Genomic DNA, 72,089 nt, shown 5'->3' on the forward strand with positions numbered 1-72,089 from the left:
TTGTTGTAACTGACAAAAATCTTCTCCCAGAAATGACTGTCTGAAATGCCGTATCCCAGAGTAGATGTTTGATGGTATCATGGAACTAAAACCTTGTACGCAGTCTTGCCACAGGATTAGACTGGGACCTGTGCACTAGTACAGCCAGTGATGTTTTATATGCAGTACCAATGACAGTGGGGCAGTTAATCAACATGGCGAAACACCCCAAAACCAGTAGGGCTAAGAGACCAGTCAAAGGAGGGAGTTTAGGCTCCACAGTGTACAAGGATAGCATAGGGGTGCCCAGGGGAGGGCTAGATGTTGTAGTTGCATTCCATGTACCCGCACCCTAACGTACCGATTGATCACCACGGCCTTTTCTAGAGAACATATTACTTTCATACTTTAAAAAGTATGAAAGGGGGAGGGTACATTTCTCATAAGGGAACAGTTTCAATTGCTAGCAGAACAAGACGACTCAACCCATATACAGATATTGATGAAAATGAAGACAGTGTGTAAATGATGTTAAATGATATGGATGATAAATGATGAGATTGTTCAAAGAATGTCCAAATCATGTGATATTTCAAATGATGAAATCATTAGAATGAAGAACCAGCTACAAAGTGGTATTACTTTGCACTATTCAAAAAAGGTTTCTAACTTTTATGTTTTATACTGTTATTAGTGATGCGATTTTTAAATAGTATGTTTTTATACTTCGTAAAACAAGTGCCTTAACACTGAATGTGGTATGGGAACGGTTTCTGTGAAAGGAGGGAGTAAGAAATGTTCTAATACCACAAGTTGCTGCTATTTTAAAAAGTGATATTGAATGTTAAAACTAAAAGTTATGCACAAGGGAAAATTTTTACACCAGAAGACCAACCAATGTATTGTTTGTATTTTTGATGACGGTTATTTGAACCATTACATTTTGATAGTATGTTTTTGATATGAGTTATGTACTATGCAAAGTTCAGATGAAGAACTCATTAATTTTAGTATTGTGTTCACACCTTAAAAGGTGTGAAAGGAGGGATTGTTAGAAATTAAAATCAATGTTAAACAGCATAATTCAGTCTAAAACATATCGTCAGTTTAAAGCTGTTTTATTGTGGAAAAACCCGGAAGTTCTCAGGAAATCAATGCCAAGCTTTTATTCTGAAAATCCTTTATCCGGTTAGCATGTGACTAATGTTACGTTTTACCAATGTCGAAATCATCTGGTCTCTCGCGATATCGAACACACAGATGAGAAGGGCGGTCCCACTATCTGCACAGCGGGAGACAACGAGACGTGAATAAAAAGGGATGAAAGAGGACTGCTCGCTCTCTTTCCTTTGCTGCAGCCCACCCTGAAGACATCACCGGCTTTGTCTCTCCATTACCCTTTGTTTGTTTCACTACCACGCTGCTTAAATTAAAGTAACCAATTTGAACCCTTTCAGAGACTCATTTGTCTCTTAATCTTTAAACTTCTTCCTGGACGTGAGAAAATCAGCACACATCAACAATATAAAGGTTAAAACGAAATAGACAAGTGTTAAGCGTTAAGTGGGATAATACTGTAGAACAAAAGGCTTCTGTTTGAGGTTGATAAAATAAGGTCATCCTTGTAACTTAGAGAGATATTTTATTATGTAGGTAGGAACTTTATGCATCGCTTAGGTTAATTTAAATTGGCTATGCTCAAGTATGTAGACAAGCTAACGTCGAAGTAGTGTATGTGAAATCAACCTCACAATAAGATGTGTGTATATTACAATTATTAATGTCATATTTCAAGATGATTACTTAGATATTACAATATGGTTGGTTGAGCTGGAGTTCATTATTGAGCTTACACGTTAACGTCACAGTCATCTGAAGAACGAACCCAAATCTTGTTGTTTTTATTAATTGCATTACCAAATTGGTATCAAATAAACAGTAAGCATTGGTAACACAACTTCCAAAGTTACAGTAAAATAAAAAGGACCCTGCTGAGACAATACACAATCCAACATGTTCAACAGAAGATAATAAGTTATATTGTTTGTACACATGGTTCTTTACATATATATCTGTTTGTTTAAAGTGTCCAGGTGATTCGACAGGCTGGACCAGAGAGTGAGAGACAGAACTGGACTCCTCACAGCAGTGAACTTCAGCACAGGTACAAATACTCTTTTTTCATACTGTACAAAGAATCAAGAAAGATATTGGTTTAAATAAATGAAGTATTGACTTTAATACACTGATATACATTCCATTAAACAATACTAAATACTAGATCACCTACACATCAGTGAAGTTGAGGGTTTTTTCCATGCAAAGGGTTACATTTAGATGTTAACAAGCAATATGACTGTCAGCTTTCTAATTTAAGGTATTGAAGGCAAAGATATTTAACGCATAGTGAGAACTGCTATTTATCTCTCAATATTGTCTGTAAAAACGTGGTAAAGGTTATTCTTTCAGTGAGACAACAGAGCAAGCTTGTTTTAATAACAGTTAAATATTATTTTGATAATAAAATACATTTCAATGTTGATGAATTTCATACTGTTCATTCATAATCTGATTGTCTTTGTAGCTCACTGTTGAAATAAAAAAAAACATTACAATTACAAAATAATTATATCTACAGCCCCTAAACACAAACACACCTCTTTCATAAATAACACACTTGTTCTGCAATAATATGCTTTATGTTTCCTGTAATTTTTGTTAGGAAAGGACATGCCTGAAAGACACGACTCAACATTTTCTCCTTCTCTGAGGGTCAAGAAGAACATCCAAGAGGAAAATTAAAAGCTGATGTTATGAGATTTTAAGACCAGTACAGGACATTCACTAAGAAACTACTTTTATTGTGAAGTCAGCTGATCGAATGCACCTATTTCCACATCTACACTCCATCAGCTGATTAATTCTATTTGCCTCACTTTATGAGCTTCACAACATGTACCTTGTACCACAGAGTTTGCAACGTCACAAATAAATGGGGCCAATCTTCAGTCAGATGTGAATGTGTAATCTAACATTTTCAGTAAGAATAATGGACAAAAGGAGTGCAAATACAAATTCAATTTATTGAAATCTGAACCAAAAGTGAATCAAACATGTTTTAAATAAAAAGCACATATGGACAGAAGGTGTAAACCTATTAAATGTATAAGTAAACACATTTAGTCAAATAAAGTGACAGACAAGGCCTGTGCAGTTGGTATTAGCTATGCCCAGCATGGGCTCCTCCATCAGGTCTGATCCTCCTCACAGAGGAAAGACCCTCAGTCCTCTCCAAACCAACAGACAGGACATCCATCACATGGAGGTTTCTCCCTGAAGTCTCTGCAGCTCTCTGGACACCACGCTGTCTCAATCCGTCCACACTCCACACTGAATATGAGAGGGGAAAATGAAAATAATAAATGCTTTAGACAATAAGAAATATAAAGTTGACTGTTGAGTTGCTCAGTTTTTTTAGATTGTCAATACTATTACTGTATAACTAATATCCCAGGTTAAGAGGCACCTTCAAATAAAGATTGGTCTTTAAATACATTTTATCTTTTGAATTGTTTGTCTAAAGTCAAGGATCTAGAACTGGTACTTATAGTTTTAATGATACAGTCTGGTTATAATGCTGTTTGGAGGAGGCCTCACAGGTAAGAGCACTAACTAGCTACCATCACATGTACTGTACCTTAGCTTGACTTAAATGTATTAAACGTATAATTAAGTGATAGCAAAATATAAATAACTAATGTCATGCAAACATATTAATATTTGCTTGATTCCAGTGTTGCATTTAGCACATTGCATACAAACGTTAAGGGATTTTAAGATTCTGAAGTATTATGCTAAAAACTCAATAACTTAGATTATTATTTATAGTTTTGCTGAATAGTTTCATGTCCGCTTACCTTAGAAACGTAAAATGTGACGGCAGTGTGCAGATGGGGAGCATGTTAGCTTAGCTTCTTAGCTTGAGCTAGCTCTGTTACTTCCCAGCTGGAGGCAGGAGGTCCCGCCTCGGCTCCGCCTCTTTGCCCTTATTTGGAGCAGGCTGGAGCAGGCGGGAGTTAGACTCAGACGTCACTGTCGAGCCGTTAGTGGCCGACTCCGCCTACTAAGGGCTTCTCGGCAACTCTGCAGAATCCTATGGGTGACGTCACGGACCCTACGTCCATTTATATATACAGGGTGTTTCTCAATCGCGAGTAAAGCTGCTTCAGAGCCACTATTTCAAGCATACTACGTCATCGAGTGCCGCCGAAGTACTGTTCCAATCTCCAGTATACTTGGAAATCTACCGAGCCCGGCGTACTCCGTTTGGAGAAATATCGAGTGTGCACATGAGTAGACTTCGCGGTCTTAAAATCCCCACAATGCTTTGCGCACGGACCAATTTCCCCAAATCTGTGGCGGAAGATGTAAGGCGAGGCCTCTCATATGACGCACACCTGCACACTTGCTAGCGTGTTCCTCTCTTTGTTTTCCGAATGTCAGGAAGTATTCTTGACTCGCTTCTGAAGCAAGATGCTCGGCAGACATGTGCTACCAAGCAAGCGTACTCGCGATTGAGAAACACCCACAGTCTATGGCCGTCACATAACAGTCACGGAAACGGAAACAATCGATTATGAGCGAGAAATGATATCATGAAAGTTACGGTGCTTATTAAGCTTTTTAAAACGTATGTGGTAAGTTGCCAAAGTGCTTTGTTTTGAACGTTCATCAGTATTATAATCAAAAAGAGAAATATGAACGTTAGTTTTGACTGAAATTATCAAATAAAGTCAACATTTCACAGTCTTTACTGAGCTGTGTGGGGTTTGTTCAACTTTTAAAAGATGTTTGAATGGTGATACAGTGATAGATGTTAAGGACTAACGTTTATAATAAATACATTTGTATTGCTTTTATAAGTTTCACTTTCCTTTTTTATTTCAATTCCAACTTTGGTCATGAAGAATATGTTTCTCTGTTGTCCCCGTTCATAAAGCATAACAGCATCAGAGCACGGTGCAGAGTCTCTAGATGAGTTTACAGTAGTCCCTCGTTCTTATTAAACATCCACGTTGTAGTCCGCTGTATAGAAAACTGTAGTTTCCATAGTTTCCCCACCGCAGCAGATTTATGACCTCCGCTGGCGCATCATAAACACGTCGGATAGTGAAAGTGCAGTCGGATTCTCTAAAGTACCGCAGTCTCTTCTCCTAAGTCCTTTTGAATTCTCCTATCCACTATCCCTTAACCCCATGACGTTTCACTCCGAGGTCAAGGAATAGACGATAGGGTTAGAACTTAGGAGCTGTTTTTTTGGAGTATTCGAACGCAACCCGAGCTGTCCGACTTCAGGCGAGTTTTTTGAGACCTCCCCCGGGCCGGCTAAAATGATTGGTCGTGCTTTTTACAGTACTACGGCTTCCACAGATGACATTTTTTTATGGATTTTTTGTCAAAGCACTTCAGATATTCATTGCTATCGGGATGTTAAGAGCATTCCATGGAATATAACAAAAAGTGTATCTCGAGCCGGTTTCTCAAACTTACCTACCCCACCTTTAAGTACAATTTAAAATGTTAATTTGCTACATATCCACACAAACAAACAAAGTGTGCAATCCAATGAATGTTAATCTAACTGGGTTTTGATAGATAACATATCTCTTTTTCTTCTCTCAATTATTTTATTTATTTTGTGCACTCTAATCAATATTAATCAAACTATTGTTCGTTTATACATTTTAAGAATGGCGTTTATCTTTTTTGAGAATGAGTTCTTATTTTATTGTATTTGGGTCTACAACAGATGATACAAATGTTTATGTCAGTAAGTAGGCTTGTTTGAGACGAGCTGCGGCTCGCCTCGAAAGTAGACGAGAATAGCCGATCCTCGATCCTCGGTCCTTCCGGCAAAAATAAGGCCACTGGGACGCTACTCAAGATGGCGCAGACAAATCAACTTCCGGTGTGACCAAGATCGAGGAAATGAAAAACAAGAGAAGTGAAACGCAGCCTGTATTTTACTCACCCTGTGTTACCTAAGCCTCATCTCAATACCCCTCCTCGACTCCTCTCTTCCCCTCCTCCGGGACTTGACCCGGAAATCGATCAAGACACGCCATTTTGAAGGACGTCCCAATAGCTGAAATGCACACGGAGGAGTAGAGGAGGGGTGAGGGAGGAGGGGTGCGGGAGGAGACGAAAGGGAGGATACACGAGAGCAGACTACGCGGAAGTGTTTTCACTACTCGCGTATAAAAGCCCCGCCCCCACCTTCACAGCTGGTCCATTTCAACAGAGGAAAACGGAGAACTGGAAGAATGAGTGGAAAAGCGTCACATAAATGTATAAGTGCTCACAGCTCCGTGGGAATTATTATGTGCAATTCATTTCTTAAGGTTATACTAACAATTTAAGTCATGTTTAATGATCTTGAACGTCACTAAAACATAGCTATTAAGAAAGCTATTTCATAAATGGCTAGATCTTGATACAACACATCCTCACTCCCAGGTCGGCGTATGTTGACGTTATGTCAAGGTCCGCTGTGGTCTTTTTCCAACGCAAGGGGGGCGGCCCTTAGCGTACATTTTCAACTTTCCGGGATGTCCATAGGCTTCTATATAGCTCCCTAAACGTATGTTGTAGACGACTGGAGATTGCGAGCGAATGCTTCCCGCCGCGGACCATTCTCTGCTGAAGCATACGTTGCGAGACTGCATTGCATTAAAAACATTATGCTCTCTATATATTGTCTTTATTATGCTTTAAACAGTGTCTCGGGCTTTGGCTATAGGGCGGCTCAAAGTATTTTGTCCGGCCGTTGTGAAGACTGCTTTGTTTATTGTCCTTGTTTTTGTTTTAAATTAAGCATATTCAATCGAGACATGCCAAACATGTGACGTCATATGACGCGTCGCATCTGCGCACAGGGAGCAGGGAGACCCCGAGATCCGTATTCCCCGTATTTTTTAAATAAAGAGATTTTCAATCACGGGCGCGCATCAAACGTGTGACGTAATGTGGTATTAAAAGTATTAAAAGAGGTGAACATCACTACAAGTCTGGGCATGTTGAGAGCTGTACATACACACAAGGGGAGTATTTTTCATAGTCTTATATTTCAACAGTTTTACGACAAACTGTGACTTTTTTGACATGGAAATGATTATTTAAGATTGACAAACATCATATGTGTAATTCGTGGCACAATTCAAACGGGATCGAAAGATAATCTTTCTCTCTCCATTGACTTCAATGCATACTTTTTCCGAAATAAGGTCCCATGGAGGAACCCGGAAGTTTGACGGACATTACCCACAATCCTCTGTTGCAACAGGCAACAGCTTCGGTTCATGTTAATTTACAAACTCTTCAACTACAACCGTAGTTATATTTAAAAAAATGTTAGAAGGCCTCACAAAATACTTTAATGTAAATTTAAATTTAAATGTGAAGGAATGTGTGTATAACAAAATACATAAACGAAAACGAAACCGGAAACAGACGTAGGCAAGATCCTCAGCTCGATGATTGGATGGTTTAGCCGCAATGCACGCTGGGATTTGGTGTTTATGCGATGTGAAATCCGAACACATTTTTAAAAAATAGAATAATACTTTATTCCGAGTGTGCTTGCTTTTCTCTTCCTCACATAACGGCATTGTAATACACGGTTCGGCTGCATTAAATATTACATATCTGCCGTAGTTCTCTATTTATAGAGCCCTGATGAGAAGACTTCTAGAGATACAGGAAGAACTGCCGCCAAAACTGAAAACTTGACGTGGATCTTAAATATATAAGCAATTAAACAACATCTTACATTTCTTTTCACACAATACGTCTCCTTGCAGTATCAACACTAATTCGGCTGACTTTTATATTTGATCCAATTGGTAGATAGGCTGTATTTACACCATAACGGTGCACAGCTGATAGAAAGGGACACCTACTGGTTAAAGCACGTTATTGCATTTTATAATTGTATTATTAGATATTAATAGGAGGATGTGCAAAACAGACAAACTAACTAATAAGGCTTTATTTAAACATTAAAGAATACTTTAGGTTAAGGTCTTCTTTTGAATAAGAAAAAAGCTTTGGGGGTATAGAAGATGAATATGGAGGGATGAAACCCTCTTTGATGGTCACACATGCAGAGCACACAGCACACACAGTGACATTTGTATCTACAGATAAATATTAAGCCTGACAAAGTACTTAACGTCTAATATATTGCTTTCCTGCAATGTTAGCTATGTTTAAGCACTTATTTTAACTGATATTATACATATGTATTATACTCTTATAAGATGTATGTAGATAGTATAAGAAATGTGCAGAATATGACAATGTAATGGTGGAGGTACACAGATATTGATAGATGTCTTGTAATGCACTGTTGAGGAACCTCGACCCAAGTTTTTCATTCATTGCATAACTACACCGTAGTTGTGTATAATATATGTCAATAAACCTTAGAAAATCTTGAAATCTTGAATGGGATGTGCAAAATAGTCATTATATACAGTCTTTAATTAACTATTAGTAGAGAATAACGACGAGTAAAGAATATACTTCATAGGGATCCTATTAATATCTAATAATACAATTATAAAATGCAATAACATGCTTTAACCAGTAGGTGTCCCTTTCTATCAGCTGTGCACCGTTATGGCGTAAATACAGCCTATCTACCAATTGGATCAAATATAAAAGTCAGCCGAATTAGTGTTGATACTGCAAGGAGACGTATTGTGTGAAAAGAAATGTACGATGTTTAATTGCTTATATATTTAAGATCCACGTCAAGTTTTCAGTTTTGGCGGCAGTTCCTGTTTGTCTAGAAGTCTTGTCATCAGGGCTCTATAAATAGAGTTAACTACGGCAGATATGTCATATTTAATGCAGCCGAAACGTGTATTACAATGCCGTTATGTGATGACTTTCAATATATGATGTTTGTCAATCTTAAATAATAATTTCCATGTCAAAAAAGTCACAGTTTGTCGTAAAACTGTTGAAATATAAGACTATGAAATGTGTGTGTATGTACAGCTCTCAACATGCCCAGACTTGTAGTGATTTTCACCTCTTTTAATTCTTTTAATACCACATTACGTCACACGTTTGATGCGGGCCCGTGTTTGAAAATCTCTTTATTTAAAAAATACGGGGGGTGTTTCTCAATCGCGTGTACGCTTGCTTGGTAGCACATGTCTGCCGAGCATCTTGCTTCAGAAGCGAGTCAAGAATACTTCCTGACATTCGGAAAACAAAGAGAGGAACACGCTAGCAAGTGTGCAGGTGTGCGTCATATGAGAGGCCCCGCCTTACATCTTCCGCCACAGATTTGGGGAAATTGGTCCGTGCGCAAAGCATTGTGGGGATTTTAAGACCGCGAAGTCTACTCATGTGCAGACTCGATATTTCTCCAAACGGAGTACGCCGGGCTCGGTAGATTTCCAAGTATACTAGAGATTGGAACAGTACTTCGGCGGCACTCGATGACGTAGTATGCTTGAAATATTAGGCTTGTTTGAGACAAGCGAGACCTGCGCAGACCTGCGCAATTGCGATCAACGTCTTGCTAGTGCGTTGCATGATGGTTAGTCATTTTGTCCGACTTGCTCTGGAGGCTCGCCTACATGAGACGTTGAAATATCGCGGGACAAAGAAGCCCGCAGACTTGAGAGCGAGGCGCGGCGAGGCGGCGCAGTTTCTCTCCACGGGCTGCGGAAGCGAAATGCTTGATGGGAAACGACTTGCTGGTATCTCGAGCTGAGCGCTCATTGGTGGGTTTTACCCCGTGCTGGTGATGAAACTCTCCATTGGCTCGGCAAAAGTGTGTTGTTGTTTTGTGTCAGTTTTACGTCGCCACTTCCATTCACATTTTTCATCATTGTTCCACAATGTTTATCATCATTAAATTAATATCTATATATTTGTATACTATACTTGCACTGCTTACCGTTGTCATACTTTATATATCTTAGCATATTCATACAACACACTGTTCATACTAGGCTAGGCTACTGTGTATATAGTGTCTTCATATCCCTCACTGTTTATTCATCATTCAATTCATTCTATATTTTATTCTGTAGATTGTGTACATTAATTTTCACTTTACTGCTTTATGCACTCCTGGTTAGAAGCTAAACTGCATTTCGTTGTCTCAGTACCTGTAATCTGTGCAATAACAATAAAGTTGAATCTAATCTTGAGCAGGAACAAATGTATTTACTTAGTACATACCTGACATTAACGATTAAACACATTTGTCCATTCTTTATCAATCAATCAATCAATCAATCAATGTTTATTTATATAGCCCAATATCACAAATGTTACATTTGTCTCAGTGGACTTCACAGTTTGTACAGAATATCAGTATGACAATACGACACCCTCTGTCCTTACGTTTCACATCATACAAGGAAAAACTTCCAGAGAAAAACCCAAAGTTTAAAGGGGAAATGGGAGAAACCTCAGGGAGAGCAACAGAGGAGGGATCCCTCTCTCAGGCAATAGTATGAAGCTGCAGCCTCGGAGGAGGGTGCACTCTCAGGACCGCATGCACTCTCAGGACCGCATGCACTCTCAGGACCCTAGTTGTTTTGCAACATCGCCACCTAGCGGATTGGATGACCGCAAAAGTACAACCAGCAAGTATTGAGTCTCATACACAGCGAGTCTCTTTAGACATTGTAATGCTTGTTATTAACCATCTAAAAATGCATGAAAATATGTTTTTCTTACTGAAATTACATTATTATTATTATTAACAACAAGTTGTTAATATGTTTTTGATTTTTAATAACAAATGTATTTTGTATGTCAGATGTAAAAAGATAGTCTTTTATATTTGTCTTTATCAAATTTGACATACAACATAAATATATATATATATATATATATTGTAGTAATAATGATATAATCTATTTATAATTGTAAATGTATATTGTATGTAGACATACATTTAGATGTATATTTTGTTAAAAGAAAACTGTTAATTTAGTTTTTGGGAGAAGGGTGGGGTTAAATAAGTGTAAACTCCTTTGAATCAATTTGATACTGCTTATGTTTCTACAGTATCATAATTCTCTTGTTTCATTTCATTATTATATATATATATTTTTTATTGTATTACACGTTCGAAATAAATCAAATCAAATGTGTCTTTGAAGAGGTGCTAGATTACTCAAAAACAACTGTTAGTGTGTTTATGCACCAGGCTGCAAAAGATAAACATGCAATTTGACGAGAGGAATTTCAGTGCAGAATACATTTTTATTTATTGGGCACTGGATTCTTCACTGGGGTGAGGCGGGGTCTGCTGTTCCCTCAACCACCAGACAACAGCTCCAGCTGCAGTACCCCGGGAAGCCCTCTTCGGAGTAAAAACCCTGCAACACTCCTCGCCGTCCACTTCCCCGGTAGCCTGTGCCAACGTCCTTATAAAGGTTGTCGCAGTAAAAGCACCTGGAAATTTGGTATTCCTTCCGAAATTCCCTTTTGTGTCCCTCTGAGAACACATTCCAGTTGACGACACCTGAAGTAGAATGTCATAAGAAAATTACAATTCAGACAGAAAAACAACAAAACCTTCCTTAATTTAGCTGACCTTACTCTTATGGCGCATTTCCATTGCAGCGCGTAGCTCGCTTTAAGCGTGCCGTGTCGTGCCGTCCCCTTTTTTGGTTGTGCTTCCACTAGGCCTCGTTCCGGCGCGGCACGGCGCGGGGCCACTTTTTCCCCTCTTTTCTGGCCCTAGAAAATTGTGGTTCTATCGGGGCCAACAAACAGGGCTGAGTCGGGCTGAGTATGCTAAACTAGAGAGGAGCGCTGGCAAGAGGGCTAGAACTACAACAAGATGGACATATTTGACCGTGATTTAATTGTAATACACGTTTCAAAATGATGCCGAAGTAACAACATACTGATACCGGTTAGTAAAAACCATGAATTAATGCTTTGTCAAGTCTGCAGACAGACGGCAGGCGAAAAACCTTTTAAAATTCGTGTTTTTCTAGATGGAGATTGGCTAAGCTAACGCAGTATATGCCCCGACCGTCCACACTCACAACAACGGCCTATACAGACATAAATACAGCAGCGACTGTATTCACCATGACACAGGCAGTCTGTGGTGTGTACTTGTTTAACTTTTGTCGAGTTTCTGAACATATATAAGGAGCTGTGAGCTCTGAGTGCTCACAGCTAACGGCTGTGTTGTGTTTCTGGATTTCTCATTGAAGATGACTTCACGGCTCCGCCTACACTGCGTTACTATAGTAACTACCCCAGTTCCTAAACTGTAATGGAAGCGCAGCATGAAGTGAGTCGGCCCTGTTAAGGCCCAACGCGGCCAAGCCGTACCGAGCCGTACCGAGTGTGGCCGAGGCCGACCGTGTAGTGGAAATGCGCCATTAGTCAATCAACTTCATAATACTAGGATAGGAGAAGGCAGTAAAGACACTTTATAAACTTACTGTCAAGCCAGTTGAAGTGGGCTTCCTTTTGGAATGACCCCTGGCTCACGATGTATTTAAAGGATGTATTTTAAAAAATGCAAAAAAAAATATATATATATATAAAATATATTTTAAGATCATGGTTAATCATCTGATTCGTCTGTACATTGCTGTTTTAGTCTGTGTTCTTCTAATTAGTGTCTACAGTGTGTCCCTATTGAGCTGTTTAGAGCATCAGACAAAAAAAGCTTTTGAAAATAATATTATATTTTGGTTTAGGTCAAAATATAATATTTGTAAACCTGAAGAGTCAGTGCCAGTGCCTCACCAGCCATGAACCTCACTGCACGTCACTGCAGAAGCTTATATATTAGACATCTAAGTTTTTTGTGCCCCACCACTTTTGTACATAGAAAAACGCCACTGGTCACCACAAACAAATCATAGAAGGACTTGTTTTGATTTATTGCTTAAATGGAACTGATCATAACATTCAGGCTGCTTTTAATGCAGACACATTGCAACTCTATTTGCATTTCACAAGAGAATGTTTGCAAACTTTACCTTCATGGAGAACTGCACGCTTGAAGTGGCTCTCTAAATGGGTTTGGACCTTGCCCAGTTTGGCTGGGTGGAACTCATTTGAGGCACAGAACGGGCAGTGAAAGACTTTGCAACATGTAGTGCATCGTCGTAAATCGGGCAAGGATCTCCCCTCTTGGATTGAAATATGCATCTTGAAAAAGAGAGAGCCTAATTGGTCAAACTGAACATTTTGAAATACTTTCACAGACAGACATAAATTAGGCCTAATTGTTAGATTCTGACACGGCAGATTCTAACCTACAGAATAGGCCGACATAATAACTGACTAAAACACCTCATGCAATATTACAAAACATGTCAAAATGATGAGACTGTCTGATAAACAGTAAACAGGCAGTCAGCACAGTTAAGATTATTTACAATGAATTCAAATAGTAATACAATGACTATTAAAGAAGCATTTACACTGAAGACAGAACTTATATTAGGCTACTGCTGATTTAATGTAGCGGACAGACAGATCATATTGACATGCTTTTGTCATCCTTTGAAGTTTAATTAATTAGCTGACTATAATTAATGATCAGGGTTGGGAAGTTTACTTTTTTTAAATGTAGGTTACAGATGACTAATTACCCTGTTAAAAATGTAATACGTAATGTAACTGACTATGTAACTATTTGTATTGATAATCTAATGTTAATTATGGTTCTTTTATGTTTTTTGTGAGTCACTTTGGATAAAAGCCTCTGCTAAATAACATAACCATAACATACGGTTTCATTAAACAAATAGGCTAACAGTTGGTTTTGCAGCGAGTCATCATAGGCTAACAGATGACATTTAGCACGTGTTGCTTGTATTGATGTCCAATTGAATACACCAGAATAGTTGTTAACTTTAAACAAACAACATGATTCACATTACTCACACTCTTACTGTAATTAGTGATTAAATCAACAATTAATGTAGGACACCTAGTTGGGCTTGCCAAAATCACGCTACAGTTTCATTAAACAAATAATCAAATATGCTAATGAAGCTAATGCTATTAGCATTAGCTTTTGCCGAAAGCTATAGCTAACAAATAATTGTTTTTAGTGCCTTTAATACTGTTAGAAGCTATCATAAGCTAACAGATGTTTGTTTGTATTGCCTTAAGACTATCATAGTTAATGTTAGCTAATCACACTTCATTTCAAGACACCGGAATTGTTATTAATGTTAAACAAATAAAACTTTAAAAGCACTTCACACTACTCACACTCTCTGCGTTGTCGTTCATATTCATGTCTCCTGCTCACTAGGTGGCGATGTTGCAAAACAACTAGGGTCCTGAGAGTGCATGCGGTCCTGAGAGTGCACCCTCCTCAGAGGCTGCAGCTTCATACTACTCCTCCCAGGACGGACAGACGTGCAATAGATGCCGTGTGCATTTATAAATGCAAACCGAGTCAAGCCGACTCCGGAGGTGGCGGTATGCACCTTAAAGTTGTTTGAAATCCGCCAAAAAACCGAGAGAAGAAGAAGAAGAAGAAGAAGAAGCCGACTCCGAGCTGTCCGACTTCAGGCGAGCTTTTTGAGACCTCCCCCGGCTGCGATCGGCTATTCTCGTCTACTTTCGAGGCGAGCCGCAGCTCGTCTCAAACAAGCCTAGTGGCTCTGAAGCAGCTTTACTCGCGATTGAGAAACACCCGGGGAATACGGATCTCGGGGTCTCCCTGCTCCCTGTGCGCAGATGCTACACGTCATATGACGTCACATGTTTGGCATTAGTGATGTGTCGGTCGCGAACGAGCCGATTCTTTTGAACGGCTCTTTGGTACGAACGAGGGGAACCGAGTCCTACTTGGTGAGAGCCGTTCTTGTTATCGTTCAATCACTGGTCCGCACTTACTGCCTGCCAAAATCCACTCGCCTTTTAAAAAGCTTGATTTTGTTCCCCAAACGTATAGAGTGGCGAAGTCCCTCCCACTTACTTCCGGGGTATGGGGCCTTATTTTGGAAAAATTATGCATTGAAGTCAATGGGGAGAGAAAACTTATCTTTCGATCCCGTTTGAATTGTGCCATGAATTACACATATGATGTTTGTCAATCTTAAAAAATCATTTCCATGTCAAAAAAGTCACAGTTTGTCTTAAAACTGTTGAAATATAAGACTTTGAAAAATACGAAACTAGAAAGACTACAAATCCCAGAGTCGCGTAAGTGATGTCACAATTGAGACACTACGATACACGTATAATACCGTATATATACGATCAGCGCCATATAGATAGAATCTATCTATATGGCGCTGGCTAAGATAAGATAACTTTGTGCCTGTGTGCTTAGTACCAGGTTGTTATTATACCAGCAATGGGTCTTGCTCGTTCTTTCGCTTCCCGTCTGATGAAAGAGGAGTGTGTGGATCAAGTTAGCTACCTAGCTAGTAGCTAGCACGTTAGTTAGCATTACAGCCTTGTCATTTTTATTAGCCTTAACATGAAGTAACATTAAGTAACCCAAAATGTTAAACAGTAAGAGTAGTAGTCATATTTCGTGAACCCTTTGAATAGTACTGTCACCGGTGTGATCATTCTATAATACACAATTTAAGCCCGGGGGAGAAATGCTAACGCTAACGCTAGCGATCTTCTCTACTTCATGCTATCTGCACAAATGGTTGACATTAAACATTAAAACGACCAGGCAGTTCAGAGAGAATCAAAGGAAGGAAGGCAGGCAGCTTTGCATGACATTCTTCAGGACGTGTTTCATTGTAGTGATAGTGAGGGTAGTCTCTTGTGTTGACAAGACAGTAGTGACGGCCATCTTGGTGACGTGTGTTGTTGACCAGAGATCAGATGTAGTTCTTTGAGCGTTTCACACAAACAAATGTGTTACTTCACAGTTTTACGACACATTTTTTTTTTTTTGACTTGCAAAATTATCTTTTAAATTGACAAACAACATATGTGTAATTCATGGCACAATTCAAACGGGATCGAAAGATAATCTTTCTCTCTCCATTGACTTCAATACATAATTTTTCCGAAATAAGGTCCCATGGAGGTCCACCGGAAGGGGAGGGACTTCGCCACACTATTCTGTGAAGATCCGCCCCTACTCTGTTTGGTAGGTTTCAGCACAAGGAGTGAGATGGGGTGAGTCTTAACGGAATACGCGAGAGAGAGAAGTCATAACAAGTGGTACAGGACAGGTAGACAACGTGTTTTTCGGATGGAAAATGAGCCAAACGCGAAAACGCAGCAGCATTTGGATTCACTTCAACCAAAACCCAGGCAGTGATAAAGCGCACCATTTGTAAAGGCAAAATATCCTTTAAAGCAGGATCAACAAATAATCTCCATCGCCACTTAAAAACACAGTATCTAATATTAAGAGTTGCATGAATTTCATTCAAGGCAAGGCAACTTTATTTACTTAACACATACAGAGGGTAAATTCAAAGTACATTCACTGACATGATGACATGGATATGGCGCCACCTTGTGTCATGTTTACAATGCAGATTATTGACATTAGGTCTGGCAATACAGTCAATCATTATCCTGGTGATTATTTTGCAGATAAACCTAGTAACCCCGCCCCCTTTAAAAAAACGGCTCTTTTGAACGGCTCTTTTGAACGGCTCTTTGAAAGGAACGGAGCCATAAGATCCGGCTCCCTTCAAAGAGCCATAATTCCCATCACTATTTGGCATGTCTCGATTGAATATGCTTTATTTAAAACAAAAACAAGGACAATAAACAAAGCAGTCTTCACAACGGCCGGACAAAATACTTTGAGCCGCCCTATAGCCAAAGCCCGAGACACTGTTTAAAGCATAATAAAAACAATATATAGAGAGCATAATGTTTTTAATGCAATGCAGTCTCGCAACGTATGCTTCAGCAGAGAATGGCCCGCGGCGGGAAGCATTCGCTCGCGATCTCAAGACGAGCCTATGGACATCCCGGAAAGTTGAAAATGTACGCTAAGGGCCGCCCCCCTTGCGTTGGAAAAAGACCACAGGGGACCTTGACATAACGTCAACATACGCCGACCTGGGAGTGAGGATGTGTTGCTTGATAAATAACAATTATTTGTATTGTTTTGTGTTAAGATATTCAGGAGTTAAATTATTTAAAATTCACAGTCCTGAGTGTGGGTTTGTGGTGAATGTGGGGATCTACAGGACACACATTTTCAGAGTAAAGGCTTTCACATTACTATAATTATATTTTTATTTAAATGTAGGCTACATTTTACACCAAAACGGAATACAAAAGCAGGACCAACCATCATACATTGAATTCCTTGACTAACAAGAGAAAGATTCATTCATTTAAATAACTATTTAACAACAAATGGGCCGGTTCTAAAGGTTATTCAGTTGAGCCCGATGAGAGGGGATACAGCTGTGCACATGTCATCATTAACAGACGTCGTTTAAAAATGACGTTTGAGTGAACGAGGACATCCCAATTAATACCTGAGGACTCCTCTGTCCTCGTGTCACCTCCTCGTGTCTCTCGCTCGCATCTTACGGAGGCGGAGCTAAGACGCAAGGAAGGGACGCGAGTGAGGGAAAGGAGGGGTCGAGGAGGGGTATTGAGATGAGGCTCTAGAGTAGTAAGCACACAACTGGATAACTGAGACCTGGGTTGTTGTACTGCACACGTTTAGCGAGATATCTCTAAACTGAAGTTTTGTTAAAACTTTGCTGTTATCAGCAGCTTCAATACATTTAGACTTTTATCTGTTTTTGTAATTATTGCTTTGAGAAGGCATGAGTTCAATAGACATGGGAATACTTGATTTAAGTTCAGGAACTAGAACCTTAAAGTAGGTAATATAACTAATGTTATTTTGGTAGGAATTATGTTACAGCATTATGTAAAGAATACACATGAGTCAGAACTCAACTTGCCTAGCCCACAGGACACTTTCTGAATCAGGACAGGAGGGAAGGGGGCCACTAGGGGCCCGGGAACAATGTTTCCCTGGCACTAATAAACAGGCTCTATCAGTCTATTTATTGGGTTTTATGCATGTTGGCACATCATTGAAAGCAAAAGAAAATCTAATGTGAATCAATTCATTTTCATTGTGAATGAAAAAATGGCCGGCAGGTAAGATGTAAGATACTATTTAATGCAATGAAATAAAACTACCTTTGTGGGTTGACGTTTTCCTCTTTGAGGCTGGCATTTGGCTTGCACTCTATTTTAGGCTATTCTTATTTTTTGTCTACGTGGTGGACACTTACAGCATCTACACTCAGTCTTATCTGTGTTTCATCTGTTTTGACACAACCTCTACCTTCTAAATGAGGCTACAAGTTATACAACACAGACATGACAGTGATGTACGAATGTACCTTATGTTCAGGGAGCATGAAGGAAACAAATGCGTTCAGTCCTAACCAGAACCTGGAGAGGGCCACTTCAGCCTCTGTGCTGGACATCAGCGTTACACCAACATTTCCAGAAAAACATATTTTACACCCATTTCATAGATAAAAATAAAACATTTAGAAATGTAGAACATTTTTTTTTCTTCTAATGTATAAAACACAGGAGCGCAAAACAACTTTGATCACCCTATTTATTTTTGCCACTTGGTTTCCTTTAAGAGCACAACATTTTGAACAGCTTTGAAGAAAAACACATGGCTGCTTCCCTACACTGTCAACATCTAAAGAAAATCCACAGAACAAACCAAAATGTATCGTCCAGTCTTTTGAATATTTGTGAGCCAACTGGTGGCTGTAGTTCCAGTCCGTGACTCTGCGGGGGCTCAGAGGGGCGTGGTGGGGGTGGAGGCCGTGGTGGGGACCGTCACCGGGTGGAGTCCCAGGTCCAGGGACGGAGCTTCATCTGCAGGCGGGGGGCTCTTCTTCTGGGCGTCCAGCTTTTCCGTCAGCTGGGTGTAGAGCTCCTTCACTGGCTCGCTGCACTGTGGTCAACAAGGCAGGGTGTCACACACACACAGTCAGTACACAGTCAGTACACGGCCACACACACACAGTCAGTACACAGTCAGTACACGGCCACACACACACAGTCAGTACGCGGCCACACACACACAGTCAGTACACAGTCAGTACGCGGCCGGCCACACACACACACAGTCAGTACGCGGCCGGCCACACACACACACAGTCAGTACACAGTCAGTACGCGGCCGGCCACACACACACACAGTCAGTACACAGTCAGTACGCGGCCGGCCACACACACACACAGTCAGTACGCGGCCACACACACACAGTCAGTACGCGGCCACACACACACAGTCAGTACGCGGCCAGTCAGTACGCGGCCACACACACACACACACACACACACACACACACACACACACACACACACACACACACACACACACACACACACACACACACACACACACACACACACACACACACACACACACACACACACACACACACACACACACACACACACACACACACACACACACACACACACACACACACACACACACACACACACACACACACACACACACACACACATCACACACACACACACACACACACACACACACACACACACACACACACACACACACACACACACACACACACACACACACACACACACACACACACACACACACACACACACACACACACACACACACACACACACACAGAATGTAGAAATGAAGCCAACCTGTTTTGGAGGTTCGAGGGTTTTCATCAAGGTTTCCACGTGTGATGGCAGCACTTTGTGGTGAAGATGCAGCAACATCCGGAGGGTGTGTCTGTGCACGTTCTCTTTACTGAAAAACATCCAGACAATCCTTCAGAAACATGGCGGAGAAGTTTCAGCCAAAGTGAAAAAGAGTTATGTTGAAGGGCCTGCATCAGGCAGTCATATCAGAGGCTATGCTACAATCCGCTCACCTGGAGAAAGAAGTAAGAAGGAAGCCGTCGTAAACAACCGAGCAAAAGTCTTCTGATCCAAACTCATCGGAGAGCAGGGTGAGGTGTCCGGTCAGCAGGTGGAGGAAGATGTCTCCAAAGGCCATGTCATTGTACGTCTCCACTGTGGGAAGATCCAGCTTTTATTAAGTCATGTGGTTCCTGCTGTCAATCCTTTTTACTACTGAACCTACTGAGTAACCCATGGACTCCCCATGCAGTGCCTCTGTACACATTGAATACAATGTCAATCAAAACAAAAACATTTTAAATCGGAACCTACATACAACTATATATAAAATAAGGAAGAACAGTGTGTTGAGATGCTGCATGTTGGATAAGTTATAGTCTGTTTAAGAGCTGTGGTTTCAGATAATAGGATATTGTAGGACTTCTCAGATGTTTTACTGGACAGAGGGACAGAGAGGCAGACTGAAGGACAAAGAGGTAGACAGAGGGACAGATGGACAGAGGGACAGACGGACTGAGGGAAAGATGGGCAGACAGAGGGACAGAGGGACAGACGGACAGAGGGACAGAGAGGCAGACTGAAGGACAAAGAGGTAGACAGAGGGACAGACGGACTGAGGGACAGACGGACTGAGGGAAAGATGGGCAGACAGAGGGACAGATGGACAGATGGACAGACGGACAGAGAGGCAGACTGAAGGACAAAGAGGTAGACAGAGGGACAGACGGACAGATGGACAGAGGGACAGACGGACAGAGAGGCAGACTGAAGGACAAAGAGGTAGACAGAGGGACAGACGGACTGAGGGAAAGATGGGCAGACAGAGGGACAGATGGACAGACGGACTGAGAGGCAGACAGAGGGACAGATGGACTGAGGGACAGAGAGACAGACAGAGGGACAGATGGACAGAGAGGCTCACCCAGGGCAGGCAGCAGCCTCTGCAGGGCATTCTTATTCCTCAGTTTGGCGATGTGGAGGACGTAGTACAGACCCATCTCACAGGCCACTCTGTTCTCCTGCAGGTACCTGAGGGCCACAGACACATCACCATCACAGTACCTCTCACTGAAGCCTTCTTCACAAGTCACATTTTCTGAGAAGAAACAACAGCCTTATTAAAAGGAGCATCACAAAGTATGCCTTGGAAGATAGTTTGAGGTAGTTCTCATTACATTGAGGGTGGGTCTCTGTGTCTGCCAGAGGGTGGGTCTCTGTGTCTGCCAGAGGGTGGTCTCTGTGTCTGCCAGAGGGTGGTCTCTGTGTCTGCCAGAGGGTGGGTCTCTGTGTCTGCCAGAGGGTGGGTCTCTGTGTCTGCCAGAGGGTGGGTCTCTGTGTCTGCCAGAGGGTGGGTCTCTGTGTCTGCCAGAGGGTAGTCTCTGTGTCTGCCAGAGGGTGGGTCTCTGTGTCTGCCAGAGGGTGGTCTCTGTGTCTGCCAGAGGGTGGGTCTCTGTGTCTGCCAGAGGGTGGTCTCTGTGTCTGCCAGAGGGTGGTCTCTGTGTCTGCCAGAGGGTGGTCTCTGTGTCTGCCAGAGGGTGGTCTCTGTGTCTGCCAGAGGGTGGTCTCTGTGTCTGCCAGAGGGTAGTCTCTGTGTCTGCCAGAGGGTGGGTCTGTGTGTCTGCCAGAGGGTAGGTCTCTGTGTCTGCCAGAGGGTGGGTCTCTGTGTCTGCCAGAGGGTGGGTCTCTGTGTCTGCCAGAGGGTAGTCTCTGTGTCTGCCAGAGGGTGGGTCTCTGTGTCTGCCAGAGGGTGGGTCTCTGTGTCTGCCAGAGTGTAGGTCTTTGTGTCTGCCAGAGGGTGGGTCTCTGTGTCTGCCAGAGGGTAGGTCTCTGTGTCTGCCAGAGGGTGGGTCTCTGTGTCTGCCAGAGGGTGGGTCTCTGTGTCTGCCAGAGGGTGGTCTCTGTGTCTGCCAGAGGGTAGTCTCTGTGTCTGCCAGAGGGTGGGTCTCTGTGTCTGCCAGAGGGTGGGTCTCTGTGTCTGCCAGAGGGTAGTCTCTGTGTCTGCCAGAGGGTAGTCTCTGTGTCTGCCAGAGGGTAGTCTCTGTGTCTGCGAGAGGGTAGGTCTCTGTGTCTGCCAGAGGGTGGTCTCTGTGTCTGCCAGAGGGTAGGTCTCTGTGTCTGCGAGAGGGTAGGTCTCTGTGTCTGCCAGAGGGTGGTCTCTGTGTCTGCGAGAGGGTAGGTCTCTGTGTCTGCCAGAGGGTGGTCTCTGTGTCTGCCAGAGGGTAGTCTCTGTGTCTGCGAGAGGGTAGGTCTCCGTGTCTGCCAGAGGGTGGTCTCTGTGTCTGCCAGAGGGTAGTCTCTGTGTCTGCGAGAGGGTAGGTCTCTGTGTCTGCCAGAGGGTGGGTCTCTGTGTCTGCCAGAGGGTAGGTCTCTGTGTCTGCCAGAGGGTAGGTCTCTGTGTCTGCCAGAGGGTGGTCTCTGTGTCTGCCAGAGGGTAGGTCTCTGTGTCTGCCAGAGGGTCAGAGGGTGGGTCTCTGTGTCTGCCAGAGGGTAGTCTCTGTGTCTGCCAGAGGGTGGGTCTCTGTGTCTGCCAGAGGGTAGTCTCTGTGTCTGCCAGAGGGTGGGTCTCTGTGTCTGCCAGAGGGTAGTCTCTGTGTCTGCCAGAGGGTGGGTCTCTGTGTCTGCCAGAGGGTAGGTCTCTGTGTCTGCCAGAGGGTGGTCTCTGTGTCTGCCAGAGGGTGGGTCTCTGTGTCTGCCAGAGGGTGGGTCTCTGTGTCTGCCAGAGGGTGGGTCTCTGTGTCTGCCAGAGGGTAGTCTCTGTGTCTGCCAGAGGGTGGGTCTCTGTGTCTGCCAGAGGGTGGGTCTCTGTGTCTGCCAGAGGGTGGGTCTCTGTGTCTGCCAGAGGGTAGTCTCTGTGGCTGCCAGAGGGTGGGTCTCTGTGGCTGCCAGAGGGTAGGTCTCTGTGTCTGCCAGAGGGTGGTCTCTGTGTCTGCCAGAGGGTGGGTCTCTGTGTCTGCCAGAGGGTAGTCTCTGTGTCTGCCAGAGGGTAGTCTCTGTGTCTGCCAGAGGGTAGGTCTGTGTGTCTGCCAGAGGGTAGGTCTCTGTGTCTGCCAGAGGGTGGTCTCTGTGTCTGCCAGAGGGTGGGTCTCTGTGTCTGCCAGAGGGTAGTCTCTGTGTCTGCCAGAGGGTAGTCTCTGTGTCTGCCAGAGGGTGGGTCTCTGTGTCTGCCAGAGGGTAGTCTCTGTGTCTGCCAGAGGGTGGGTCTCTGTGTCTGCCAGAGGGTGGGTCTCTGTTACCCCTTTCACACCAACGCAACTCCGGTTCAAGCTCCGTGCTAGAGCTTTTCAGGTTCGGAACCGGTACTTCGGTTTAGCTCCGGCTCTTTTCACACCGCTCAGAGACCGACTGGTGCTGCCGCTGCTGCATCATGACGTCACAGTTTACGTCGCTGATTTTCTCCCCAACGGAGCTCACCTCACAACAACAACGGGCCGGGGACTGCGTTGCTTTTAACCATACGAAGCCAGATTAAATTAAATAACGACTTCTCCAACCTTATACTTTTCTCCAGAGTGCCGTGGTTCATTGTTTATTAATGTGTTTCAGCGGCATTTACCGACCGCTGCAGTGCTGGCTGCTCTTCAACGGGAGTGTATTCTCCCGTTAGCTCCGGGTTAGCTCACACGGCTCTAAAGTATTCACTGTCTGACTGTCACACAAGCAGCTGATACATATCCCCAGTTCCCCTTAAGTGAATGTGTGTCAGTCTGAATTGACGCTGTTTGGCATCACAACGCTGTTATGAAAGTTTCTCTGGTATAACATGGGTGATGTTAGCATAGCAACCGAAGCTAAACTGACTACTTGCTAAGCCGTTTTCTACAGGCACTTTTTACCGACGTATTTTTCATTATGATTCTACTTGTGATAGTCGGACATGACAACCTGTGCAGCCCATGTATTGATTCCATCCGATAGCTGCTATAATAACAATCAAAACGTCTGCCTGCTCTCCACAATGATCAATAACAGCGAAGGGATGGTCAAAGTAAGGTACAAATAAACAGAATCACACGAAGCCTGGTCAGTGTTGCCTGACTTTATAAAGCGTGTTTTTTTTTTACAAGTGTGTGGTTGCCTTCTAGTCACTTTGCTCAGCACTACTGCTTGTTACAACTTTTATTTGCCGTACTCGCCTTAACTGTTAGCTCAGGTTGATCTCGCCCCCCTCCGACGTAAGCGTGACGTATGCGGTTCTTGCTTCTAGACGGACAACTTTTTGGTGCTCGAAACGAACCGGATTCCGGAGCTTAGAGGCTGCTCCGCTGCGGTGTGAACAGGAAAACCCGGTGCTTTTCAAGCACCAGCACCGAACCGGCCCCGAAACACCGTTGGTGTGAATGGGGTATGTGTCTGCCAGAGGGTGGGTCTCTGTGTCTGCCAGAGGGTGGGTCTCTGTGTCTGCCAGAGGGTGGGTCTGTGTGTCTGCCAGAGGGTAGGTCTGTGTGTCTGCCAGAGGGTAGTCTCTGTGTCTGCCAGAGGGTGGGTCTCTGTGTCTGCCAGAGGGTAGTCTCTGTGTCTGCCAGAGGGTGGGTCTCTGTGTCTGCCAGAGGGTAGGTCTGTGTGTCTGCCAGAGGGTAGTCTCTGTGTCTGCCAGAGGGTGGTCTCTGTGTCTGCCAGAGGGTAGTCTCTGTGTCTGCCAGAGGGTGGTCTCTGTGTCTGCCAGAGGGTAGGTCTCTGTGTCTGCCAGAGGGTGGGTCTGTGTGTCTGCCAGAGGGTGGGTCTGTGTGTCTGCCAGAGGGTAGGTCTATGTGTCTGCCAGAGGGTAGGTCTGTGTGTCTGCCAGAGGGTAGTCTCTGTGTCTGCCAGAGGGTGGTCTCTGTGTCTGCCAGAGGGTAGTCTCTGTGTCTGCCAGAGGGTAGGTCTGTGTGTCTGCCAGAGGGTAGGTCTGTGTGTCTGCCAGAGGGTAGGTCTGTGTGTCTGCCAGAGGGTAGTCTCTGTGTCTGCCAGAGGGTGGGTCTCTGTGTCTGCCAGAGGGTAGGTCTCTGTGTCTGCCAGAGGGTAGTCTCTGTGTCTGCCAGAGGGTAGGTCTGTGTGTCTGCCAGAGGGTAGGTCTGTGTGTCTGCCAGAGGGTAGGTCTGTGTGTCTGCCAGAGGGTAGTCTCTGTGTCTGCCAGAGGGTGGGTCTCTGTGTCTGCCAGAGGGTGGGTCTGCCAGAGGGTAGTCTCTGTGTCTGCCAGAGGGTGGGTCTCTGTGTCTGCCAGAGGGTGGGTCTCTGTGTCTGCCAGAGGGTGGCACCTTTAGTTTGATATGGCCTGGAATGTAATAAAGCTGCTGATGCTTGTGTGTATAAACTAAAGAAAATTCACAGTACAAATTCCCAGAGCTCAAGATTTTTGATTTACACAGATTTAAAAAGGCAGCCAGTTCATAGCCAGTTCATAGCAAGTGATGACCGTCTGTCCTTAATAAATCATAAATGTGAATGATATCAGATACAAGCATCACTGTTTCTACTGCAAACTGTGGTGGGGATAACTGCAGAGAGTAAAGGAAGATGAAAGGTCACATCATGTGCATCAGGACACTGTCTCAGTGATGTTCTATCATGTGGCCGTCTCCTCCTGCAGTGCCTCACCTGGTAAAGGCATCCGGAAGGGTGGTGGGGTATGGTGGGGAACTCTTCTCCTCACCGGGAAGTTTCTGATCCACTGTGAAGGTGTGATCGTCGACAACCACTGACATCATGGCAGGCAGGAAGCGGGTCACCACCTCCACATCCTGAGAGGAGGCGCACAGGAAGGCCAATTAGTCAAATATATATTACTAAGGCAGAGCAGACTGCAGCTTGGGCAGCAGGACGCCATTCTCTATCTGCAGTCATGTGACACAGCAAGGGTATCTTTGAGAAACTCCTGGCACATAAATGGACCACATATAACAGTGATTATATGAATCAGTAGTAGCTGAAGTAATTATGACACTACTTGCATATCATCAATTATATATATATGATTTGACTCTCGGGTAAAATGTCAGGACCTTATTTATAAGCTTTTGCTTGTAGCTTTTATACATTTGTAACAAGTCACCTAACAGATTAGATTATGAGAACAAAAGCACAATTACCCAATATAAACAAATTAGTAATAGATCTATTACTAATTACAGTCTAACTATTTCAACAGGTTTAAATGCAACCAACGACCTTCGGAACACAGTGAGAACAAACGAGCAATGTCAGTGAGCTGAGAGTATGCCTGAGGTGTAAACTGTACGTACCAAACGAGGCTCTTTAAAGACCTGGCTGTCAATCATGTCCCAGGCCCCCTGACCCAGGGACAGCATCCTCAGCAGCAGCATCAGGTCGGGACTGTCCTGTTCACAAACACAGACGCAGCTTGATGACTACACTTTGGCCGTTTAAATTGATATTTACATAGTCGACAATATTGTAACTGTGTTGAGACTAGATTGGTGGTCAAGGTTTTTTCATGCAAAACCATTTTCAGTTAACTGTTGCCATTCAATTATGAAAGCCGGCACGATATGTAATTATAAAGCTAACTACAAAACCTAACTTTTGATTTATTATGGTGACCTTGATTTAAAGGGCCCATGACATGGCCATTTCTACTGATCATAATTCCATTGTTGAGGTATACTAGAATAGATTTATATTGTGCAATGTTCCAAACTCTCATTGGTTTCTCATACAGCATCTCTGTATAGTATGTGTATTCACTCTCTGTCCTAAACGGCTTGTTGGAGCTCCTGCCCCCCCCTCCCTGTGAGCCCAGTGGCCGTGTGCGAGACAGCGAAACCCAGCGCGAAACCCACACACACACCCGCAGACTGGCTGGGAGTTTGTGTGTGTGCTCAGGCTGAGTTCCGTGGTGTCTCGCTGACCCCACACCAGTGAGCCAGCTCAGTGTCCCGCTCCTCGCAGCAGCGAGCCTCGCAACGTCCCGCCGAGTGTGTGTGTGTGAGGAAGTCCACGGATTGTTCCAAACGTAACGGCTCCGAGGACGTTACGTCACTATACCCGAAATACGTCACTGTACCCAAGAAGTAAACAATGGAAAAAGAAAATCTCCAACGAGGTGTTCTGGGGCAGCATAGACAGGTCTTTTCTGTGTTAGAGTTTTACTCGCTACAGGGTGTACTTTCTGCAGCAGAGTCCTGCACGGGTCTGATTTTCAAGACCCGCTCCCGCCCCACACCCGCGACGTGCAATACCGAACCCGCCCCGCTACCCGCACATATTGCCAATTAGTTCCACAACCCGACCCGACCCGTCGGCACAAGATCCGCAACCCGACCCGAACCCGCATATATATGAGCAGTGAAAACGTGCAATTATTAACACACACAGTTGCATATTTGGCTCAAAAAGCGTGGGATGTTGGTTATTTTCTCCATCTAGGATGACACCAAAAGCCTCCCAGACGTTGGATTTCGCTCTTGAGGAAGAGTTATTGAAAATGCTGTATTCTCCGAGCTTCGCCTTCACCTCAGCCATTTCAAATGTGGCGCGCTCAGCAGCAGATTGATGCGCTGCAGATTGATGCGCTGCAGAGGTTATGATTATGCGCGGTCCCGCGGGGGAGAGGTCTGAGGATTTAAACATTAAACTAAATTATTATTATTTTAATATATTTATTATGCAACAATAAATAAATGTGACCCGCATCATCTTTGTTTTACCCAGAACCGAACCCGGAAAAAAGCGTTTGAAAAAAATACCACCCGCAAATCACTTTTTTTGCGGGTCACAAGTCGGGTACCCGACCCGATGCAGGACTCTGCTCTGCAGACTGTTTACATGCATAAAAAGCTACATAACACACAAGGGGACGGGTAATACTGTGGGTAATGTCCACAGTAATGACTCTTACATGTCTAATATGTGTAATGTGTAATTGTAAAGCGCTTTAAGCACCTGTAAAAGCGCTCTAATAAAAAAAAAATGTAATGCATTATTATTATTATTAATAACCAGAAAAGCATGACATGGGACCTTTAATTTGTTTTGTGGTACAAACACGGTAGGTAGCTAATGTAGCCCCAACATAAATGATTTGCTCTACTAGTGTTGTTTTGTGCGGTCACACATCCAAAACTAAACTTCAGTGTTGACGACAGTGCTTCCACTACATTGCTGCATTTGTGGTTGGACTGTTTGATTAGATTTAGATTCAGTGTTCCTCGTAAAAAGTCACTTTGTAAATAAAAAAAAAACATGTTGGGTGCATTTCCTCCCTCATGAAACATTAGTAACCCTGCAAAGATTAAAGCAGACTCATTTTCTGGCTCTCTATTTTTCTTGCTGCATCACCCCCCCAGCTGTCAGTCAGCAGAGTGCCGTCAAACCACTGGCATGCTGCACCCCCCCTGCTCACCCTGGGTAGAGAGTCCTGACTCAGCAGCTCCTGCAGGTTCCTCATGATGCTCAGCACCAGGGTGTTGCAGGCGAACGGGTCACACAGAATCATGGACAGGTCCCTGAGAAGCAGAGACTCAGAAGATTAATCATCTGAGAGGAACAGCTCGGCTCCTAAACTTAAACCATCCTCCCGTCTTTTACCCGAGGACTTGCTCCTGTCCTTTCTTCACTCCATCCAGGAAACCCTGCAGCTCTCTGGCTCTCTTCCCGTCCACAAACTTCTCCCGGATGCAGGCGTCTAAACACCAGGTGAACTGTGGCGGACCAGAACAGAAACACAGGTCACACAGGTCACACAGAGCTTCAGAGAGGATACAGGGTCTGGGGCTCTGTAGTGATACGATGGTGTCATAAAGGGACTCGTACCTTGTGGCAGGGGTCCACAGAGCAGATCTCACTGATGTCCAGGTCATGAAGAGACATGAGCAGCTCTGCTCTCAGGGTGCAGTAGTGGACATTTCGTGTTCTCAGGAAGAGCGTCCGTAAAAACTGCAGCACCATGTCATACAGCTTCACATTCTTCCCAATCATCTGTGTCAGCTTTAGCACCACCTACATCAACAGACGGCTCCATCATCTCACACAGGGGCCCATGTCTCACACACTTTGGTAAAGACTTTATCACAATATCTAATCTGACGAGCGGGACTCACCTCCCCTTGGCGCCGTGTTTTGGGAGACGGGCTGAAGAAGTTGTGCAGGATGGAGAGGTCGCTGCTGAACAGAGCGGCTTCCTTCTCCACGATGTACTGCTTCAGGAGGGGGGACACTTCGTCCCCAAACAGAGCCTGGTTGTCCTGCCAGATCTGCCTCTTCACCTCCACGGCACACACCTTGTACAGCTCCTTGTCAGCCATCACCATCTTCAGTTTCTTCTCTGGTACCTTCAAGGGAAGCAGGTAATAAAATATAAACGGTGCTCATCATGCTGAGGCAATGTAAACACTTTGATGTGATCATGACTTCATCTGATATTTTCCTCATGAAAGCTCATCCTGGATTTATAATGTTTGTCATATGGATCGTATATGTTGTAATTTTACTCTGTACATACAACATCCATGGCATGTCTCTCTGTGATGGTAGAAGTTGTATTGTCTTTGTTGCTTATCCATTACACCAGTATTAACGGGGCAGTGTAGCAGCAAGCTAACATAAAGTAGGAGTTATATTGACAGAAGAAATTTGATGTAATGAATCATAATACTCAAATTGAAGATTTTAATATCTTGATGAACATGATAAAAGACGACAGAAATTCAAGTGTGACACACTGTCTGCTGATTAAAGGACACCTATCATGCTATATTTAAATGATATATTGTAGGGCCATACCTATATAAGGTATATTTATACGTTTCTGTTTTCAAAATACCAAACAGATCATGCATTTTAGCCATGCCTCATTTCGCTCTATGTGCTGTTTGCTGTCTACGGGTCTGATTCTGCTGACCACGCCCCCCTGCAGGAGAGGGGAGCCGTGCTCTGATCAGCTGCTGGGCTGTCAGAAGAGGGGGAGAAAAAGAGATCTCCGTCCTCCGTGTTTTATTATATAGAGTCGTTATTAATTTGTTTTAAAGCTCAATAAATAACAAAGAAGACCTTTGACCGGCACTTTTCTAATTTTGTCCGGAAGATTTAAACTTTAACGGACATCTTGACCGGCGAAAGTAACTGAAACTGAAACTCTGCCGCACGGTCCCCTCGTTCCTTGGAAGAGGCGGAGAGGTGGGTGTTTGTCATCTGCTGGTGGACTAACCGGAGAGAATTACAGTGCTTGCCTCGACGGGGAGTGATTGCATTGAATTAAAGCAGCGGGAGCAAACGCTTGCCTCGGGGAGGGAGAAAAAAAGCCACAGCGGAGAATAAACAGAAGGGTAACCATGGTAACTATGGGCGGGAAGTCTTCTTCGCTGCTTTTGTGGCAGACTACAGCGCCACTTACAGGCCTGGCATATGTACTACAGCGTCTCCAGCGCTTTCGAGTGGCAATGGCCGGCCGTGGCCCAACCCCACATTCCCCTGATAGGTGGAGAGTTGGCCCAATAGCCGTAGCGCCACCGTCCTGACGTCAGTAACGTGTTCAAATCTGGATCAGTTTTTATCAGATCCGTTGCAGCCCCTTTTTTAGAGATTTGGGTATGGAGGAAAATAGAGAGGGTTGTGTTTTCTGACACTTGGTGAGTTCCCTGGAACACCGGGGACACATATTCATGTATAAAAGACGTACAAAAGTGCATTTTGCATGATAGGTCCCCTTTAAATGTAAATATTGCGCATACCTAATTTAGTCTACTGTTTTCATTCTTTAACATTACAGCTTCTGATGATACTTGCCTTGGGAAGATGCTTCAGCACCTGCATGACCACTGGCTGAATGGATGGCATCTTGACGAGGGGAAAGCTCTTCTCTAGCAGCTCCTCAAGCTTCCCATATCTGGAAGAAGATTGTAAGAAAACAGAGCACAATAGCAGCCAAGCCGGTTCCTTCAGAACTTTACAGAGCAAAAAACAACACCTTACCTGTCCTCCTCCTTGCCCTCTGCAATGGTGGCAACTCGCTCCATCAGCTTGTCTCGGAGCTCGTCAAACACAGACTGGTGGAACTCCAGCCGAGGAGTTCCATGGAGGTCGAGGAAGGGCAGAGCAGACTGCAGCGTGGGCAGCAGGATGCCATTCTCTATCTGCAGTCATGTGACACAGCACAGACTCATCAGCTCTAGCTGACAACTCAGAGACAGCTGCTTATTTGCAATGTCTGATAGCAGGTCAAACACAATCAAAAACACGTGACACAGCAAGGGTATCTTTGAGAAACTCCTGGCACATAAATGGACCACATATAACAGTGATGGTATGAATCTGTTCTAGCTGAAGAAATGATGACGTTACTTACATATCATAAATTGTATTTCTTAATTTGACTGGTCAGGACATTATTAATAAGCTTTTGCTTGTAGCTTTTATACATTTCTTACAAGTCACCTAACAGATTAATATTGATAACAAAAGCACAATTACCCAATATAAACATATGGTAATAGATCTATTTCTAATTACACTTGAGAAATACTCACTTATTACACAATTAATATATACCAATTAGGAGTTGTGATGTATTCAGGCGCTATCGTGTTAGCATATTACTAATGACCAAATGGAAGGCAAAAATTATGACAGAAGGTAAACTTAAATGTGTGTAGCTGCTGTAAGAGAAGGTGATGATATATAACTACTATATTGAAACCGTTATATCAAAACTTCTAACACTTGAACAATACTTCCAGCTATGTGTGTGATTTGCATCTGTTTTCATGGTATTGTGTTGCTACTTTAGTCGAATCTTAGAGCAGGACGACTGTTGGTTTACTGACATAGAGCCAAAAGTTACATTAAAGTGTGTGTGTGTGTGCGCATTCAAAATGTTCCTCAAGTAAAAGTAGAAAAGTATTCTCATCAAAATATAGTGAAAGTAGCGACAGTAAAAGTAGTCATTGTGCAGATTGGTCCATTTCAGAATAATATATATGATATGTTTTATAATGATTGATCATGAAAGTGTTCTCAAAGCTGGTAAAGGTGCAGCTAGTTTGAATGACTTTGTATACTGCAGGGTAGCTTGTGAATTTACTCCAGGTGGAACTAAAGTCTGATTTAAGAGTTCTTTGTATTGTACACGATTATCCTCTGAACTGTAGTAAGTCATTGAAATACTCAAGTAAAGTACAAGTACGTCAAAGTTGTACTTCAGTACAGTACCTGAGTAGGTGTACTTAGTTACTTTACACCACTGGCAGCTACATTGTAGATCATTATTTGTCCCGCGGTTACCTGGAACTGGTCGATGGCTTTCAGAGGCTCCGTGCAGTTGGTGAGGGTCTCCTTCAGATCCTCCCCGTTAGAGATCCCGAGCTCCGGCAGCCCCGCGAACATCCTTTCGCTGTTTTATCATCAAAGTGAAGGATTCTACCATGTGAAACTGCAGCCACAAAATCCGCTGTCTTCACAACACAGCCTCACATTCATGCACACATTACGCTCTACGCATTCAAAGCAAACTTCCTCTGTTGCAGCTTTGTAAACAGTCCGTCAGAAACACCGGCGAGCTGAGCGTTCCAGGCTTCTTCGTGTTCTGGCCAAGCCCCCAGGAAGTGCGCCGGACTCTGATGAAAATATTCGTGCTGGCCAAACGGCGGTACTACACTTCCTTTTGGTTGCCAGGCCCGGAAACACTTTTTCCCATTGACTTACATGGGGAAAGAGTGGTCTGTAACTCGTTGGATAATTTTTTTTAAACTAAATAAACTACCCAGTATGAACACTTGTATAGCCCTTATTAAAAACATTCGTTCCTCAAGTTGTAAAAATGTGCTAATAACGTTATTCTGAGAGTTATTTCCCTCTGCATTATGAACGCGCATCTAACCCACGGGACCGCGCCGCCCGGCACGTTCATGTTACGTGTTCAGCACATGGATGTATAATAAGAACTGGATACAGCGTGGGAGGCGGGGCCTCATTCATTCCTATGAGAGTTGCTCAATCGCGCATGATGACAAAATGGCCCAACTTTTGAGAGAGCGAAACGTCACAGATTACCCGGCATGCCTGAGAAGTACCCGTATGTGCGCTCATAGCGCATGCGCAACTTTAAACATGCCCCCCAAAATGCTCGTTCACATCAAGCACGTCAATTTGCGTACACGTAACAGCACCGCGCGTTCATGACAGCATGGTAATGGGTTGTTATGATGGATTTGATATTAACGACGAGGCGGCAGTTAGCAGCTAGCGGCTAGCTAGTAATTATGCTAATTTACACATCAGTCGTTATGTACTTTTATATTACGCTGATGTAACAGGATCTAGTGATATCCAAGCAACAGAGCTTAATTTAGCATGATACTTGTGTGGGTTGTAGCCTACATGAAACCACTTGGTAATATATAAAAATATATGTATTTTGAGTTATGATCAATTGTGATTTAAATCTTTATCATTGTTCATTGTATATGTAAGTTATTTATATGTATGTAAGTTTTGTCTCGTGTGTATGTACTGTTTGTGATCGTTGTTGTGTCCTCACTCGTGGCCTGCACCTTGACGTGGTGAGTGGGCTTTAAACTAAGACAGGCCATTTATGTTTGAAATATCATGCTAACAAACCTGCAATTACAGAATTGAATGATAGTGGTTATATATGTTCATGTCTTGCTGACATTATTTGTTATCCTTTTCCGCATAGCCTCTCAGATGGATTCCTGTTTCATCTGTTGGTGTGCCACTGTCCAGTGTCTGCCGGCTGGCTCCCTCTCAGAAAAGTGCCATCTTCTGTCAACAGGAAGAACTGAGCCTCCCAACCAGCATTCTGACCATGAGTCTGACTCACTAAATGAAGCTCAGCGCAAGTTCTTTCAGGAAGACTGGGTATGTATACATTCACTCCGCAGCTGCTTATAATCAGCTCATCACAGGCGTTCTCTTTAACCTATTACATTCACCTCATTCTCCAGCAGCCAATCACCGAGCTGCAGCCAAACTTTAAAATGGTTCTCCTCTCTCCTGCAGTCAGCTGTGATTTCAGGTGTTCATGCTGCCGCCCGCCTCCTCCCCATCCACCTCCTCCCCATCCACCTCTTCTCCACCCACCTCCGTTCATCATATCCAGAGCCAGGAGAGCTAATCCAAAGACCTCATCACACCTCCTCTTCATCCCATCTCCTCATCAAATCCAGATCTTCATCATCATCACCAGTGTCTAGACCCCGGGGAGGTTCCCTATATGCTCACGGCTGCATTTCCCCCTTTAGATATAAGATTTCAGGATCGGGGTCTAATCGCCAAAGACTTAACATTTATCATATGACATGTGTCAATAAATGTTCTTTAAACAAAATGAAGTCTCTCCTGATTTAACTGTCTGGACCCCATCCTCAACTTTTTTTCAAACCACAACATGCCTTCAGAGGGCTTTCCTGTTGATCATAATTGGTGGATCTTTTAATCTAATAATTGCAATCAATATTATATATATTACCTTTTGATCTATATAAATTGTATTTACATTTGTTGTCACTATTTTTTCCACCTAGTTCTACAATGCCAGCCATAAGAGGTATACATTTCTTATTTTTGTGAATTTCTATATAAATGCTGATTTTCTACCTGAAAATGCTTATGTATTTTTAATTACATTTTCGTAGAGCTTTGACTTTTTCAGCTGAATAAATATTATAACTAGATGGTTTTGTTCAGCATTGCCAGCTTCACTTTTGAGCTTTATGTTGTGCCCAGCATTCTCCTGTGCTCTGAAATCAAAATGTGGATAAGCATAACACAACACTAAAATAAACACTACAATACAACTTGTTATTTGACACACACAAGGTTGTTCATTTGTGTGTATAAATATAAAACACAGGCTATATATATATATATATATATATATATATATATATATATATATATACATATACAAGTATAATTAATACAACTGTTAATTTGATTAGAGCTTTGACACATATATCTTTATTTATATATGTATAAGTATGACGACTTCCTCGGGCGATATCATGGTATAGCTAATTAATCTGGGTCAAAACGTGTTGTGCCCACATGCAAAGGTTGTAAACTCTGGTTTATCCCTGCGTGGTATTATAGTAATAGCAAACAGCAACGTTCAACTCCTTTAATGGTATATTGCAAGTGCAATAAGAAGCTACAGGGACGTTAATCTACGTCGGTAATATTAACTTTATTTAATACAAGATTTACATCATACAGCCCATGTAGTATAATATTTTACAAATGATGAATTACAGCAAACATGTGCAATATATCCATTATTACAGCTCCGTGGGCTGGCAGTAAGGCGATATGGGTCCGTTCTTATCCATGGGTAAAGATAAACTCATGTGGTGCTGAACACGTCACATCACATGAACGTGCCGGGCGGCGCGGTCCCGTGGGTTAGATGCGCGTTCATAATACAGAGGGAAATAACTCTCAGAATAACGTTATTAGCACATTTTTACAACTTGAGGAACGAATGTTTTTAATAAGGGCTATACAAGTGTTCATACTGGGTAGTTTATTTAGTTTAAAAAAAATTATCCAACGAGTTACAGACCACTCTTTCCCCATGTAAGTCAATGGGAAAAAGTGTTTCCGGGCCTGGCAACCAAAAGGAAGTGTAGTACCGCCGTTTGGCCAGCACGAATATTTTCATCAGAGTCCGGCGCACTTCCTGGGGGCTTGGTTCAGCACTACATGCGTTTATCTTGACCCATGGATGCACAATAAGAACGGACCCATATCGCCTTACTGCCAGCCCACGGAGCTGTAATAACGGATATATTGCACATGTTTGCTGTAATTCATCATTTGTAAAATATTATACTACATGGGCTGTATGATTAAATCTTGTACCGTAAATCTTGTATTAAATAAAGTTAATATTACCGACGTAGATTAACGTCCCTGTAGCTTCTTATTGCACTTGCAATATACCATTAAAGGAGTTGAACGTTGCTGTTTGCTATTACTATAATACCACGCAGGGATAAACCAGAGTTTACAACCTTTGCATGTGGGCACAACACGTTTTGACCCAGATTAATTAGCTATACCATGATATCGCCCGAGGAAGTCGTCATACTTATACATATATAAATAAAGATATATGTGTCAAAGCTCTAATCAAATTAACAGTTGTATTAATTATACTTGTATATGTATATATATATATATATATATATATATATATATATATATATATATATATATATATATATATATATATATATATATATATATATATATATATATATATATATATGTATATAGCCTGTGTTTTATATTTATACACACAAATGAACAACCTTGTGTGTGTCAAATAACAAGTTGTATTGTAGTGTTTATTTTAGTGTTGTGTTATGCTTATCCACATTTTGATTTCAGAGCACAGGAGAATGCTGGGCACAACATAAAGCTCAAAAGTGAAGCTGGCAATGCTGAACAAAACCATCTAGTTATAATATTTATTCAGCTGAAAAAGTCAAAGCTCTACGAAAATGTAATTAAAAATACATAAGCATTTTCAGGTAGAAAATCAGCATTTTATATAGAAATTCACAAAAATAAGAAATGTATACCTCTTATGGCTGGCATTGTAGAACTAGGTGGAAAAAATAGTGACAACAAATGTAAATACAATTTATATAGATTAAAAGGTAATATATATAATATTGATTGCAATTATTAGATTAAAAGATCCACCAATTATGATCAACAGGAAAGCCCTCTGAAGGCATGTTGTGGTTTGAAAAAAAGTTGAGGATGGGGTCCAGACAGTTAAATCAGGAGAGACTTCATTTTGTTTAAAGAACATTTATTGACACATGTCATATGATAAATGTTAAGTCTTTGGCGATTAGACCCCGATCCTGAAATCTTATATCTAAAGGGGGAAATGCAGCCGTGAGCATAGGGAACCTCCCCGGGGTCTAGACACTGGTGATGATGATGAAGATCTGGATTTGATGAGGAGATGGGATGAAGAGGAGGTGTGATGAGGTCTTTGGATTAGCTCTCCTGGCTCTGGATATGATGAACGGAGGTGGGTGGAGAAGAGGTGGATGGGGAGGAGGTGGATGGGGAGGAGGCGGGCGGCAGCATGAACACCTGAAATCACAGCTGACTGCAGGAGAGAGGAGAACCATTTTAAAGTTTGGCTGCAGCTCGGTGTTTGGCTGCTGGAGAATGAGGTGAATGTAATAGGTTAAAGAGAACGCCTGTGATGAGCTGATTATAAGCAGCTGCGGAGTGAATGTATACATACCCAGTCTTACTCTTGAGTTACCCACTCTTACTCTTGAGTTGTTTTACTCATCTTCCCCAGCCTCACCAGCCTCACCCAGCTGTGGTGTGTCTGTTCTCTTTCTTCTCAATTTTGGATGTGGCCCAGGAGGAAGCGCAGCCACTTCAAGACACTGGTACGGGCCTACGTGCTGACGACACGACCGTCATCGGCCAGATCACAGACGGCGAAGAGACGGCGTACAGAGAGGAGGTCGAAAACCTGACATCTTGGTGCCAGGATAACAACCTCCATCTCAACGTCAGCAAAACCAAGGAGCTGATTGTGGACTACAGGAAGCAGCAGGGAGAGGGACACGCCCCCATCGCCATCAATGGGACTACGGTGGAGAGTCAGCAGCTTCAGGTTCCTCTGTGTCCATCACGGACACGGCTGCATCACGGCCTGGTACGGCAGCTGCACCGCCCTTAATCGTAAGGCTTTACAGAGGGTGGTGAAAACTGCACAGAACATCACCAGGACGGAGCTGCCACCCATGGAGGAGCTTTACTCCCAGCGGCTCAGGAAGAAAGCCCTCAGTTTATGTTAATGTTAGAAATGTTTTGGCACATTTGTTCCTATTCTGCTAATGGTATATTGCAGGATATTTAAGTTTCCCATGTACTTTTTAAATTAATAATAGTATGTTCATCTTGATGTTTAACTTGTAATATTGTAATCATCTTAGTTAGAAATGCTGTTTCCACCCCAACCTCTGCTGCTGAATGATTTTATATATTGTTACTAAAAGTGCTTGTCTTTGATATTATAATGATTACACCAGAAAGTCACTCTTTGTGAGATTTATTTTTTCACATTTTTCCCAGCCACAAGATGATTTCATTCATTGGAGGCCTCAAAGCTGGGTGAAGGTATTGATGCACGGATCAATGCAATCCTTTACAACAGCATTCCACTATGGTTGGGGATGTCTGTAAAAAAAGGAGAAATAATCTTAAACAAAACAAGTGTCGCAATATAGGGAAACAAACTGTGACAAAAACATATCAATTAGTTCAGAATCAGAATACATTTACATTATTACAGCAGAAAAGAGCCAAAGACAGCCTAATGTTACTTAAAGTATGCATACAAAAAGTATTAAAGATTAAAAACAAGAAATTATAATAAAAACAGTTACACATTTTACAAAATACACATCCTGTAACAGTTTGGAGGATTTAGCAGCCAGGTATATTACACAGTTTTAGCGGCATATATATATATATATACACATGGTTGGTATTTAACAACAAGGGGTGTTGTACTGTGTGATATTGGTATTTATGGAAACATTTTACACCTTTCCTTCAAGTATTATACGTTGTAGTTACTTGTTGGGTACTTAACATGAATAATCACAGTTACTATCCTTTCACTCCATCACATTTCAAAGAGAAATAGGCTATTGTTATTTTAACTCCACCACAGTAATCCATCATCAGCTTTACTTTTTAGATAAAGATTTAAATCACAATTGATCATAACTCAAAATACATATATTTTTATATATTACCAAGTGGTTTCATGTAGGCTACAACCCACACAAGTTTCATGCTAAATTAAGCTCTGTTGCTTGGATATCACTAGATCCTGTTACATCAGCGTAATATAAAAGTACATAACGACTGATGTGTAAATTAGCATAATTACTAGCTAGCCGCTAGCTGCTAACTGCCGCCTCGTCGTTAATATCAAATCCATCATAACAACCCATTACCATGCTGTCATGAACGCGCGGTGCTGTTACGTGTACGCAAATTGACGTGCTTGATGTGAGCGAGCATTTTGGGGGGCATGTTTAAAGTTGCGCATGCGCTATGAGCGCACATACGGGTACTTCTCAGGCATGCCGGGTAATCTGTGACGTTTCGCTCTCTCAAAAGTTGGGCCATTTTGTCATCATGCGCGATTGAGCAACTCTCATAGGAATGAATGAGGCCCCGCCTCCCACGCTGTATCCAGTTCTTATTATACATCCATGGTTCTGGCGGGTGGCATTCATTCATCGGGAAGTGCGCCGGACTCTGTGCCCAACGTCCAAACGGCGGTACTGCAACTCCCGTATCAGTCCGTGACGTCACCCGGCCCCAAAACAACTTCTTCTTCTTCTTCTTCTTCTTCTTCTTCTTCTTCTTCTTCTTCTTCTTCTTCTTCTTCTTCTTCTTCTTCTTCTTCTTCTTCTTCTTCTTCAGAAAACATTAAACAAAAGAAAGAAAATAACCAAAAAAGTTGAAATAAAGATTTGGAATTTCTTCTTTTTTTTTTTGGGAAAAAAGTCAAACTTTTATTTTGAAGGCCCGATTTTCTAACGCTGTGCATGCAGTAGGCGTTGGACTGGAAGTACCGGAGACCATAAACGGTTTTGAAAACTTCTGTCACGTAGTGATCATCTTCTCAATAAAACATCTTTGCTGATGTTTTTTCGAGTCTTCTGGCCAATCAGAATCAAGATTGTTGCCGGAAGTCCCCACGGAGAATAACTTTGCGGTAGAACTCTTCTTTATACATCCATGGGTACAACTTCAGATAGAAATGAACACATGATGAAATATGACCCCCGGTTTGATGACTGACAGGTCACAGAACAATGGGAGCTACCTACCCTTACCCACAATTTAAAGTAATTCACACAGACTATCTCCTCTTTGCTCTTCTCTCTGTGTGGAGCAGCAAGTTCAGCTGTCAGAACTAAGTGAAAAACAAACAATGGCATACAATATTATTAACATGTCGGGTAGTAATAGATTTAGTTATTTTCTTCTCAGAGTGTACCAGAATGCGTAGTTTTTGTTAGTATTTCTAAAAATCTCCTGGGGGGAGAATCCCCCCAGACCCCCCTTCTGGGGTTGGGTGTTCAGCATGTGTGCCTTTTTATATAGTTCAGCTTTGATTCCAAAATCTCATTAAACCTTTTTTTAAATCATACTTTAGTTCTGTGAAGGGATATAAGGGATATATTCACTGTACTAAACTTTAATTAATAATGTATGCTGAAAAGCGTATATTACAGCATGATTTTTTTGTTGAATAGATTTGAGTGCTTCAAAATGTTGGGTCGCGATGTATTGACCAAGTAAAAAGTGGGTCCCGAGGCCTGACCAGTTGAGAACCACTGCTCTAGATTATTTTAAATGTATCCATTTCTCTTAGAAACGTAATAATCTCACAATACATATTGCCTGATGTTTTCCCTAACAGACATGATAGCGAAAGGTCATGATATTTTTGCTTTCTTCAGTGTCTGGAAAAGCACATTCCTCTGAGTAATATATCATAATATATGCAATGCAGTAAAACATGTTCAACAGTTTCTGGCTGGCTACAGTGTATACACTTTCCGGTTGGATGCTTTCCTATTATACTTGATGTATGATTGAGACCTGTATGACCTATTCTCATCAGAGAAATTACATTTTCTTCCCTTCTTTTAAACCCCACCTTCCTTCCATCCCCCACATACCTTTGAATGTTATAAAGATGTCTTCAGAGAGTTTGTTTGGCCAGAATATCCACCTGTTCATTACCCTCCACACCAACATGAGCAGGAACCCAGATGAAATGAGTTGCCTTTGATTTGCATTTTATATAAAATTAGAAATATTTCATTTATTATGTCCATTCTAAATGAAGATCTGCCAGATCGTATACTCGATAATGCTGAAAAGCTGTCAGATGCAATTACACAATTATGTATTTCTTTCTCCTCTATCCATTTCAATGCCAATACCAATGCCCACAACTCTGTCGTGTATACTGAGGCCCCGCTCACACGGGACCGTTTGCGTTTATGCACAGTATGCGTATTCAAAAAAGTCTTCCGTTCACATGCATTCGTTTCATTTAACGTGTCTGTTCAAACGAGGCCGCTGGAAACGCTGTAGTACATATGCCGGGACTGTAAGTGGCGCTGTAACTTCCGCCAAAATACACCAAAAGCAGCGAAGAAGAGCAGCCCGAGCATCCCCGCAGCAATGTTGCCATGGCTACCCTTCTGTTTAAGCCCCGCGGTGTATTTAGCAACATGTAGTTCATGTAATTCTCCATGTCCACTTGTTGCTGATGGTTGTGGTAGAGGAGCTGTAGATTTTGCACTAATATCTGTAGCATGGTCAGTAGCAGTAGCACTAGCAGTAGCTACTGACAGGAGGAAGTGTGTGGCGATTGCTGGTATTCAGCGGGATATAGTAATTTCCTCAGCATATGGATAAATGCAACGGGGAAGTTAACTGAAAGAAACCGAATCTGTGGATATTGCATCGACCGACCAAGAACCACGTCTCTGTGGAGAGGACACGCTCAGAAAGAGAGATATTCTCTACAAACACCGGGTGAGATCGCTCCTTTGTCAATATAATGGATCAATGCATGAAATCTGACTCTGTTTATTTTGTTTAAGGAGTATATTGGGCGTTAACAATTCTGGTTTGCCTTTTATAATATTATTTCATTCAAGAACCCCTTGTGCGTTTAATTAACACAGCTATTTTTGATAGTTGCTACAGCAGTGAGCAGGAGAGGTGGGGAGAGGTGGGGCTATCGCTATTTTTTCAGGAAATATTCGTATAGAGGTGATTACACGGACTCGGTTGACCCCCCAGAGCGTTTCGTTTGCAAATCTATCCACCTTGGGACCCGTTATCGTTTGTGGGGTCAGTTTCTATCGGCCTCGTGTAAATAATAGGGCTATACGCACGCGAAACTATGCAGATACAAGCAGTTTTCTCCTCGTGTAAACGGCGCCTGACACATGGTCTGTTACCCTTTTCTTTACATGTGTATTACTCACTGGGATATAAACTGCTGCCCCTGCCCACCCTGTCTCTGGATCTTTGGAGTCATCTGTAAATATGATTGTTGAGTCTGAGTGATATCTTGCAAAAATAATTCTGGACTATGCGCCATACTGGTAGTAGTTCTTTATTTTCCTTCAACTCTTTTTGTATATTGAGGTCTACCCTTGGTATTGGGAATAACCAGGGTGGAATGGACGAGATTGGAACTGTGGGGCAATACTGTATTTGATTTAAACCTATACTTGCTGCTTTAACATCACCAATCCATCCAAAACTTGTTAAATGTGACTCATTGTGTTCCCAGCAGTCTTTCAAAAATACTCTTTGCAGGATGAATATCACAATGCCCCTGAAGGTTTACCCAGTATGCCAACATTAACTTCACTCTTTTTATCCTTAAAGGCATTTCTCCCATTTCCACCTGTATTGCTGATACTGGAGATGTTTTAAAAGCTCCACTACAAATTCTCAGGGCCTGAGAATTTGTAGTGGACATCCAGCTTTTTAAGGTTTGATTCTGCTGCTGACATGAACGCTATACACCCATAATCTAATACAGGTCTCATGAGTGCCCAATATATGTTCTGTAGTGATGACCTACTCGCACCCCACTCCTGTCCCGCCAAACACCGAAGTACATTGTTGACCTTTTTACATTTATTTTGAACTTTGCCTATATGATTGCTCCATGTTAGCTTTCCGTTAAACCAAACACCAATAAATCTTATTGTATTTACCTGTTCAAGAGGTTGCTCATACAATTTTAACGATATAGGAGCAATTTTATGCCGTTTTGTAAAACAAATTACCTGCGTCTTAGCTACTGACAGTTTGAATCCCCATTTATTTGTCAATTTTTCCACTTCAACTATCTCAGCTTGTATTTTCTTTCCAACATGTGCTACATTGCAGACTTTTGCCCACATAGCCCCATCATCTGCATACAAAGATTTTCCCACACTTGGATGAACTTGATTAAAAATGTCATGTATCATTATATTGAACAGCAACAGACTACATACACTACCTTGCGGAGTACCATTTCCCACAGCATAAACACTTGAATATTCTGCACCTACTCTTACTTGTATTTTCCTGTCCAGTAAAAAATTAATAACCCAATTATATGCTTTACCACCAATTCCCAATGATTTTAACTTGATTAGCAGTCCTTCCTTCCAGAGCATCCAAAACAACTTTTTCCCATTGACTAACATGGGGAAAGAGTCTGTAAATCTGTGGATAATTTGTTTGTAACTAAATGAACTACCCAGTATTAACTATTTTATAGCCCTTATTAGAATCATTAGGTCCTTAAAGTTGTAAAATGCACTAAAAGCCAAATCTAGATTTATTTTCTCTCTCCATTCATTCTAGTGAGCCGAGAGTGGGAGCTCGGGGGGCGGGGCTTAAGGGGCAACTCAACTGCGCATGCTCTAGCCAGGCATGACGGATAATCTGTGACGTTTCACTTCACTTCATACCATCACTGTTATATGTGGTCCATTTATGTGCCAGGAGTTTCTCAAAGATACCCTTGCTGTGTCACGTGTTTTTTTATTGTGTTTGACCTGCTATCAGACATTGCAAATAAGCAGCTGTCTCTGAGTTGACCACTGAAAAACGGTGCATTTACGAGGGATGGATATGTAGACTGGAAGCAGCTGCGTAACTCGTTGGAGAGACATAAAAAAAGCGAGGACCACTCCAAGTCCATGAGCAGGTTTGAATGCTACAACCTATTGTTGCTGTTACCTAGTGCAATACAAGAGTAAATAACCCAATTTGTGTTCTGTGAAACTGAAAAGGATATTACATTGTTTTTGTTACTTTTGTTGCAGTTGTCATTTGTAAATATGTCTTATTAAATGTAATTTAGGTGAACTTCCTGTGTTATTTAGATGCTTTTATTTTGAAGGTGTAGTGATTGACATTATTCACCCATGGATCTATGGGTGGCAGGGGCGGACTGGCCATCGGGACGTTCGGGACGAATCCCGATGGGCCAGTACTGAAGTGGGCCGGTCGGACGATGTGGGCCAGTCGGATAAGTCACTAGCACCCGCCCCCCCCCCCCCCCCGTCGACAATTTCCTCGCGGTATTTACTTGCGGCACCGAGGTGGGCCGCTCGGATAACTCACTAGCACCCCCCCCCCCGTTGATGATTTACCGAGGTGGGCCGGCGGTACCGAAGTGGGCCGGTCGAGAGTCCCGGGCTGATTTGTAGTCCCAGTCCGCCCCTGATGGGTGGGGTTATTGTTTCCGCACGGCCCATTTAAGGGACCGGACTGCCTGTTTCCGGGCTCTTCACTTCCCGTCTGGAAGTTGTTTACATTCCTGTACAGATGCTAAATAAAAGCCTAGCTTGTAGCTTTGATACACCGCCTCTGACTCCTTTCTCTCTGCACTACATTGGTGACCCTGACACAAGTCTCGTTGAAGGATCCGAGACTGACCCGAGCATGGCTAACAACGCTGTTTTTTTCAAACTGCCGGAGTTTTGGGAGACATCTGCGGCTGCATGGTTTGCTCAGGCGGAGGCTCAGTTCGCCCTCCGCGGAGTAACGGATGACGCGGCACGTTATTTTCATGTCGTTTCGGCGCTGGGAAGCTCCACTGCGACCCGGACAGTGGGCTTTATTACATCTCCCCCTGCCCAGGATATGTATGCAGCGTTCAAGGCTTTCCTGCTGAAGACTTTCGAGCTGTCACGGTCGGAACGGGCCCGACGCCTGCTCGCAATTCATAGCCTGGGAGACAACAAGCCTTCCGACCATATGGAGATGATGCTCAGCCTGCTAGGTACGGAAGAGCCTAATCTTTTGTTCATAGAGCTGTTTCTTCGGCACATGCCGCCGCATGTTCAGACAGCGCTCGCCAACACGGCTATCACTGAGCCCCGCGCTTTAGCCGAAGAAGCTGACCGGTTCTTCCTGGCCACCCAGCGTTTTGCCCCTGAGGTGCTGGCCCCGACACGCAGCGGCACCTTCCCTGGTACAGGCATGCCTCCTGGCAGAAGCTCCGGGGCCGACGTCAGCGACTCCAGCCCTGGCCTGTGTTATTACCATGCACGCTACGGGGCGAAAGCGAAGATGTGCCGTCCCCCCTGCACCTACAAGGGACCGGGAAACGCCAAGGCCTGCGCTAGGTAGTGGCCGCGAGCGTGGGCACGTCCAACCGGCTCCTGTTCATCAGGGACACCCTCTCTGGTCGCAGACTCCTTTGTGACACAGGAGCCCAGCGGAGCGTCCTGCCGGCTACCGTGGAGGACGCCGCCGGTGGGGGCCACGGCCCACCTTTAACGTCCGCTGATGACACTCCTATTCACACCTATGGCACAAAGACAGTGGACCTGTGCTTCGAGGGTCAGCGGTTTAAGTGGGATTTCGTCACGGCTGACATCTCCTTCGACCTCCTCGGCGCAGACTTCCTGTGCGCTCACGGACTGCTGGTGGACGTCAAGAACATCCGCCTGGTGGACGCACTGAAGTTTGCCTCGTTCACATGTACCCGTGGCGAGGCGTCATTCAGCGGGCTTTCCAGCTCACTCTCACAGGGCGACATGTTTCAGCACCTTCTCAGTGAGTTTCCCGACTTGACGCAGCCCACCTTTTCCGCTGCCACTACCAAGCACGGGGTAGAGCACCACATTGACACTGACGGCCCCCCAGTCTACGCTAGGGCCCGGCGGCTCAACCCTGACATGCTGGCAGTCGCCAAGTCGGAGTTCATCAACATGGAATGTCTGGGCATCATCCGCCGTTCAGACAGCCCTTGGGCTTCGCCGCTCCACATGGTCCCTAAGTCAGCCGGTGGCTGGCGACCGTGTGGTGAGTACCGCCGCCTTAACGACGCCACTACGCCAGACCGCTACCTGGTCCCTCACATCCAGGACTTCTCTGCACACCTGGCGGGCAAGCTGGTTTTCTCCAAGGTGGGTCTGGTGCGGGGCTACCACCAGGTTCCGGTGCACCCCTCGGACGTCCCCAAGACTGCGGTGATTACGCCGTTCAGGCTTTTCGAGTTCCTGCGTATGCCGTTTGGACTTAAGAACGCAGCTCAGTCCTTTCAGCGGCTGATGGATTCAGCGCTCAGAGACATGCCATTCATCTTCGTCTATTTAGACGACATCCTGGTCGCCAGCTCCTCCTTCGAAGAGCACCAGGCACATCTCCGTGTCCTGTTCGCGAGGCTCGACCAACACGGCCTGATTATCAACCCGGCAAAGTGTCAGTTCGGGTTGTCCTCCATCTATTTCCTCGGGCACCTCATCAGGAAGGTTGGCGCCGCCCCCCTCCCGTCGAAAGTGGAGGCTGTGTCCGCCTTTCCGCGACCGCCTACAGCTCGGGCGCTCCGAGAGTTCCTCGGGATGGTGACGTTTTATCACCGGTTCATCCACCGGGCGGCCCACACCATGCGCCCGCTGTACGAGGCGCTCAAGGACAAGTCCCCCGGCCAGGCCATAGACTGGACGGCTGAAAGGGAGGTCGCTTTCAACGCCACCAAAGCCGCCCTGAGCAAAGCCGCCATGTTGGCTCACCCGTCACACAGGGCCCCTATCGCTATCACCACCGACGCATCTGACTACGCAGTGGGCGCGGTGCATGAACAATGGGTCGACGGCGCCTGGCAACCGCTCACCTTTTTCAGCCGCCAGTTGACTCCCAGGGAGCGCAAGTACAGCGCTTTCGACAGAGAACTCCTTGGTCTCTATTTGGCGGTTCGCCACTTCCGTTTCCTGCTGGAAGGCCGGGAGTTTGCGGCGTTCGTGGATCACAAGCCACTGACCTTCTGCATGTCCAAGGTGGCCGAGCCGTGGTCCGCCCGACAGCAACGCCAGCTTTCGTACATCTCCGAGTACACCACGGACATGCCTCTCCAGAGCGGTCATCGGAGCTGTGCAGCTGGGCCTCGATTACCTCCGCATGGGCGCTGACCAGGCCTCCGACCACGGGGTCCAGACCCTCAAGGCCTCTGTTACGGTTTTGTATTTATGTTTTCATTTTCCACCTTTGTTTTGAAATGTTTTCCTCCTTGTGTCTTCTCTGTTCCTTCTTCCTGTGTTTGCCTTCCTGTCGTTAGTTTCCCTGGTGTGTCTGTTTGTCTGTGACTGTGTTCACGGGTTAGTGTTCTTTTTGTCACCGCTAAAACCTTAATAAAGGTATTTTCTTTGTTATCTGCATTTGGGTCCTGCCTGCTTCACTCAACCCTAACAGAAGGATCTAACCAGAAATGGACCCAGCAGACAGCTTGTACGAGGTGACGTACAATTTAACATGCTTGAGGAATGACTTTTGATATGCCTCCAGTAGTGAAGAGAGGCAGTCTATCATTTCTCCGGCACGCCAAGAAGTAACCTCAAGGCCCTGGTTAAGGGAGTTATTACCCGAGTGGATTGAGGACTTTTTTGGTAGCGTTGAGGTCAAACCTGTTTCCCGGCCTGCTAGCTCCAGGCATGCTAGCCCCCTGCCTCCCAGTTCCCGGCCTGGCATCGTACGTCTCGGTGTGTTCCGTCTGGAGTCAGCCCCTGCTTCTTCCCCATTTCCTGCTCCTGTCCAGGAGCCGTTCTCGGGTACTCGTCTGGCTTTTGGAGGTCCAAGGAGTCTCCAAAAGGCTCATAAGAGAAGGAGTCACAAGTCCAGGCTAGCAGCCCGAGCCCCAGAAGCCATGCTTTGGGCTCCAGTACAGGCCCCAGCAGCCATGGTTCCGGCTTCAGTACCAACCCACACAGCCATGGTTCCGTGCTCCAGTGCCGGCCCACACAGCCATGGTACCGTGCTCCAGTACCATCCCACACAGCCATGGTTCCGTGTTCCGGTTCCGTGCCTAGCAGCCATGGTGCCTGCTCTAGTACTGGCCCACACAGTCATGGTTCCGGCTCCAGAACCGGCCCACACAGCCATGGTTCCGGCTCCAGAACCGGCCCATACAGCCATGGTTCCAGCCCTAGTTCTGGCCTCAGCAGCCATGGTTCCGGCCCCAGTTCTGGCCCCAGCGGCCATGGTTCCAGCCCCAGTTCTGGCCCCAGCAGCCATGGTTCCAGCCCCAGTTCTGGTCCCAACAGCCATGGTTCCGGCTCCAGAACCGGCCCATACAGCCATGGTCCAGGCCTTTGTTCCGGTCCCAGCAGCCATGGTCCCGACTCCAGTTTCGGCTCCAGTACTGGCTCCCCGGCCGACGCCAGCCCCCCGTGTTTTGTCAGTGGTTCTGTTCACTCCAGCCCCCCGTGTTTTGTCAGTGGTTCTGCCCACTCCAGCCCCTTGTGTCCTGTTGGCTCTCCGGCCGACGCCAGCCCCCCGTGTCCTGTTGGCTCTACGGTCGACGCCTACCCCCTGTCCTGTACCGTTGGAGGTCCCGCCGACTACTCTTCTGCCGGGGGTCTTGCCAACTCCATGTCCTGTCCCGTTGGGGGTCCCGCCGACTACTCTTCTGCCGGGGGTCCTGCCAACCCTATGTCCTGTGCTGTTGGAGGTCCCGCCAACTACTCTCCAGCCGGGGGTCTTGCCAACTCCATGTCCTGTCCCATTGGGGGTCCCGCTGACTACTCTTCTGCCGGGGGTCTTGCCAACCCTATGTCCTGTGCCGTTGGGGGTTCCGCTGAGGGTCCTGCCAACTCCACGTCCAGTATCGTTGGGGGTCCTGCCGACACCTGTTCCGCTGTGGGTCCTGCCAACCCCATGTCCTGTCCCGTTGGGGGTCCCGCCGACTACTGCTCCACCGGGTTTCCTGCCAACACCAGATCCTGTCCTGTTGGGGGTCCCGCCGACACCTGCTCCGCCAGATTTCCTGCCTACACCATATCCTGTCCTGTTGGGGGTCCCGCCGACACCTATCCCGCCGGGGGTTCTGCCAGCTCCATGTTCTGTTCTGTTGGGGATCCCGCCGACACCTGTCCCGCCAGATTTCCTGCCTACACCATATCCTGTCCTGTTGGGGGTCCCGCTGACACCTGTCCCGCCGGGGGTCCTGCCAGCTCCATGTTCTGTTCTGTTGGGGGTCCCGCCAACACCTGTCCTGCCGGGGGTCCTGCCAACTCTGTGTCCTGTCCTGTTGGAGGTCCCGCCGACACCTGTTCCACCGGGGGACCTGCCAACTCTGTGTCCTGTTCCGTTGGGGGTCCAGTCGACACCAGCCCTTGCCCCATCCGGGGTCCCATTGACACCAGTCCATGTCATGTCCAGGATCCCGTCTACGCCTGTTCCGTCGGCTCCGGTTCCTGTCCGGCCGACATTGGGTCCTGCCCGGCCTCCGGAGCTGTCCCGTCAGCGCCTTCCTGCCCGTCCTCCGGAGTTGTCCCGTCAGCACCTTCCTGCCCGGCCTCCGGAGCTGTCCCGTCAGCGCCTTCCTGCCCGTCCTCCGGAGCTGTCCCGTCGGCGCCTTCCTGCCCGGCCTCCGGTGCTGTCCCGTCGGAGCCTTCCTGCCCGTCCTCCGGAGCTGTCCCGTCATGGCCTTCCTGCCCGTCCTCCGGAGTTGTCCCGTCAGCACCTTCCTGCCCGGCCTCCGGAGCTGTCCCGTCAGCGCCTTCCTGCCCGTCCTCCGGAGCTGTCCCGTTGACGCCTTCTTGTTCGCCCTCGAGCCCGGCCCCCTGAGTGCCGCGGTCTTTGCCCTCGAGCCCGGCCTCCTGAGTTCCCCAGCCGTGGTCTTCGCCCTCGAGCCCGGCCCCCTGACTCTTCCAGCCGCTGCCTTCGCCCTCGAGCCCGGCCCCTTGAGTTCCCCAGCCGTGGTCTTCGCCCTCAAGCCCGGCCTCCTGACTCTTCCAGCCACTGCCTTCGCTCTCATGCCCGGGCCCCTGAGTTCGCCCGCTGTGGCCTTCGCCCCTTTTTGGACTCTGCCTTGCCCCCGGGCCGTCCGCCCGGGACCCCTTCCGGGCCCGTCCTCCGGACCCCCTCCACCCACCCTTTTGGTCCTGGTTGTGCGTCCCTCCTCCGGGCCCCCTCCGCCCATCCTTCTAGAGGTTTTGGACTTTTTGGGGTTTTCTTGGGACGTCTGGAATCCTTCCCTTGAGGGGGGGGTTCTGTTACGGTTTTGTATTTATGTTTTCATTTTCCACCTTTGTTTTGAAATGTTTTCCTCCTTGTGTCTTCTCTGTTCCTTCTTCCTGTGTTTGCCTTCCTGTCGTTAGTTTCCCTGGTGTGTCTGTTTGTCTGTGACTGTGTTCACGGGTTAGTGTTCTTTTTGTCACCGCTAAAACCTTAATAAAGGTATTTTCTTTGTTATCTGCATTTGGGTCCTGCCTGCTTCACTCAACCCTAACAGCCTCGGTCACGGGATTGCGCCTGGAGGAGGTCACGGTCGGTGACTCGGGTGCGAAGCTGTGGTGTGACGTTTCCATGGGCCAGCCTCGACCGCTGGTCCCTGCGGACTGGCACCGACCAGTTTTTGAGGCGGTTCACGCTCTTTCCCACCCCGGTAGGAAGCCGTCCGTGAAGTTGGTGTCGCAGAAGTTGGTGTGGAAGGGGCTTAAGAAGGACGTGAGGTCCTGGGTTGACTCATGCGTGGCCTGTCAACGGGCCAAAGTCCACCGCCATACTAGGGCCCCTTTTTAACTTTTTGCGGTTCCTGAGAGGAGGTTTGACCATGTCAATGTCGACCTCGTAGGTCCGCTTCCCCCCTCTCACGGTTTCACCTACCTGTTTACGATGGTGGACAGGACGACCCGCTGGCCTGAGGCCGTTCCTCTCACCTCAACGTCAGCTTCCGACGTCGCCCGAGCTTTCATCGGCACGTGGGTGGCACGCTTCGGGACCCTGGCTGACCTCTCCTCTGACCGCGGTTCTCAGTTCACCTCGGAGCTGTGGAACGCTGTTGCTGTGGGTTTGGGGGTCAAGCTGCACCGCACCACCACATATCACCCCCAGGCTAACGGATTGTGTGAGCGGTTTCACCAATCCATGAAGGCGTCACTGCGTGTCGGCTTGACAGACGGCAACTGGGTGGATAAGCTTCCGTGGGTTATGCTCGGCTTCAGGTGTGCCACCAAAGAAGATCTGCAGTCCTCGTCGGCGGAGCTCGTCTATGGCCAGACGCTACGGGTCCCCGGGGATTTCATCCCCACCGCCACTGTGCCCTGGTCCCCGGCTGGGCAGCGCTCCTCCCTGCTGGAGACCGCCGAGACATTCGCGCCCGTCCCCATGTCGCAGCACAGCAACCCAGCTTTCCGGGTGTCCCCCGGATTACGGTCGGCGGACTTCGTCTTTATTCGCCACGGTGCCCACCGCGGTCCCCTGCAGCCCCCTTACGACGGTCCGTTCAGGGTCATACATCACGGGGACAAGAGCCTGGTGGTGGACTGTGGGTGGCAGGCCTGAGATCGTGTCCATTGATCGGATTAAGCCTGCTCACGTGGACGTTTCCAGGCCGTTGGAGTTGTTGTTGCCAGAGTTCCCGTTAGAATATTTTTTTGCCGGTCAACATGTCCGTTAAAGTTGAAATCTTCCGGACAAAATTAGATAAGTGCCGGTTAAAGGTCTTCTTTGTTATTTATTGAGCTTTAAAACAAATTGATATGATTCGACATTAAACAAACTAATTATAGTAGATTAACTACATTATTCAAAAGTGTACAGTAATTTACAAAAACGCGGGAATAATAAACGGAGCGCTCTCTCCTTCTCCTGACAGCCCGTCAGTATCATGCAGCTCGCGGATCCAGTAATGAGTGACCCGACAGTAAAACTAAACATATCTATAACTAGTTTAGGTAGTTTGAGAGGTAATTAAAATAGCTACGTGTGATTTTCTAACCTGAAGTGTGTTTTGCTCTGCTCGCCGCTGCAGGGGATCATGCAGAGCTGCGTGTCGACTCGTCAGCAGCAGCCGATCTCTCTCTCCTGTCAGATTAGACTTTACTCGCATTTATGTCCATATCGATCAGATCTAGCTAGTTCTAGCTAATGATATGACTACCTGCTTGTTAAAAGACACCTAAACAATAAGCGTCGCTATGCAACCGGATGAGGCCCACAAAGTATAGCGCAGCATTATGCATTTGTTTACATGCCCACCGGAACCCCGAGGCATTACCAACAGATCAACGCACAATCAACCCATACAGGACATCTCTTTCTCCACATTAAGTGTTAGACATTAGAATTGACAATTTTTGTCTGTCACATACTCTTTTGTCTGTCACATACTATTCTTGTCTGTCACATAAGTGGCGCAACTGATGCGGTATTGCGCTAAGGGAAAATTATTTTGACCGGACATTTTGACCGGAGAGATTTAGATTTGCCGGACTTCAGCATATTTTACCGGTCATTGTCCGGTAATTACCGGCTAACGGGAACTCTGGTTGTTGCTATGGAAACAACCAGCGCCGTATAGATAGACGAGTTGCGACAGCGGAAGTCCAAAATGCTTGATCGTCACGTGGTTCAGAGAGACTCAGAAAGTTCCCAGAAGTTCGTGGCGGGCCATTTGAATGCATTAATATCAGGAGATAGAATTGCAATTTTTGGTGATTAGTGGTCAATAAAGGTTTTGATTTGCAATATTTATACAACATATCGATATGTGTATGTAGTTACATCAATATGTTTTTAAAAAAAAAAAAAGTAAAATTCGCTAATATTTGAGGATTAACCTGTTAAGCCCTGAGCCTGTTTTTCAGGTCTCAGGCTCGAAAATGACATTCCCGGAACAAATGACCATATCTTCCCTTCTAAAATGGTTAAATTAATAATATTTTTTCTCAAAGTAATGATAAACCTGTGAGTTGGATGTAGAAAAGTCATAATCAATATAGATGTTTTTTATTTTAAAGAAAATTCAGATTTTACATAGTAAAAAACTGTAAATTATAGTGTCCGTCCAAAGATTCTTTTTTACTTACAGTGAAAACTACCCTTGGATGATGGTAAGGTAGACTAAAAGCTTTAGGAATCCAAAGTACAACATATAATAAGTACCCTGTATCAAGATTGATGCAAAACAAGTGACATTTTACCTTTTTAGAGAGATTTAGCAAAAAAAACTTCTGGGGTCATTTGGGTGGATTTTCCATATCTCTGGCCCCCGTTGCTCGATTTTGATGGTTGACACCTCTTTCTGACCAATAGAGCCAATAGAATTGAAGGGGGAGTCCCCCACACACACACTCATTGTGAAAAAAAAAGGTGGGGGCTTTGCGCATGTAATCTTGCATGAAGCTACAGTCTAGCTCTGACATCTAGAAACGGAATAGCATGGATTATCAATCTCATTGCTCATGGATTATCAGAAATCATTTCAAAGGGACACAGACACATTGGATTAACCTATGGATTAACTTCAGCAGCGTTTTTATAGTTTTAATGCCATTGAAGACCACTTTGGAGAGACTCCAGAGCCAAGGTAACCTTGTTAGCATTTTTAGCTACCTAGCGTAAAATGTTTTGATGTCTGTTTTTGCTTATAACGTCGCGATTTTGTATATTCCGGGGATAATTAGGGTACCCATCGATTCTGTGTCACCTCAAGATGTGAATCGATGTCATGGATGTAGAGAAAAGATAAATAATAAGGTTTTGTGAGTGATTTTCGGTGCAGTCATCTGTTAGCATTTTTTGCTCGTTGCTAATTCAGAGGCTCAGTGTTAGCATTGTGGGTTTTCTTTTGAAAAAAAAATTAAAATGATCAGTTAGATGAGTTTCTTCCCGTTACATGGATATAAAACATTCATAGTTTATTAAATGAACATGCCCTCAGACACTGTTTCCTGCAAGATGTTGCGGCAGTGCCCCGGTACCGGAGTCTCTCGGGCTTAACAGGTTAAAGGTGGGGTAGGTAAGTTTGAGAAACCGGCTTGAGATACACTTTTTGTTATATCCCATGGAATGCTCTTAACATCCCGATAGCAATGAATATCTTAAGTGCTTTGACAAAAAATCCATGAAAGAATTTCATCTGTGGAAGCCGTAGTACTGTAAAAAGCACGACCAATCATTTTAGCCGGCCCGGCTAAAATAACTGGATGGCCTACCTGCCTGTCAGCCTTCCATCTGTGCACAAACTTATCTCGTGCCCTCATTGGTCATGTGCGCGTTCGTGTGTGTTGGAGGAGGGGCTCTGTAAGGAAGTGGCAGATTTTTTCCGGCTGTGTATTTTCAAATTCTAGCGCACTCGAGCTGGTTTCTCCAAAATTACCTACCCCACCTTTAAGATAAGATAAGTACTTTATTGATACCAATTGGGGAAATGTTTACGCTGCAGCAGCAAAAGACAAGGCATTGTACATTAGACAGTTAAAAGACTAGAATTAAACAATCAAAAATGTAAACATCTTAAATAGAAATAAAATAGCATTAAAAAAAAGTTGAAAATATACATAGATAGTGTGAACAGCTATCTTACCTGCCTTGTTAACATATACATAGGCTAACGTTGGCCTTGGTTAAAGAGCCTGTTGCTGTTGTTTATTGCTTTGAATTCTTTAAAACAAATATTATCTTCTTAAACTTGTATGGTAGTCAGGAGCATCACATCCTAATGTTTATTGATATATTTAGAGGGTGGGGATGGGAAGGAATGTTTCAAAATTCAGATTAGATTCATTTCCTCCTTTAATTCATGGTGGTAATCCCATGGTAATTGAGGAGCTAAATAATCTAAATGACTAATGTAATCTTTATGACTTTCAGAAAGGACAGGAGACCAACAGGTGCCTATCAAAGGACTAGCAGCAGCAGCAGCATGATGATGATGTTAAATGTGTTGTTTTAGGAACATCCATTGTAAATAAATGGAATTCAATAAACATTGAATAGCATGTCATGCAGTTTGTCTGTGCCTTTTCCTCCGTGTTGTCCTGGCATATCGTCTCCCCCATGGTTTGCTGTGCTGCCTGGGGATGCTCCAATCGCTCAGAGAAAGGAGTACGAATGTACGGTTTCCCCACTGACACAGAGAGGAGGAAAAAATGGCTGGCTCAAGTCAGCAGGAGCAATTTAACTATCACAACAGACAACAACAGCAACACAATATGTGAGGTAATCATATTTTTCACAAAACGAAGACCACACCATTGGGAAGCTTAATATCTGGTTTAATAAAAAGAAGGAACAGGGAGAGGCTTGCAAAACTCTGGGAGTTGAGACTCAGGTGCAGGGTGAGGGTCTCATTGCAGGTCTTCAGGCTCCATTGAATCCCCTGGGGTTCTTGTGCTGAAAGAGGGAGAAGGGGTTAGATACATCTATATAGCAACCTATAGGATGGGAAATTGCTGACCTATTTTAAACTTACCTTGTGTTTTACACTCTCACTTAAGTCCCTCTCCCTTTGCCATCAATCCAAAATCAGCTGAGCTGCAACATAATACAGACAGGTAATAATCAACAGAATCACAAGGACATAATATGGCTCTGCTAAAAACACTCACCCATAAGTTACGTTTTTGTTTACTGTTTGGAAGTCTCAAATATGCACTCTAAATCCATATCAATAGCGATGTATCACAAAAATAGCTCTCTTCCTTATTATTGTGTAATGTTACCATAATATACTAGCTTGAACTCCAAAATGGATATCCTCATTTCACCACCTCCACCCACTACAATCACACGCCCCAATGTTATTTAACATTTAACTCACTCAACTTCTTTATTATTATTCCGCCGGGTTATTTTGCTGCTCTTCTTCTCCCACATTCCACATCGCAGAAACTCCGTTCAAACATCAAAACGTTCAGCTCGGTCGGGAATCGATGGCTATTACTTTTCTCATTCATAACTTTCATAATTCCAGAGATATATCCCATAATTCATCACATTTTTAACATGGAAGTCAATGGAGAAACTCTTCAGACTTGAACAATCTTCATGCAACTTCAACTGCTAACTGCTCCTTCATACTTTCACTCAGAAACCTCATTCCAACTTTAAAATGTTACACATCTTTCTGACATTATTCGTGTTACACAACTTTTAAATCTGATTCATACTTTTAGAGATATTAAACATTGTTCAGACCTTGGTAAAGAGGCCTTCTTCAGATTTAGAGTACGTGATGTCACAGCTAGAGTGGAGGACAGATTGAAATTCGCCTTCATATATATTTTTTAAACCTGCCATAATTCCCCAACCCTACATTCCTGAGACATAATCTTTCATGAGAAACGCAGGAAAACATCTCGTAGCTTGAAAAATAAACATAAATTAAGCAAAATAATTAAACAAAATGCCTCTTGAGGGCATGAAGTGACAAAAACTTTCAACATGTCTCCATTAAACCCCATTGTAAGTTCAGCCTCATCTTTCCCCACCACAGCAGCCGCACACCTTTAGTTAATCTGCCAAAAAGGCCACATTATGAACCCGAAAGTACACAAAAAGTACACTTCAGATGCTCAAGTTCCTTGACATGCTTCACGTTTTGAAATTTCACAGATATCTGTTACAGTTCTTCAACAAATAGTTCAGATGTAAGAGGTTTATCTCTCATTCAGAACAATGAAAATGCTCTCCTCTCACTGATTACTGCACATCACCATGGAAACCTTTGATCTCTGGACACGTCGTTAGCTCAACTATAAACACCTGTGTCATGGAACACGATGATGTCATCACTCCAACTGACATGATCAGAGCAGCAGACTTCAGATAATAGTTAATGGTCCTGCCCTCAACAGCTCTTCGTCAATTATGGGGTGTCATCATATGCCGTTTCCATGGAAACGCATCCCTCGCCATAAAACACGATGTCGCTGTAAGTCCAATGGACACGGTCCGATCGTCTACCAAACTTCGCTTGTATATCACCGGTCCATGCCTCAACAGCTTTACGCCAAATCTGAGATCTCACCATATGCCGTTTCCATGGAAACTCGCCCTCGCCATAAAAGACGATGTCGCTATTACTCCTATGAAAATGTTCAAAAAGTGCTCAAACTTCACATGTACGGGACAGTTTTGAGATTTCTTCAAATCAATGCTCGCCATGAAACACGGTTTTCTCATAACTTCAGTGAAAATGCTCCAAACGGCCCAAAACTTCACAGGTTTGGTAACGATGCAGCCATCAACGCATCTAAGCGTATTATGGGATGTCATCAAATGCCGTTGGCATGGCCAGAGATCATTCGCCATCAAGTTAGTTCAAAAGTTTGCAGTTCAAATACTTCTCTCATCACACATTCAAGCCCCCAGTGTTCATGTATCATTTCAATCTAAATTCTTCACTTTCTTCTTACACATTACATTTCAGCATAGCAGTTTAGCATCAGCTTTTCAGCATAAAGCATTCCCACTAGCAATTTCTTCAGGAATTGCATTCTCTAGTATTTAACTAACATTTAACTCCCTCTACCCTGGATAAAAGCACGTTAAGAAGCCCTTTTTCTACAATTCCACAACGTTGGATGAAATAACATTAGGAGAACGGATTAATAGGCTGTTCATGGTTAATGTGTGTTGCTAACTTTATCCGGTATCCTAGCCTAATCTGTTATCTGTAAATGTTAGTGGGTTATCCCTAAATCAGTAGATTTAGAGATAATCCACTAACATCCTTTAATACACATGTTAATTTGACTCAGATGTGCTGATAATATCCGCAATATAAATCTTTAAACGTCTTCTTACCTTTAAAAGTCCATCACGAACGGTCTATTATGCTGCAACTCTACTGCGCTGCTAGCCGCAGATCGTGGAGCCAACTTCCGGGGAACTATTGAGAGGCTCCACGATCCGCCATTGCTGTAAAAAAAATGGTCCATTGGAGCAGTGTTAATTTTGGCAGCTGTTTTTGATTTAGTCTTAGTCTTAGTCTTTAGACGAAAATGGTTATTAGTTTTAGTCACATTTTAGTCATTTCTATCCTTCATAGTTTTAGTCTAGTTTTAGTCGACGAAAACTCAAAACGTTTTAGTCGAGTTTTAGTCGACGAAAACTCAAAACGTTTTAGTCTACTTTTAGTCAATGAAAAATTACATTTTAGTCAACTTTTAGTCAAAATGTTTTCTCTCTTTAAACCAATTCAGTTAGGCAAATACAGGTTTCTGACATTGTAATTAAGGTGACAGCATCAAGTGTTGAAATTCGTAAAGCAACATTTCACTTTCTTAACACTTTACTTGTGTAATATCTAGGGATGGGTATCGTTAAGGTTTTCTACGGTACTACTAGTCTTATCAATACTGCTTATCGATCCGGTACTTTAACGGCATTCTTGTATTTACTTTTTGTTATTTTTTTAAAGGAAAAAACTAACAAATTGTTAACCGAATTAATTGCTTTATTTAAATGTGAAATAAATGAAATATATATAATTATTTTTAAATATTGTACTATACTTGAGTAAAATGTTGAGGTACTTGTACTTTACTGGAGTATTTAAATGTTATGCTACTGTGTACTTCTACTCCACTACAGTTCATAGTTAAATGGTGTACTTCTACTCCACTACATGTATTTAATACCTTTAGTTACTTTACAGATGTGGATGAATGATGTGAAATATAATCAAGTGTTAAATCAGACTTTAGTTCCACCTGGAGTAAATTCACAAGCTACCCTGCAGTATACAAAGTCATTCAAACTAGCTGCACCTTTACCAGCTTTGAGAACACTTTAATGATCAATCATTATAAAACATATCATATATATTATTCTGAAATGGACCAATCTGCACAATGACTACTTTTACTGTCGCTACTTTAAATATATTTTGATGATCATACTGTAGCGTCTCGCTACAGGAACACAGGGAGGCTTGGTTTGTCCTTTATCCGGGAGTTTATTATACAGATCACAGGTTACTGTTGGCCATAACCACGCCAAACAATCCACTAACTCTGTCGTATATCCTCACTCTCCGTCACATATTCCCCAAGCTCTTCTCTCGCTTCCCGCGTCTCCCCCTCCAGGAACCTCCCTCTTCCAGCCCCAACCAACCAGACAACACTCTCCCACCCAAACCCACAGCTACAGGTCACAAGAACCGTCCATCAAAACAGTGGCACGTTCACTGACACTCTGTAAAATGCAAACAAACTCTGAACAACAAACACATCAAACATCAACATTATAACCAGTCCGTTACACTTTCCCCCCTCCTCAAAGTCCCTCGTCCTCGAGGGAATAAACAAAGTCTCTCAGGTGGTTAGGGGGTCTGCGATTTCTCTGCGGCCGTGCCTGGTCTGCGGCAGGGGGAAACAGGCCCACCGTGGGGCTCAGAGTAGGCAAGGGAAAAAAAGTCCAGGTTGTGGGGAACCAGGCAAGGTCGCTGGGTCATGGGAGGGGGTTTGGGAAGAAGAAAGAATAGTGTCCCTAGCCCGCTGTGTCTCACCAACTGATCCTAGTGGTGTCGCTGTACCCCGATAGGGTGCCAACCTGTCCCGGTGAAGAGCAACTATTCTCCCTCTCCTCTGCAGTTGGACCCTGTAGACCAGGGGTTTTCAAAGTGTGGGAAGGTGAGCCTCCCCTCAGAGAACATATGAACAGCCGCGCCCCCCCTCTCAATTATTATTGCTATTATTATTATTATTATTATTATTATTGTTGTTATTACATTGCATTTCAAAGAGGTCCAGTAAGAGAACATGTCATTAAATGCTCTGTTTTCGCTGTCTACCTTCCGCCATTTGAAATTATTCCGACTGTTTCTCTCCTCTTGTCTCGTCTCTGTGAGTGTTTGAATCTATTGTGCTGACTCACTGACTGCACCGATTTGATTGGCTGAGTAGCGTCACCTCCTTAAAACATTAAACAATCACTTTTTAAAACCTTTTTATCTTTATGTTTTAAACATATTGTATAAAACTCCTCCACTACTTGGACTATTCCTTGCACCCCTCTAGAATAAGCCCGAATGGTCTCAACCATATTGCATCAGTAATAACGTGCACTTGTTGACTTGTTATAACAAGATCGCAAGGACACTGGTAGCGATCGTACAATTGAGTGTTGTTCAGTTTGTGTGTTGTGGAACATGCGTGTCCGTGCATGAAAATATACCACACACCCAATTACAATAGCATGTTCAATTCACTACCCTGGAAGTTAATAAAGTTGTTAAAGTTGGAACAGCCTGTGGACAGCCGTTCTTCCTTGCATGTCAGTCGCCGACACCTTCTTACAGAGGACAGGCACATCTAGCTGCAGCACGACCCGTATATTTTCGCACGCCGTGTTCTCAACACATATCTTTTAAACATTTTTAACATTTTCAACATCGTGGATACATCCTTATATGCTCCCGGCAACACACTGAACGTCAACTTTATCTCCTTATTACACTCACCCCTACTTTAGTGGGAACAATGAGTCTGCGTCTTTGATGCACACAGGAATAAACGCAGATCATCCTCTGGCTGCAGCCTTGACCGGCACTTCCTTTGATCAGAGTCAATGCGGAAAACCCGCACTCACACAGGTAGGTGGAGGTGAAGGGAGTGAGCACTTTAACAGCCTTTTTGGCGAGGTGGGGGAACTCGGTCTCCACAGACAGGCAAAAGTGTGCAAATGTCACTTTACTCGTCTTTTTCTCGTTATTATTTTTTCTCACGCTGCGCCTCCCCTGAAGCTCTCTGGCGCCCCCCAGGGGAGGCGCGCCTCACACTTTGAAAACCGCTGCTGTAGACGACCTCACTCAGTCTCTCCAGAACCCTGCAGGGCCCTTCCCAGTTGCTGTCCAGCTTTGGGCATCTTCCCTTCTTCCTCTGTGGGTTATAAACCCAGACCAACTCGCTAGCACTGAAATGCCGTCCTCTAGCATGCACATCGTAGTTCCTCTTCTGCCTCGCCCCTGCACTCTGTAGCTGGCGCCTGGCAAAGTCGTGAGCAGACTGTAACCGTTCCTGGAGTTTCCTGGCATATTCGAACCCTGGGGGGTCCACAGGAGCGTCGGGGGGTAAGCCCATCATCATCTCGCCTGGCGTGCGCATCTCCCTTCCTAACATGAGGAGGGCAGGGGAGCAGGAAGTGGAATCTTGGGCCGCAGACCGGTACGCCATCAGCACGAGGGGGACATGGGCGTCCCAGTCTCTTTGGTGTTTCGCCGTCACTATGGCAAGCTGTTGAGCCAGTGTGCGGTTGAACCTTTCTACGAGGCCGTCGCTCTGTGGGTGAAGGGGTGTGGTGCGGGTCTTATGGGACCCCAGTTTTTCGCACATAGCCTTAAACACTCGGGACTCAAAGTTCCGGCCCTGGTCTGTGTGTATGACTTCAGGCGCCCCGAATCTGCTAAACATTCCCTCCACCAAAGCATCCACAATAGTCTCTGCCTCTTGATTTGGTAGGCTGTATGCCTCAGGCCACTTAGTGAAGTAGTCCATGGCTGTGAGGATGTAGCGGTTCCCTTTTTCTGTGCGGGGAAACGGCCCAAGAACGTCGATCCCGATCCTCTCCATTGTGCACCCTACCGGAAATTGCTGGAGCTGGGCATGAGATCTGTCGGTAGGGCCCTTACGTGCAGTGCAGCTGTCGCAGCGGCGACAGTAATCTTCCACGTCTCGTCTGTGTTGGCCCCAGTAGAATCTCTGTCGCAGGCGGCGGAGAGTCTTAGAGACCCCAAAGTGACCAGATCCTGGAGTTCCATGCACTGACCGAAGTACCGTCTCCCGCAGGGTCCTCGGCACCACCACCTGCCACCGTGTCTCTCCTGTAGCCGGTTCCTTCCACCCCCTCTGCAGCACTCCATCACACAGCCGCAGGGCTTCGAACATTGACCATAGCCCTTTTGTGGCACGAGAAAACTCAGAGATCTGTTCCCACCGGGGTTTGTGTTGTGCAGCCACCCAAGCGGTCACCGGCCTGATGTCGACATCCCCCTCCTGATTCTTCCTCCATTCGGCAGCATCTACAGCTAAAAGTCCATGGTCAGTTGATGCCCCGACTGGTCCCACAGCTGCACATATCACCTCAGCCTGTAGACATTCCCTCTCCTGTGTCTCTCTCTTCACGCAGTAGCGGCAGTCATCACTGTAGCAGGGGCGGCGGGAGAGTGCATCAGCGTTGCCGTGCTGCACGCCAGGTCTGTGAATTATGGTGAAGTCATATGCTTGTAACTCTTCAATCCAGCGTGCCAGCTGACCTTCTGGTTCTTTGAAGGACATGAGCCACTGTAAGGCAGAGTGATCAGTCCGGACTGTGAAGTGGAGGCCCCCTAGGTAGTACCTGAAGTGCCGGATGGCGCTGACCACAGCAAGCAGTTCCCGTCTGGTGACACAGTAGCGGCGTTCAGCTTTGTTAAATGTTCTGCTATAGTAGGCCACTACTCTCTCTCCTTCTGGTGTCACCTGGGCCAGCACGGCTCCTGCTCCACTGTTGCTGGCATCGGTGTCGAGGATGAAGGGAAGGGTGGGGTCAGGGGGAAAGAGGATCGGTGCCTCCACTAGGGCTTCCTGTAGTAAAGCAAATGCTGCTTGACACTCCATTGTCCATGAAAACACCTCTCCTTTCTGTAACAGGCGGAACAGCGGCGTAGCTATGCAGGAGAACCCTTTCACAAACCTCCTGTAGTAGGAGGACAGGCCCAGGAAGCTCTTCAGGTCCTGCACAGAGCTGGGGGTGGGCCAGTCCTTCACAGCCTGCACCTTCTCTCCCATGGTGCCGACGCCGCCCTCCGTTAGCCTGTGACCGAGAAAAGTCACCTCACGCTTCACAAAACAGCACTTCTGGGGGTGCAATTTCAGTCCTGCTCCAGCCACTCTCACCAGCACACGTTTGAGGGCCCCGAGAGCTGATTCGAAGGATTTCCCATGGACGAGGATGTCGTCCAGGTAAACAACACACTCATGGCGGGGGATGTCTGCCAGTACCTGGTCCATAAGCCTCTCAAACGTGGCAGGGGCATTACAGAGGCCGAATGGAAGAACTTTAAACTGCCATAAACCCCCGTTGGTGATGAAGGCTGTCTTCTGTCTGGCCTCAGGGCAAAGGGGGACCTGCCAATATCCGCTGCGTAGATCCAGGGAGGAGAACCAGGAAGACCCTGCCACTGTATCGAGTGCCTCATCGATGCGAGGAAGTGGGTACAGGTCCTTCTTGGTCACTTTATTGAGCGGTCTGAAGTCTACGCAGAACCGAAAGTCCTCCTTCTTTTTCTTAGGAACCATGACTACTGGAGCGGCCCAGGGGCTGTTGGAGGGTTCGATGAGTCCAGCCCGTTGCATCTCCCCCAGTGCTTTATCCGCTGCAGCTTGTCTGGCCAGAGGGAGGCGTCGTGGTCTCATTCTAATGGGCTGTGCATCTCCAGTGTCGATGTTGTGTTCGATGAGATCTGTCCGGCCAATATCGGTCTCAGACAGTGAAAAACAGTCTTTGAATTCCAGCAAGAGCTGCAGCAGCAGGTTCTGCTCATTGGGAGTTAGTCCATCAGAGTTTCTCTGCCAGACCTCTGTCACTGCCGAAACTCTCTCATCGGTGACAGGTTCTGCAGCAATAACTGGGTGAAGACAAGGGTCCAGGGTCGGCAGGGTGGGGGTTTGTGCAGGTGCCGTCATCTGGGAGTCGCAACAAGCAACGGCGTCGGTCACTGTCTCGGTTGTCTGTGTTATAATGGTGTGGGTCACACGACAGCCTGTCTGGGGTGGCCGCCTACACATCTGAACGACCTGTCCATCTGGAAAAGTGAGTGTACCCCTCTTTGTGTCAATGACACAGTCTAATGTCCCAAGAACATCCAGCCCCAGGATGCAATCTTCCAGGTCTGCGACCCACACTGGGCAGCGAACAGACTTCTTTCCCACCCCCATTGTCACAATTGTCTCTCCCACCATCGGACATCGTTCCCCGGTAACTGTCTGTAATTTCACTATGGTGGGGCAAATAGTTGTTTTATTTCTCACTGTTTCAGGCTTCACAAGGGTTGCTGAAGAACCTGTGTCGACCAGCGCAAAACAGTCTGTTCCCGCAATAGTCACTGGGGCATACCAGCAGTCCTCAACCCAGGTTCGGCCCAGCCTGATGATTCGCTCCGGCTGGCCGTCAGCCTCTTCTGTTGGTTGTAACACTTCTACTTGGTTAATGCGCTGCGACGTTTCCCTTTGAAGAGGGACGGGACACATCATCAGGGGTCCGCATTGTCCCGGTTATGCAGACCCGGCCCCGTTTCCCTGGTTAGCTGTGCTGCGAGGGCAATCTCGAACCAGATGGCCAGGCTGTCCACACCCCCAGCAGATCCTCTGGCGGGGTCTCTGAGACTCCTCCTGTCTCAGTGTGGTGGCACGCACAAGCTGTGTCAATTTTTCCACCCAGGCCGGCTCTGCTGTATTCAGCTCAATACCGCATGCGGCGCTCACCTTCGGTGTGTGGTCATCCGCACTCCATGAAGCAGTACATAGCATCTCTCTCTCTGTGGCTAGCTCCAAAGCCTCCTGTAGAGGCTTGGGGTGGGCGAGCAAAGTCTGTGTACGCAGGTCGGCTGGTAGTAGGCCCTGGAGGAAGTAGTCCCTGGGCTAACTCACTCTGGATAACAGGAGGCATGTGAGTATAGGTGCGGTGAACCAGCCCCTCAATGTCGTTGGCGAGCTCCCTCAGCGGCTCCCCAGGCCGTCGCTTGCGGCTACACAGTTCAGAGCGGAGCAGGCTAGCTGCAGAGCATAGTCCAAAGCGCCTCTTTAAAGCTCCCACCAAAGCATCATAGTCACTCCTATCATCAGGGTTAAGTAGCAGCAGGCTGGTTAAAGCATCCCCAGTAAGGCACATTGCGAGCTGGAGGGCCTTTTCTTCAGCAGACCACCTGCCAGCCTTGGCTAGCAATTCAAATTGTGCCTGGAATGCTTCCCAGTTAGCTTTGCCATCATACCTGGGTGTTTTCATAGATGAGGGGAGGGCTTCTCTGTGCTGCTCAGTGTGTTGACTCGTGCCTGCCCTCTTTGTCTCTGTTTTCCCGCGTGTGGCGTCTCTATCGGGGAAGTAGCCGGGGCGGTCAAAGCCAGCCTCAGCGGCCATTCTCATAGTCATTCCCCTTCCCCGACCCTCAGTAGCACCGAAGTGTTGCCGCTCGTCAGCTTCCTCCTCCCGTTTAATTTTAGAGTAGTCCCACAGCGACATGTTCTCACCGAGATGGAAACTGTAGGCTGTATGGCAGCAATCACTGTAGCACGCCGCTCGTTAGCTGTCGTTAATCCGGAGTTGAACTTTTACTTCTGACACCAAATGTAGCGTCTCGCTACAGGAACACAGGGAGGCTTGGATTGTCCTTTATCCGGGAGTTTATTATACAGATCACAGGTTACTGTTGGCCATAACCACGCCAAACAATCCACTAACTCTGTCGTATATCCTCACTCTCCGTCACATATTCCCCAAGCTCTTCTCTCGCTTCCCGCGTCTCCCCCTCCAGGAACCTCCCTCTTCCAGCCCCAACCAACCAGACAACACTCTCCCACCCAAACCCACAGCTACAGGTCACAAGAACCGTCCATCAAAACAGTGGCACGTTCACTGACACTCTGTAAAATGCAAACAAACTCTGAACAACAAACACATCAAACATCAACATTATAACCAGTCCGTTACAATACTTTGACTTGAGGAACTCTTTCTACACTATGGTATTTTTTTACTTAGCTACAAGATCTTAGTACTTCTCCCACCTCTGCACACCTGATGTGATAACGTTACTCGTAATTGGGGCAACAGAGCTACGAGTTAAGGAAGTCGAAAATTGTGCATTTCTCCGACTGAATATGACGCCTTTTGGCCGGCTGTTTGGACAGACTACTCTACTTGTGTCAACGCGAAAACATGGCAAACGAGCTTTGTCCACATCGAGACTTGTCGAGTGTCTCTATACTCTCTGAACGCTCCGTCCCCGGCAGATCTCTGTGTGCCGCTGCAGCGTGTCTGTTAGGCCCCGACCCCCGCACACAGAGAGGAGATCGCTCTTCTGGAGTGAAGAGAGCGGAAATAATGATATTGCAAGTTAGAAATGTAAGATGCATTTTGACAGACAAGACGGGCAATTGGGGGGAAATACCCTGCATTTTTAATGTCCGATAGTCCACCATTAACACCTTAGTCCCGTCTCGTCTCGTCAACGAAAACTAAATATACATTTCGTCAAATTTTCGTTATCAAGAATCTATTTTTAGCTCGTCATCGTCTCGTCTCATGTAAAAAAGGTCGTTGACGAACATTTTTCGTCATAGTTTTCGTTGACGAAATTAACACTGCATTGGAGTGAACGGAGATGTCGTAACTCTTCTATTATACGGCTCTGGAAACAACGTGACGGAGAAAAGGAGCGGATCTACATATAAAGACGGAGAAAGTAAAGGATAAAGTTTATGTTTAAGTTTAGCACCCCCCAAAGAGGCACAAGGTTGGTATTAACTATAATATATACAAATGTAGGTTGTGTCCTAATTCGTTTGTATGCTGTTTTGTAGCTTTGCTGTCTGTTTACATATAACTTTTGGTAGTATGCTAAAGTGATTCTAATACGAATGGAGCCTAAATGTATTTGTTATTTTTGTGTCTTTATAGCTCTTACGTTGATATTGGAGATTTCAATAAATTCATATCATCAGTCAAGTCTTCGACCATTATTCGGAGGGAAATGCTACAACGATGCTTGGCAATGGGAATTATTATATATTATTATTGCAGGCCAGGCCTACTTTAAAGTCATTTTTACCCCTGGAAAAAGCTGGCCCACCCTAAAGTACATTTCTGCCTACGCTACTGCCCCTACTGTGTCGAAGTGTGGACCCCTCTCAATTCATTTATGCTCTTCATCTTCTTTGGGTTTTAATGGCAGCTTGTGTCCTTGATGTTTTTTAGGACCTGTCTACTAATGTTGCCATCTTCTGAAGATAGATCAATGTCTGATGTCCAGGATGCCGCTTTCCTCATTAGTCCTGTTCTCATTAGGAAGCCTACCATTTATATGTACTGTTCAAATATATTCATAATCACACCCGTGACCGTTATATTTCATATATTTACTTTACATATATCAAGTTTTCTTTTACTTGAGTACGTATGTTTATGTTGCAGGTCCTGTGTTGGGGGTGGACCTAGGTCTCAGACCTTAATAACCAAGCATACTGCATGATCCACTTCCACTACACTGCAATGTGTTATTTCTCCTCCTGCTACTTTTTTATTAAATGTTTTTTTTTACCATGTCGCTTTCCTGTGAGACCTAGTCCCTTCATTTCGTATCCCTGTTCTCTGATACATATTTCAACTACTATAACAAGTACACGCTTTACATTTTATTGCTAGAAATGATCAAAACAATTGATTGATTGTCCTTTTATTCTCTGAGGGAAACAAATACTCAATTATGCTGAACTTTAAATGAGTCAATTGTTGCTTATTCTAAACAGCGTTGTTGTAGTAAACTACATTAAACTGTTATTTTTAATGCATTCTTTCAGTAGATGGCTCATAGTTTTCCAAACAAAATGTGTTGGAGGGGAGCATTGTGTGTGAACAGGTGAGCACTTTCGGAAAAACTAAATTGTGTGACATATTTGTAATATACTTGCCCATTCAATCCCACGTGCATAATGTTCTTTTAGGATATGTTTGCAATTATATCAGTAAGTGTTGCCTCGGGCCTCTTCTGGAGCACGTGTGGGCTGTTTCTGTGGAGAAAACAGAGAAAGTAGGCTACTGGCCTAATGTGGTCATGTAAGTGGGTGTAATATTGCATAATGAATCATAGAAAAGCATGGTTTATTCTGTAATTTAATTGTACACACACCAAAGCTGTTCTCCACAAGCAAGTGGAAAAGTAGAAGATTTGAAAATATAATTGTGCAGACAAAATGTTTAGTGATTTCACCTAAATGCACAAAAACAACAGTGTAACAAAGATGTTTTTGTTGTCAAGACATTGAAAGCTTTGGACGGACATGTCTATACTCTAAGAGAGTAAGAATTGGACTGGGAGGTGTGTGCCCATGCTCTTACACCATCCCTTCTTTAGTCTTTCTGCTTCTGTAGATCATCAGAAGGTATCCCAGTGCAATGAGGAGGAGGGTGATGAAGAGGAAAAGAATGCCAGCCCAGGGCCCTGGGGGCAGAGCCTTCATCAGCCCGAGTCTCTCTGCTGGGACCATACTGCTCAGACTCAGCATGAACCCCAGAGCCCAGCCTACTGAGGCTCCCCCTGCCTGAAAAACACAAAAGAGGACCACTGATACAAGGAAACTGATTCAGGTACAGAATAAGAATCAGATTACCTTTATTAGTCACAGAGAGGGGACATTTACAGCAGTACATAGGTTATATTAATTTGAACCCAGACTCAATTCCAACAAATGGCAAATACAAAGTCATTTATTTCCTTTACTCCTGACCTTTTTCTCAAAAGAGATGGACGGAAGGGAGTGGTTATCAAACCCGTAGCCCTGCAGTAAGAGGACCTGGACGAAATTGGAGACGGCGCAGACATTCTTCATGTATTTCTCTTTCTGCTTGAAATTTGCTGTCATCTATGAATGGAGATAAGATGTTGATTGTGTTAGTCCAATCTTATTCGTAATCTTGTCCAGCATTTCGAGAATATTTAAATGAAAGGCAGATAACATAAAGGTTTTGGGGTTGAAATTAGATCTATCTGGTGGGTTTCAACATGAACTTGTTTGTAAAGTTTTTATTGGCTGGGCTCAGAGAGAGAGTACCTCAGAGAAGGTCATGTTGCAGATCAGTTGAATGGCCTCCTTCAGTCGACTGGGGGAGGTGATGGAGATGTTGGAGAGGCTGCTGATATAGCTATGAGTGAAGAAGAAGGCAGAGAATGCCTGTGGAGAAGATGGCACACTGTCAATCCAAGCTAATAATGCCACAAACTTAAAGAAGTGGCCAATGAGTTCAAGCTTTGCTGGATATAGTTTTACTTTGCACCTGCTGTCTCACTCAAGGCTCACTCACCATAAAGCTTCCTCTCACGTTGGGCTGGAAGACTCCATTAAAGGAGCACTTGGAGTAAGAGCAGTTCTCGAAGGAGAACAGCTTTTGTACGTTGTCCAGGCAGCTCCTGTAGTCTCCTGTCCCCACTACTCTTACCGACCTCTGGGGGTCAAAGTTGGCTGGTTTGTAGCTCTGAGTGCAGGGAGAATCAAAGACATCCGGCCCCAGCTTCACAGATGTGGTGAACTCTTGTGGGTAGCAGGGATGGGACACCTGGGGCTTCACACCTTCAGTCTGAATGATGCAAAACAGAAGAAAGTGAAATCTTCCTCCACTAAAAAAATGGAAGATGCTGCATATGATGAATAGTATTATTCAAAGTAAGCCGGTAGAACGGGGAAAGTCTTAATCAACCCGCACTAACAGTGGTATCATTTATTTCAGTAAAAAGATAATAATTTAGTCTTGTCATAAAGTGGGACATTGCTTGGTAACAAGGGGACACTCCTGAAAGGTACAGGTGTGGAATCTGGATTCTGTTACCTTGGATAGGTACCAGGCCACCTGTTCCCCCCCCAGCCATTATTTCTGCTCAGCTAATCTATGAGCTGCTGGCACCAGCATCATATTAGAAGGACATACATTTAGAGTTGTATTAATCCTTTCGTCTTACTCTCTGCAATAAATGACTTAGCCTTACTAATAATGCCAAACTGTACTGCATAAACAGTGCCTTAGTATAAGGTCCAGGAGAGTTTTCATTCAGCTGATCTCGATCAAAAATCATGAAGTCTTGATGTTTCAAAGAAACAGCCATATGTAACCTTTCTTTTTATAGTACCTTGATTAGAAGAGCCAGCAGTTTGCGCAGGAACTGGTCTTGGCCATAGCACAGGAAGCTCTGGGTATATAGCCTGTAGGTTTGTCCATAAAGCTTCAGCTCCATCACATTATCTTCGTCCTCCACCTCTTCAGAGGTCTCAAAAGCAATCTGTGTGGAAGCTCCGCCTAAATCCAAAGCTCCAATCGTCTGTCTTCCTGGATTCAGCCAACGCCCAACAAAACCATACTGAATAAAAATAAAGGACATGTCAGGACATAACAATTAGTATTGATGAAGGACAATGACAAATGTCTAATACTGCACAGAGTTTAATCTGAGGCAAACATCCAAATAAAAACACTTCCATAGAAACTCTCAAAGCCCCTATGTGTGGATCCTTAACCAACATAAATGAATTGCCATGACATTTGATATAAATATTTATGTTTCCCTGATGAACCCTAAATACATTGATCCTCTGACTTTTCAATTATTGCCAATTTGAACGGCCTTTATTGGAGTTGTTAGAGTGAAAGGGGGAGACAGAGGGGAGGACATTGCCTCAAATGTTCGGCTGACTCAGGATTACGATGATTGACCCTTTTTTGTAAGTTTGTTTCCATCAGCCTCAGCTGTACTTTCTGTTTAGAACTAATTTGCATGTCAGTATGCTAACACTAAACTAAGGTTGTGTACCATAGACTGGTCCGTACCAAAAGCCAGGTAGCAGCCTGTTAAACCCCATGCCCCCGCCCGACCTACTTATTATAAGCTTTTAGTCTACTATCCCACCATTCAAGGGAGGTTTTCACTATAAGGAATGGTTTTTTTTGGACGGAAACTATAATTTACATTTTTTTACTATGTTCAATCTGAATTTACTGTAAAATAAAAACATATATATTGATTCTGACTTTCTTCTACATCTAACTCACAGGTTTTTCATTGCTTTGAGAAAAAAGATTATTAATTTAACCCTTTTAGAAGCGAAGATATAGTCATTTGTTCTGGGAATGTCATTTTCGAGTCTGAGGCCTGAAAAACAGGCTTGGGGCTTAACAGGTTAAAGGTCCCATGTCATGGCCATTTCTACTGATCATAATTCCATTGTTGAGGTATACTAGAATAGATTTACATTGTTCAATTTTTGAAAATCACATTGGTTTTCTCATACAGCATCTCTGTATGTGTAAGGCAAGGCAAGGCAAGGCAAGTTTATTTATATAGCACATTTCAACACTCTATGTATTCACTCTCTGTCCTAAACGGCCTGTTGGAGCTCCTGCCGAGGAGCGGACAGTGTGAGCTCTATTACTGGTGTTGTTTCCTGGTCGCTGCGTGGGGTCTGCGAGACAGCGAGACACCGCGGAACTCAGCCTGAACTCAGCCTGAGCACACACACTCACAGCCAGGCTGTTCGCCACACAGGTCGCCACACACTCACAGCTTGAGAAAAGATAAGGCTGAGTGAGTGTGTGTGTGTGAGGAGCTCCACGGATTGGTCCATTTGGACCTGGGCAACCGTCACCATACTCAGGAAGAAAAAAATGGAAAAATAAAAATGTCCAACGAGGCGTTCTGGGGCAGCATAGACAGGTCTTTTCTGTGTTAGAGTTTTACAGGGTGTACTTTGAGGGTTTGTGACTCTGCACACCGTTTACATGCATACAAACCTTCATAACACACAAGGGGACGGGTAATAACCGGAAAAGCATGACATGGGACCTTTAACTTCCCAATGCCTGAGGTCTTAATGGACACTGTGGCAGTTACCAACACTGTGTCACAGAGTAGATAACTTGTAAATACGGCAAGTGTTTGTAAATAGTTGGTTTGTCAAGGCCTTCAGCCTCAGTTAACGCTCTCCTATGCATTAATATGACCAGCCGTTGTTTATTTTGTTTATTTATCTTCTTAATTTCTCGTCCTTGTTGTGTTACTGTTTTCCACTATTGTCCCCCCCACGGCCCCTCATCCTATTGTAAAGCATCCATGGGTTTCTTAAAAGACGTTATATAAATCCAAGTTACTATTATTATCATTTTTGGGACAGACCCAGTTTGGGACAGCTGTAAACACATTTGTCACCTTTAAGGTGGGATTGACACGCTAATCTAACTCTTTTCTAGCATACTAACACCTTTAAAAGCATCTCAAAACAGCCCCCTACGTCACCCTTCAAAACCCCCACAACATGTTTTCAGTTGGCACACAGGAACATCAATGACCTTCCTTCTGTTGAACAGAAAATGTGCTCACCTTAGCAAAGTTTTCCAGTAAGTAGTTGACTGTGACCCAGCCGTATGCCCCCTCCTCCTGTCCACTCAGGATGGCTGCCTCTTTGAATTTGAAAGGGTAAGACCGCATTTTCTTTTCCACTTCCTTCAGTACCTGTTTGGACTCTGTGGCATTCACTTCGCTATTAAAGAGTGGTGGGAGTTCAATGGAGAATAAAACTATGTTTAATCCTTCCAAAATCTATTATTCATGCGTAATTGATGAGGAATGTGGTAGAAATATTAGTGCA

At 44.7% G+C, this 72,089-nt stretch overlaps 2 protein-coding genes across 3 annotated transcripts in view; both read right to left on the minus strand.

Annotated features, from left to right (window-relative positions):
- Window positions 1-18,583: 18,583 nt before the first annotated feature.
- On the minus strand, window positions 18,584-32,408 carry nelfb (negative elongation factor complex member B). Its single transcript, XM_034136282.1, has 13 exons — window positions 32,131-32,408; window positions 30,823-30,983; window positions 30,637-30,736; window positions 28,953-29,183; window positions 28,666-28,851; window positions 28,441-28,553; window positions 28,256-28,358; window positions 26,136-26,231; window positions 25,492-25,634; window positions 20,840-20,946; window positions 19,929-20,070; window positions 19,696-19,804; window positions 18,584-18,952 (listed from the first exon to the last, which is right to left on the minus strand). Exons 1-13 carry the CDS (start codon window positions 32,230-32,232, stop codon window positions 18,794-18,796), a joined length of 1,752 nt encoding a protein of 583 aa, XP_033992173.1. The 5' UTR covers window positions 32,233-32,408; the 3' UTR covers window positions 18,584-18,793.
- A 34,711-nt stretch (window positions 32,409-67,119) lies between these two features.
- LOC117487650 (ectonucleoside triphosphate diphosphohydrolase 2-like) overlaps window positions 67,120-72,089 on the minus strand; it is a 9,950-nt gene continuing 4,980 nt past the window's right edge. For both annotated transcript variants that reach the window (XM_034136286.1, XM_034136287.1), the window contains exons 4-9: window positions 71,822-71,981; window positions 69,581-69,808; window positions 68,761-69,033; window positions 68,511-68,630; window positions 68,187-68,321; window positions 67,120-68,000 (exon numbers count right to left, since the gene is read on the minus strand). In XM_034136286.1, the coding sequence (XP_033992177.1) occupies window positions 67,794-68,000; window positions 68,187-68,321; window positions 68,511-68,630; window positions 68,761-69,033; window positions 69,581-69,808; window positions 71,822-71,981 (1,123 nt within the window). In that variant the 3' untranslated portion in view covers window positions 67,120-67,793. The remainder of the gene's footprint in view (window positions 68,001-68,186; window positions 68,322-68,510; window positions 68,631-68,760; window positions 69,034-69,580; window positions 69,809-71,821; window positions 71,982-72,089) is intronic.

This window comes from Trematomus bernacchii, unplaced genomic scaffold (genome assembly GCF_902827165.1).
Source record: "Trematomus bernacchii unplaced genomic scaffold, fTreBer1.1, whole genome shotgun sequence".
Classification (NCBI taxonomy): Eukaryota; Metazoa; Chordata; class Actinopteri; order Perciformes; family Nototheniidae; genus Trematomus; species Trematomus bernacchii.

What these genes read in the sequence shown, in the direction of transcription:
- nelfb (XM_034136282.1), bottom strand. Translation starts at nt 32,232, where the DNA reads ATGTTCGCGGGGCTGCCGGAGCTCGGGATCTCTAACGGGGAGGATCTG. An exon ending in GAGGGCAAGGAGGAGGACAG is followed by an intron (nt 30,737 to 30,822) that starts GTAAGGTGTTGT and finishes ATCTTCTTCCAG; the next exon opens with ATATGGGAAGCTTGAGGAGC. An exon ending in AAACACGGCGCCAAGGGGAG is followed by an intron (nt 28,852 to 28,952) that starts GTGAGTCCCGCT and finishes CTGTTGATGTAG; the next exon opens with GTGGTGCTAAAGCTGACACA.